This window comes from Apostichopus japonicus, chromosome 22 (assembly GCF_037975245.1).
Source record: "Apostichopus japonicus isolate 1M-3 chromosome 22, ASM3797524v1, whole genome shotgun sequence".
In the NCBI taxonomy this organism is placed as follows: domain Eukaryota; kingdom Metazoa; phylum Echinodermata; class Holothuroidea; order Aspidochirotida; family Stichopodidae; genus Apostichopus; species Apostichopus japonicus.
Window position 1 is genome coordinate 12365448 of NC_092582.1, and position 50550 is coordinate 12415997.

The 50550-nt window shown below is 37.5% G+C and overlaps 4 protein-coding genes across 29 annotated transcripts; 3 read left to right on the forward strand and 1 right to left on the reverse strand.

The window, feature by feature from the left end:
• The first annotated feature begins 4533 nt into the window (after nt 1–4533).
• On the forward strand, nt 4534–9113 carry LOC139963881 (uncharacterized). The gene is made up of 3 exons (XM_071965089.1): nt 4534–4718; nt 8009–8149; nt 8618–9113. Exons 1-3 carry the CDS (start codon nt 4644–4646, stop codon nt 8726–8728), a joined length of 327 nt encoding a protein of 108 aa, XP_071821190.1. The 5' UTR covers nt 4534–4643; the 3' UTR covers nt 8729–9113.
• A 5960-nt stretch (nt 9114–15073) lies between these two features.
• On the reverse strand, nt 15074–19585 carry LOC139963794 (microsomal glutathione S-transferase 1-like). The gene is made up of 3 exons (XM_071964951.1): nt 19372–19585; nt 17974–18080; nt 15074–16090 (listed from the first exon to the last, which is right to left on the reverse strand). Exons 1-3 carry the CDS (start codon nt 19528–19530, stop codon nt 15847–15849), a joined length of 510 nt encoding a protein of 169 aa, XP_071821052.1. The 5' UTR covers nt 19531–19585; the 3' UTR covers nt 15074–15846.
• A 2821-nt stretch (nt 19586–22406) lies between these two features.
• On the forward strand, nt 22407–38464 carry LOC139963791 (multivesicular body subunit 12B-like). 25 transcript variants are annotated; one of them, XM_071964936.1, is made up of 15 exons: nt 22407–22579; nt 24276–24354; nt 25125–25226; nt 25920–26016; nt 27378–27513; nt 29197–29316; nt 30855–30946; nt 32171–32232; nt 32879–33028; nt 33853–36567; nt 36603–36766; nt 36839–36859; nt 36931–37278; nt 37316–37352; nt 37464–38464. In XM_071964936.1, the coding sequence occupies exons 2-9, from the start codon at nt 24283–24285 to the stop codon at nt 32987–32989; spliced, it is 792 nt and encodes a 263-aa protein (XP_071821037.1). In that variant the 5' UTR covers nt 22407–22579; nt 24276–24282; the 3' UTR covers nt 32990–33028; nt 33853–36567; nt 36603–36766; nt 36839–36859; nt 36931–37278; nt 37316–37352; nt 37464–38464. The 25 variants fall into 25 exon arrangements, with proteins under 25 accessions (XP_071821037.1, XP_071821026.1, XP_071821032.1 ...); XM_071964925.1 differs by having other exon boundaries at nt 36895–36967; nt 37004–38464; XM_071964931.1 differs by having other exon boundaries at nt 36931–37352.
• Nucleotides 38465–43240: 4776 nt separating this feature from the next.
• LOC139964025 (uncharacterized) lies at nt 43241–49194 on the forward strand. 2 transcript variants are annotated; one of them, XM_071965325.1, is made up of 2 exons: nt 43241–44071; nt 46234–49194. In XM_071965325.1, exon 2 carries the CDS (start codon nt 47322–47324, stop codon nt 48624–48626), a length of 1305 nt encoding a protein of 434 aa, XP_071821426.1. In that variant the 5' UTR covers nt 43241–44071; nt 46234–47321; the 3' UTR covers nt 48627–49194. The 2 variants fall into 2 exon arrangements, with proteins under 2 accessions (XP_071821426.1, XP_071821427.1); XM_071965326.1 differs by lacking the exon at nt 43241–44071 and adding an exon at nt 45390–45550.
• The last annotated feature ends 1356 nt before the right edge of the window (nt 49195–50550 follow it).

A 50550-nucleotide genomic window follows, 5' to 3' on the forward strand; every position in this document is an offset into this window, starting at 1 on the left:
AGATTGATATTACCCTCGTTAATGTAAATCACGATTTCCACATTAGAAAATGGTCACGCAAGTTCAATTTATCGTCGAAGATGTTCGCCTTAAAAATGATTGTTCCTTGAATCAGTTGATCTAAATTCATGTTTATCTCTTTTCAGCTCAGACAGACAGCGTTTCTTTCGTTCTATTTTCTTTCTGATGTCGTCATTTTCTGCAAAATTTTGACTTCTCATGGCGCTGATATGTAGCTGTTTCGCGAGGGCGTTAACCAAAAACTGCCTTCTGAAATTCTCAACTTCTCTGTTCCGTTGTCTGGAAAGATTGGCCATTCGTTTCAATGAGTAGAATGTTCGGGGTCTCGGTTCTGACGTCATCTTCTTGTCAATTCCTGCAGACTTTGCCTCTCTGTGGACGGAAAGTATATCAAACCTGTTTTGGGGTACGGTCACACCGTCTGCGGACACCAACTTCCTGTCGTAATGCCCACTATAATTTGGCGCCCTTCGAAGTGGTGGCGCTGTGTGAGTAAACGCACTTCTATTTGCTACCGAATACGTTTCATCTTTGCACGGCGTTATCTCTACGGACTGCAATTTGACTCCACTTTCATCCGGCATTATTGCTTTTGATGACGTCATAGCTTCATTACCCAATCGAGAAGAAAGGTTGTCAATATTTGGGGTTTTCTCAAGTGACGTCACCTCGACATTTTCTTCAATGGCCGGTAATACGCAGTTCTTTTCATATGTTAAGTAAGTCGGTACATTATTATTATTTAATTCAGAATCCACTGAGGTCTGTGTCTCGTTCTTTAACGACTGATTCCTCTCTAGTCGATCTGATGCGATGTCACACTGCCGCTGGAATATATCTACTAAGCTTTCTAGGAACCTTCCTTGCTCTCTATCCATCGCCCTCGATTTCAGTGACCTAGATCGTTCGAGATATTTCAGTTCTCTGTCTAAGGAATCGTTCGATCTTCTCTCGTCGCGCCATGTTTGCCATAAAATCCTCTGATTTCTCTTTTGGCAATATAGCCGCGCATCTCGGCGAAGAAGGCACTCGGACTTTGAGGTTGATGACATCAGTGGTGGTTAAGAGACAACGTTGTATCTTTAAATAAAATAATAAATAAAATACATAGCATAGGCTATACACAATACGTTATAAGCTCGTAATGGCACGTCGTAAAATAATATGAAAAAAACTTGTTAACTATGACCATGTAAGGATCCCTCCAAGATATCATAGTACTTAGCTATACACACTAGCGATATACTATATAGGTTGGCATGCACTTCTCTATATTATAATCCTCACGATATATAGGTTTATTTCCGAGTGGAGGGCCTTCACTCAAATTCAATACAATAATCTGAGACAAATAATACTTTACAGCTATGGCCTATGAAATGATGATTTTAGGCAGAATGTTTTAGTTTTGATATGTTACATTCTAAGACAACAAAAAGAAAGAAATACAGCGCTAGTATAGTTGCTATAGATATATTGGTTTTCAAGGTATTAACCTTTAAATAATAATAAATGTTTCGTGTGCTCATTTAAGGCTTATTGCATGAATAACGTCGACTCCTCGGTGCAGCCCTCAATTAATTCGTTCTTTTTTTTCTTCGGTGTAAATTCGAATAATTTAACATAAACCTGTTCTGTTAACTTCATTTACACAACACTGCAGTATCCCTGGATTACATTCACCAATTTGTCCTTGACAAACTTTAATATACATTGCAAACATGTCAATTGAGGTCATAAAAACCTATGTTGTTACCATTGAGTATTTGATTGTTGTGTCTTAGACTATGTCGTCCAGTCACTTTTATTAATGAAATCATGATAGAAATATACGTCGTGGACTGATAGCAGTATTTGAAGGTCTATGTCATAACAAAAATGAATTATGTTCCTTACTAACTCTTTAAATGTAGTCAGTATAGGCCCCAAATTATAGCACGCTATAATTTATAATTATAATATATAATTATATATATATATATATATATATATATATATATATATATATAATTATAATATATAATTATAATTATAATTGCTAGAAGTTTTCAAAAAGTACTTTCCCTGGAGGTCTTTACTCTCCAAATTGTTCTCAGACATTTTTAAGGGACACACAAGATAATTGAATGTCCAAGTAAGGAAAATTTCCTCAGGTGTTATGAAAACAGTTTAAGAATTTTGACCAAACGTGACCATATTTCAATATCTAGCATATTTGGGACCAATACAGTATACCTTTAAGCTCGCCATTCGTTGATATGACACCGATTGAAATTTCTTAAACATATAATGATATATTGTAGTAATGTTAACGTTACAATTACAACACTAACAACTTCAGGTTTGGAAAAGAGTTTTTTCCTAAATGATATAACATCTTTTCACAAAATCAATGAAAATAGAAAAATGAAAGAATGGAATATGTACTTACTCGTTTTTTATTTGGCAGTACTATATATATAGTCTATCTCATATAGCCTATGGCTGTTTCACACGGTGCGACTCATCAAGACTCGACAAGGTTTATTTTGTGTTTAATTAATGCCCATCAAGAAATGATTATTGAGAATATAAAATGTCGTATCCTGGAAACCAAGGAATAAAGGCCATACATCAGCAATCCAGAAAATAAATATCATGTGAAATGAGCTTAATTTCACGAAAAACTCTGAAACGCTTGAACTCTTTCTAAATTTCCTTTCAAAAATCTCCTTTATTTTCTTTGCTGGATTTCGTTGATGGAGTGTTATCACATTATACATACGCAATCCGTATACACCTGAGCATGACACACACGCACACTCATATATATAATATATGTAGCCTATACAGGAAACAGTCATGTTGTATTTACGCCGATTGAATTAATTGATCGTGTATACGTTCCCATGGCAACACCTAGCATCAAATTAACTTCTGGAGAATATCGATCTTTGGTAAGATGATGAAGGAAATCTCGATGTCCAAAAAAAAACTTAAAAAATCGAAAAGCCTTCGCAAAATTTATTCCGTATTGACATAGGTAGCAATTTGCAGTTTTCGAACTGTCTGCATACGAACAATGATGCCTTTTCAGTGTCTGTTAACAGGTTTTGAATAAATTTCTGCATCTGAAAAGTTTCTTCCTCCAAGATTTGTTGTTTTACTTGACGAGAATAACTCTCGCGTGTTGACCTGTTGTTCACTTCACAATGAAACTCAACTTTACTATTCCTCTGTAAAAGAGCCTCCTTCTATACCAATGACCTTTAAAATGTATCTCAACAATTCTTCAAGAATTCTCAATATTTACACAAAGAGTTTGAAGTTTCATAACGTAAGCTACACCTTGTGAGAGGTGAGCGGTCCTGATTAAAAAGAAAACTTCACAAACGTGTATAAGCCTACCGATGTCGCCTTGGTAGTATGATCTTCTAAGAAGAACAATGGGATACTGTCTTCTAGGCCTGTTGCTCAAAAAGAACAATTACTTCTTGTGATATTAGAGATTCTTTGAAGAATAGTAAAACATTGTCACTTGATCTGTTTAGTAAGCCGATAGGGTTTTCTTTATGCTTGGTTCAAATCTCGTGAACTTGACGACCAGGAAACGAAACTTGTAAGGAATAAAAGATATTTGAACGTTTAGCCTGCTTGCCTTCTCAGCGGATAGACATAAAATCGAACGATAACATTGTTTGCTACAGATCAGTCTAGAAACGAAAATCCGCAGTGCTGGCTACGAAGTGGCAGGTTTGCCTTGATCCATGTACAGTGTGCACAGTGTTTCTTTCTTTCTTTTAGGTTTTTTTGGTTGCCATGGGTATTTGCACACCCTAAAGTGTTGCGGCCGCGGATCAGGTGACAGATTACACTGTGTCTCGTAAGATCAATCTCGTGCCTATCCCTGTCCTAAGCTGAAGAATTGAACAAGACTAGAACTGCAAACTGCACATGCAGAGCCACTAAATTTAAAAAAAAAAAAAAAAAAACATGTTCTTCTGTTATTTATTAACATTTCTGGATTACCTGGGCTGTAGACGAGTCCAACAGATTCAAGTCCGAGACCATGGCACCCTTTTCTAAGTCAGAGTTAAGGGTATGTATAACGATGTACTCCATATCGACTTCACACACTTGAATCCCCCCCCCAATTCCCTCCCCTCCCCTACGTTAAAAATCACACCTATTAACCAGAAATACAAGTTATGGAGTAAGGTTGTGACAACAGTGACCCTATTGTATCTTATGAGGTTACAGAAGTGTGAAAAGACTTCAAATTTTGGTCAAAAGTGTCACACAATCAGTACTTACTATTTTATGCCCGCCACAAGGGGAGAAAGAGTTGTACAAAAAGGACCCACTCAAGTGTAGCAGGAATTTTTTTTTTTGGCGATTTTTTTTGTGTGTGTGATTGAGACTTGTCTTTATACTGTCTTTTTTATTATACTTAGCAAATAACGGAAACACCCGTATGCGTACATATTGATAAGAACCTGACACAGTGTGGTATTGAGTGTGTACATACGTGTCTCCATATATAAGTCATATATACATATATACTGAGGGAACTTATCTAAGTATCGGGTTTCAGTTGTCTAGAGGAAGTCGCTTGAACAGATCCGTCTACCAAAACATTCAAAATGAAGACATTTTTCGCTTTGCTGTTGGTTCTCCTGGTGGTGACTGCTGTAGTGGCAAATGAAGAAAAGAGAGGGGTAGGTTTTGCAATATAATATAATATCATTTCAAAACTTTACTTTATTCTAAGTTGTTGTTAAGTTAATACAACGATTCGGCACGTACACAGATAGGGCGGGGTATACAGGCCTATATAATTTATGTTGACGAAATCTTAACGGCTATAATACTGGGGGGGGGGGGGTGGGGAGGGGTTGAAGTGGGCCTACATATTGGTGATGGGAGAGGGTTCATAATGTGCGAGCAGGGAGTTGTTGCGAGTCATGAACATCGAGAGCCAGTGGGACATATGAGTTGATCTAACTAAAAAGTTATCCCAAACCTTTCCGACAAAAGTGAATCCTCCGTGCATTCCGTACTATGAATTCGAGTGCTGAACAAACTCATAATACCAAAAACATGGGCACCACTGAAGCTATGGGCACATGCCCCTGATGTGACCCCCCCCCCCCCCCACTATCCCGCCGCCCATGTAAACAGAATCGTAGTGAACGACAATGCCTAGAAAATGATTTTTTGTTGTTGTCTAATTTGAAAAAGAATCTAGTCACAATATGTGACTGCCACTTTGTTCGGATACATAAAGGGATATTACGATGGTTGAAGTTGATGCTAAGATCACAAAATACTGAAACGTTTCCGTAATCTTTGCATCAGAACCACAAGCTCATAGCGTTTTGTATGACGAAGATATGAATTAAATTGTTTTTCTCAATATTTTGTCAAAATATATAGTCGTAAAGCTGTGGTTGAAATGTGTTCATATATGCACCGTGAAGAAGAGTATATTAAGCCAGTATAGGTACTTAATTCCTCCAAGGCTCAGAATTATCACCATACTAAATTTAGATATTTCAGTAGAACAATCGTTTTTTTTTACCGGCAGAGTAGAGCAGTGTTCAGGGTTTGGATTATTCGTGTCCATTATTTGGTCTCCTAGCATATTTAAAGACAATCAATACCTGATGATCATGCATTGGCTTTGAACTTAACACTTTTCCAAACGCGAAATAACCACAATGTAAAATTATCTTGGGATAATTAGTAATGGATCGGTTTGTGAGTATGGATATATTCTGTTAAGCGGAGGGAGGGGGAGGAGAGGGGGAGGAGAGGGAGAATGGAGGGGAGGAGAGAGGGAGGGGAGGAGGTGGGGCATACTTCTAGGCCTATAGCCTACTCTCCCACGGGCTTTGCATGGCACAACCACATCATTATAATTATCAGTCGCGGGTACAGTAGGGGTGGGGTGAGGGTGTACTTCTCCCCTTTCAACCCAGCAAATAAATTTAATTTATCGATATCGTTGCGTCAATTCCGTCTGCAATATGGTTTGATCAAATAATCTTGGCACATTAATCAAACGTGATACATAGTTCTATTTTTGAAGTATGAGATCATAGAACTTAATTTATGATAGACGTATCCCTCACTTCAAACAGACAAATATTTTCTTAAGATCTACATAAAACAAAGTCGTTTTTTTTTTAGTTCTACAGGTATGTCATGTTTGCTCTTTTATATTTTGTCTTATACTAAAATCAACAAGATAAGTCATTGTGATGATAAATTTCAAGTTTACAATAAAGTTTGGTATTCCATTGTGTTTAAACCATGTCAATGATTTGGAATAACACTCCACTTGCAGAAGTTACGACATCAGCATAAAGCTTTACCTCAGAGGTCCCAAATCCCCCCCCCCCCCCCACCTTCAGACTGTTTTTGATATAACTATGTACTCGGTTAGGGTTGGTGGGTAACGTATGAGACCCGCCAAGTAGCAATTGCTAGTGTAACCAATAAAAATGCATTTCTAGTTGATTTTGAAGGGAAAAAAATCCACTATTATTTTCTAATGTCGAGTATTACGGAAAGGTATAAATATATAATGTTGTAGCTTTGGATGAAATAATTTTCGTCACTATAAAAGGCAAAACTTTCATTGGAAGTCAGATTTGTTAAAAATGACCCTTGCTGCACAATGTTCTAAAAATGCAGCAAAATTGTACGACCTATGACATTCGGTGTAAGATCTTTATGACATTACTATAGTTTAGTGGGAATCTTATTCCTTTATATTGTTTACATTGAAATTTAGTTTACAATGTGTAGCCTTTATAGCAAATGTTATTATACCGGTGTTGTGGCCGAGTGGTTAAGGCGGTGGCAATTGAAGCAACGAGACTTAGCAATCGGAAAGTTCCGGGTTCGATACCCGGCCGGGTCGTAGTAAAGTGGGTTTTCATCCAATTTGAGCAATCTACGATTTTCCCATCTGAAATGACTTTCTAAATTGAAAAAAAAATCCAAATTTGAGTTAAACTGTTGAATTGGAAGCCACCCGACGTGTAAGTTGTAATCCATAAGCTCTTGCGGGCTTCTCCCACATTTGTGGTCGTAAAAAATAACTGCTGATTATTATTATTATTATTAGTTCACTCAATGTCAAAACGTTGCAGTTTATGATGTAGTCGTATTTTCTCTTCACATTCAGAATGATTCTGTGACATTATTGTTGAAGTAATTTGCTTTTGTTCCCTGGGATTCAAAATGGGATTCGTGACCCCTTTTAAGGATCCTTACATTATTTTGGAGGATCGCCAAAAAAAAAAAAAAATCCAGTGAAAACATAAATGCCGATATTTGTGGGGCAGAAAAGAATGTGGAAAACTCTTGAACATGAATTGCGTCAAAAGTTTCAAAATATAACATAATTCTGCAACTGACCAATCCTTAATCATATACAAAATTTCTGAAATGTGAGGTGGAATACCTCCCCATACCCTCTCCTGCAGAAGGCATATTATCCCAGTCCACAAAATTGGCCACTTGATGATCGCCAAGATAACTGAGATGAAAGTAAGGGTATAGTCACCAAGCAATACAGTTTGAATATCAGGAGCATAGATGAGCAATTGTCTGTAGAAAACCCGTTACTAATGACTTATTAAAACAAATACCATTCTTTCTAAACTTACCTCAGTCAATCGATGATTTTGCTTTGTGTATGATCGTATAAGTTACACTTTCTTCTCATTTGTTATGATTTTTCTGCTAAACTTCTAAGTTGTCATACGTGTACTTAAAGATTTCTAAAAAAATAAGTAACTATATGTTTAAGTTTACAAAATTCACCACACGTACAGGAATACCCCCCCCCCCCCGCCCCGTCACCATCCCACCATAAAGCAATACAAAAAGAAAATGTATGTCTTTGTAATTACATATACTGTATCTATTTTTCTTTATTCTTGTTAGTTTAGTATGTAACATACCTATTTTGAGAATGCTGCCCTCTATTTTTCAGCGCGTGCATCATGATAGGATCGCCGAATTTGTGAGGAAACAGCGTCTTGGTATGATGAAGGATCCGCAGATGGCTAACCAAAGACATAGAGCTAATGACCGGATGACCAACCATCTGTCTCAAGTTGCTCAGAGAATGAAGGTGAGTAAAATTAACATTCAGATGATAAATGCAAGTAATAGCGTAGGATTAGCCTCAAGAATCAGAAGCCGTACAGCGTACTAGTATACTGTTGTTAGTCAATGACAGATATTTTTTTAAGGAAAAGTCGCCCAGCAAAGAACCTGGGCACGAAAACCAAACTACCAAACGACTGATCCACTCTCAACCCCAGTCCCCTTGCATCGGGACTGTGACTGTGTGCTCATCGTCGGGTGTGCATCACCATTCCCCTCGAAAGGGAACAGATACTACACATGATCATATCCATGATATTAACCAATCATACGCGCAATATTTTCTGTGACGTTATACATTGTATTAACTTAGTAGTGACAAGAAAAAATTATCAGTTTGTGACATTGTGAAAGAGACATGGAAACTTTGTCCTTCAAAGCCGTTTTTCTTTATCATAATATGCGTACTCTTTTCCCCCCATTTGTTTCCCAGGAGGAGGCAGCCGGTAAGGACGAGACCAAGCGATCAATTAACGCTAAGAGTATCTTCCATTCCAAGATCGAGGCACTGAAGAAGCTGAAGGCCAGCAAAGTGGAACAATAAGCCCTCTTTACTTCATCTTAAAGGTCATCATTACTTCTGCCTTAAAAACATCCTTTTGCTTTGAATGATTACGGCTCCCTCAATACATGTTCATTTTACCAACAACATCCTATTGTCTACTTGAAAGAGTACACTTCAGTATCTGGAAATAATTAAGAGGCTCAAAGCCTCTAGAAAAAGTACATTCGATGGCGGCTAATCAGGGGGGGAGGTGTCAAGATCCAGGTCCGGTCCCCCAGGGACATTATATCACTGTGGGACTGCTTTCTGAAGTCTGAATTCTTCCTTAAATATATTATGAAACTGATAACAGCTTTTATATCATATTCCCCTAACTGACCCCGGGCTCGGTGCTCTACCCCCCCCCCCCCCACACACACACACCTGTGTACAGATCCCCTCACCCTTCCGGCCTGATGAAACTACTGATGACCTTTAACCTGACTAACCACTTTATGATTGTAATTTTACCTTTCATTTCCGGGATTAATCGCACTTCGTTACACAGTTCAATGCTTAGTTATATTCCAATCTACCGCATTCTTTACAATTAACTACGCCTGGCAAGTCAATTATATAGGTAACGCTTTGGAAACATTTCGTCGTTTTTATTTTGGTGATTGACGCTTTCAAATTTTTGAGTCATAATTTCTGTTTACTGCATGACAAGACATATTTTATCAAAATTTTCAGTACTTTTTTTATTTAAAAATTTACATATCTAATTTGTGAATGAATGGTTGATAGGAATTTTTTTTGAAACTGAAATTAAGAAAACAAAACAAAACGCATATGTAAATTATATTATGAATATTCATAAAAAAGGTCTAATATTATCCCTGCTCAGAAGAATAGACACGCCCATGTGTATTTTGTTTAACCGTAACAACATCTTATATGGTTATGATTGCTTTCATTACATAGAATCAATTCATGAAAAAACAATTTTTGCATAAAACTTGGAGACAACAGTACAGGTAAATCAGTTGACGACAAACGTATTGGTTAAAAGTTGTTTTGCTCCCTCCTTCTCTCTCTTTGTTCGGATAATTTTCCAAGACAATTTTCACTTTTATTATCAACTAAAAGTATCAATTTTGTTTCGTATATAGGAGACAATTCCATGCTTCAAACTGTATTCAGATAATATCGCTTCTCGGTCTTTTGGCTAAAATCAATATCTGTTCTTTCTCGAAAGGAATCGTGATACACACTTGACGATGATCACACAGTCACAGTGACTTTTCTTAAAAGGTATCACATTTCTTGTCAGGAGTTCAGTAATTATAATTTTTTTTTTTAGTCTAAAGATAACGCATAACATTTGTCGATGGGTAACTAAAGCACATATTCAAATCACCGGTGCTATTTTGCTTTTGTCATGTTATCATTCTCCTTGTTACTTAATTATGATATTCAGAGTTCACTGATCGTATAAGGAAATTATTAGAAATGATGCCGATAACTAGACTTAAAATAAATAATACCGGTAAAAAAATCTGCCTTCATTTGTGAAATTAATCTGAAGTTGTGTGTGAGGTGACGGAGGGGAAGGGTGGATTGGTGGGTGTTGGGGGGTGGGGGGAATAGCAACACGATTAAGTGTAATATATGAGTCAATGTGAGTGTACAGGAGAGAGTAGTGGATGACAACTCTAGAGGGGTTCAATGAATATCAGAAACATTTTTTGGCTTTCAATGACGATGGGGGGGGGGGTGAGAGGAAGGGGGTCAGATGATATGATATAGGTGGGGGATTATAACTTTCTAACCTTTATGGAAGGGCCAGGGGCGAATCAAGGATTTTACAAAGGAGGGGATCTGGCCCTGGTTCGTTGAAGCCTAATGCCATGTTGGGTGATTTGATTAGCTCTAACGCAAGGCTTGTATGAACAAAATACTCTTGATTTTTAGTGTGAGGTTGACAGGCGGGGTTAAATCTGCAGCAATTGTCTAATTCTTCTCCGATTGAATGTAAATAATAATTCCCGATTGAAGCAAATTTCCCGGACTATTGATGGGAAGATGCATGGCATGGTCCCCTACACCCCTCCCTTTTGCGCATGCCATACATGGCAAGGTTGTTCATAAGATCAAAACTTGTTTTTATATAAACGGGCATTGACTAACTGAACCAGAACGTTGGAAGCAAGACTTTAGTCAGTGACTGTCATTTTTGGTGACTAAGCACACGTCAAAATCTCACACTATAGGAAATGGGAAGGCAAGAGGGAATCCAATATGAGCGAGGGCAGTTGGGGTTGGGGGGGGGGTTAGAGGGAAGACTCCCATGTAGGTTTATATATCGTGGAGACGATGAGTCATAGTAGAAAGCTTATCGTCGTTAAGAGGAACTGCAGATCATAAAGTGTTGCGTCATATCTGCCACAAACATATGACGTCATTATTACGCTCGGATCATTGCCAGATACTTTACTTTCAAAAGAAATCTTACATTTTATCGGTATAATATTCCACTCCTTCAAAGAAAACTTGTCATATAGGGTAGTGGAATTTAAAATACTTGGGATACAAGATATATCGACAACATTTTAGGCACTCAATACCGCCGCAGGAAATTCTTCATCCATAAGGTTTACCGTATTTCCATAAAAAGACGTAATACTTTATAGATCCACGCTAAACAAAAATATACTTCAAATATTTGTGCAACAGCCGACAGTTGTCAACAAGTTTCTATAAAAGAAATGAATTTGTTTGAGTGGGTTCTCTTTGGACTTTGCTCCAGTCGATCATAACGTTGCTTAAAAATATATTGTTGAGCTTCTATACCAATATTCTTGGCTGAGTTACATATACCCTAACAACTAACGCGTACTGTGTTTCGTTGGCCTATTTAAACCATTGGTTCCCTCTGGCTGTGTTTCACGAGCCAAGAGTCTGGTACGTCCAGAGAAACTTTCACCGTGTCATGCCGAAAGGTGTTTTCCAGAATGAAGTTGAAGGTTTATAGTCTTGTTCAAGGCCAAGGCCCTCTCACACGACTTAACAATTTAATCCCTGGTCATTGGTAACGTGTCACACCCACACACCGAAGCGTGCACAATTCAGTCAATCTCTCTTGAGGCACCACAGTGCACCACATCCACGTGTCCCCGGGGGACTTCCCATAGGGTGCAGCCACAAACCGGTACACACAACTTTATTACCTCGTTAGTCCCCATTTATACACCTTGGTCAAGAGAGCCAAAGGGGATGAAGTGCCTTGCCCAAAGACACAACGCAATGATCCGGGCGGTTCCCGAAAGGGTAAAACTATGGAGTCACTCTTACCGTACTTACAAAATTGCGAAGGGGACCGTGGATTGCAAATTCGGCAATGACTAAAAATCAGGTCACACATCAGGTCACACATACATGCTAAGTTCTTCAATACTGTCCCTATTGTGAATATTTATCGGGGGGGAAAAGGAGCTGTGAGACAGTGAGATCATTGCTACGAAGTGATAATATTGGTATGAGTCACTAAGTTCACAATATATCTCGGTCAGCAAAGACGCCTGTCAGCCAAAAGTGATGGCGCTATAACGTATATTACCAATTCAATTATTTGCGGTATATTTTGTAACGGTATATTTTGTCCCCGAAGAAAGATTCTATAGGTTTGAACGGCGTCTCTTGTATATATATATATATATATATATATATATATATATATATATATATATATATATATATATATATATATATATATATATATATATATATATATATATATATATACATATATATATACATATATATATATATATATATATATATATATATGTATATATATATATAGCTAAACTATGTGTTTGGTTGTACCTAATTGCCCTCTGCATTCCTGCTCTGTTATACCTCTGCATCGTCTTATAGAATGGACTCTTCTTTCAATGTATTCATTAACTGTGAATCAATTGAATAGGTTTGCATACCATTTCGTATGCTATGTAAAGTCTTCAACTATAGTATATAGGCTTCGATGCCTTTCCGTCGTTTCTGTGTTATACCTGAATGCAAAATGTGGTACACGACAGTCAGTGCAAACAACAAGAAGGAAAGAACCCACCCACCACCCTTCCGCACACACAAGCTAAGTCCGGCACTACCACACCAAAAAAAGTCAGATAACCCTAATAAACGAAAGCTATCTGCACGTTGCGCAATAACCGTTTGCGCTTAACAATTAGCATACACAGTGACCAGTTTCTTTTGAAGCAACAACAACATCTTGATGTTATATATAAAAAAAAACTTAAAACGGTTGATAATCTACTGATCTATACGTAAACTTTACGAAAACCTTTTAGAAATCTTGAAGATTTTGTTTTAACAAAAGATGATGCTTGGATTAAAGTATACTACGGACACTTCGTCAATTTGCCCCATATTCCGTACATGTGTTGCATGTGATAATCACATTAAAAATCTGTTGACTTTTTTTTTTAAAAAAGCTCATTCGTTTCCAAAATAAACACTTTTGAAATTTTGAAAAATACGGAAAACTCATTAAGATATGTGCAAACTATGACGTGGAGTATAGCGCTCATTAAAATTTCTTATGTTAGGCCTTAATTAGTTAACCCCTAATTACAAGCCCACATATATCATTTGAAAAATTCTGATGTTCCACTTTTCATAGAAAGACCAAACAATATTCCAAACAATTGCCTTAGGCCACAAACTTGTATTATATGTCCTTGAAGTTTTAAAAACAAAGGAATAACATGAAAAGAATCTAGACAGACACTCCATTTACATCATCAATGTGCATAATTAGCTAATGGTTATTCATAAATCAAACTAGAATTAAGGATAGACTTGTAAACTGTTCAATCTTTTAATGGATTTCCATAATGCCTCTTAGAGTCATTAGGACAATGTTGTTCATAGGTGTCCGTGGAGCTTTAAACACAAGTAGAATGACAAATACATAAAGAAGAAATTAGCAGTATAGAAAGGTTTATTGACGAGCTGTTGTAAAAACTGGAAGCTTCCTAACTTCTTATACAATCAGGTTATAAGCAACAGTTTACAATTGAATAAACAATGTGATTCTCTTTTGGAAACGACACAATCCATATCACCATCCTACCCTCCCTAGTCCGCCAACTGGCCTTAAAAATAATGTATCATGATTGTACTATATACAGAGACAATTTCAGATCAACTACAGGTCTAAAATAAGTAACTAAAATTATTCTAGATGGCCATCGGGGGGGGGGGGGGGGGGAGAAGCTGTGAGATCATTGCCACGAAGTGATAATATTGGTATGAGTCACTAAGTTCACAAGAATTCTCGGTCGTTAACTTAACAGCAAAGAGAGACCCGTCAGCCAAAAGTGATGGCGTTATAACGTATATTACCAATTCATGTCCAACTGTTTGCGTAGTCTTGTTAGGATCCTAGTATGAACAGCCTATAGTGTACGTTTATGGCAAGCCATGTGGGACAAACACTGCATAATATATCAGCGTATTAATCGTAATTTATATGCGTATTAATTGGAATATATACGCGTATATATTATTAGCCAATCATATGGCCCAAATATATCCGCGTATTAATTCGAATATATACACGTATTAATTCGAATATATACACGTATTAAATAGAATATATATGGGGATTAAATCCAATATATGCACGGATTAATTAGAATATACACGAAAACACATTTCCGCTCTTGCTGTGTAATACCAACGATAAATGTTTTGGCGGGCTCGCGAGATCGCTTCATAAAGCGAAACTTTACACATGTACAACACATATATATTCGAATTAATACGCGTATATATTCGAATTTATACGCGGATATATTATGCGGTGTTTGTCCCACATGGCTTGCCATAAACGTTTCTTTTTCGCAAAGCTATTTCCCCGTATCTATTTCCTGTACTGTCCAGAGAACGCATGTGGCAACGCTTTAGATACTTTGTATCGGACAGATCCTCGGTCATGTACAATACAGTGGGCAAGCACATCCGTGGTAGGCAGAAACAGACCCTGAGGCATGTACAGTTTGCATGCGAGAAAAAGAGTTTTACAAACGACTTGGCCAAAACTCATATATATATATATATACATACATATATATATATATATATATATATATATATATATATATATATATACACATATATATATATATACACATATATATATGTATATATATATATACACATATATATATATATATATATATATATATATATATATATATATATATGTATATATATATATATATACATATATATATATATATATATATATATATATATATATATATATTGAAGGTATTTAGCTTGCTGCTGATTCAAGTCCCAGCCTCATTTGTTGTGAATCAAACTTATTTCTGTTATGTTTGTTTGTGTGTGTTTGTGTGAACCAAACTTATTTCTGTTACGTTTGTTATATATGTTTGTTATGTATGTTTGTTATGTTTGTATGTGTGTTTGTTATGTTTGTTAGAGCTGTTGAGTGCTTCTTTGCAACGCAGGCGTGAAATACTCTTGTTTCGTATAACTTGCTCTATGTCTGATGATGTTATCAAGCAGCTGTATCATATACCAGTATATCTTACATTTATCTGACTTAAGTAAAAAGTTAAAAGGACGTTTGAAGTGCATGGTATCTGCATTTTGATACAGTCATTTTGATGGTCATTTTAAAGCCAGAGTCCACACAAACGCTAAGTAATCACCTCCACAATAGGAAAAAACGTTCTGGACACAGACAAGAGCAACTTAAAGCAGCATGTTGAGTTGAATTTCATTGCTTTTCCAAACTCTTCGATATTCAGATCCGATACCAATGAAGTAACATTTGAAAGGAATGAAGAAAAAGTCCAAGCATTTTGCAATGCTGCTAATAATAATGTTTGGGCGACGGAATTTCTTTGAACGGAATCGCCGATTGGTTGTAACTCGCATATTAATGTTCATCAAAACAGGTCTAGAGATGTTTGAATTTCATTATTGCAATCTTGAGTTGATTGGTAATTATGCAATGTTTTTAGTGAAATTGCCAAGAAAAGGTGTTTTAAAGTGATTTCAGAATCGTTTCCTTCAAGAAGTGTTTATGAACCACGTTTTATGTTTGAAAACTTATAGTGTTATAACTTTCCCATTAGCAACGTTTGAATAGCCATTGATACCATGCTGAGAGTTCCAACCGAGAAACCGAGGAACCTCGAGGGTTGGGGTAATGGAAGGAGATAAGACATCGTGTGAATAATTCTACAGAGAGTAAAGACCCGGAAGTGTAGACTGACAGCATCAACACCAGGATTGGTCAAGGCATATAGTAATCCAACTACAAGGAATGCTGGGATATTCTCCAGGTCGTTGCGATGGCAACTGAAAAGACACCAACAGAAAAGAGAATGTGATGTTTAATGTCAGATAATCAGACCGCATGTGATTAAAGAAGACGTGAGGAGAAAACAAGTATATGCAAGCCTAACCCTAAATTTTAATTGAATCGTGCATGTTAGTCATGTGTAAGACATCATATTCCTACTACCTGTTCTAATGAGCTACGTAAGACTACTGTTATAGGCAGGCTGTGACTTTACACACCAGACACACGTACGTACATCTTCCCTTATCGACTCACCTGTCCCACCCCCCCCCCTAACACACCTCCCCACCCTTCCGCACATAAGCTATGTCCGGCAATACTACACAAAATTTTGAGTTGTAGTGATAAATCTTATACACGAAAGCTATCTCCACGTTGCGCAATAACCATTGCGCAATGCAGTTGGTGTAAGCACCCACATAATAGGATAGTATCACGTCTGGGATCGTGCAATTTCCACAAATCCTTTACGTATGGGGAAATTGAATATGATAAGAAAAGTCACCGAAGATTATAGTGTGCGTGACCACGACAACCAAATAACGTGATCCACTCTCAACCGCCCAGTCCTGTTTACATGAAGATCGTATACTTGATAACCGTGTGATAATATATTGTTAAGGGAGGTATCAATTACAGTAACTTCGAAAAGCTTGGACTACAGATAGTACACACGAACCCGGATAAAGGTTGCTGAACGATCTGTATTGTGTATACTGTTTATCTAAAAGGAACATATATTACTCTACAATTCAGGGGTGGGCAACCTTTTTGAATTAATGGGCCAGATATTAGGAGTGAAAAATTGACTGGGCCGCACCTAACCAACGACCTGCTGTTGATTTCAAACCTTTGATTCCAAGGACTTTCAAGCAATAGGTGTGTGTGTGTGTACTTAATCTGTATTCACAAAAACATAATGTCAACACAGTATAGTTGATAATTAAAGGGGATGATAGGCTACCTGACAGCATCATTAGTGCCGATAAATTCTAAGCAGCTAGCTCGTTTTTCGTGATGATGTAAAAATAGATTGATTTTTTTGCTTTCTCTTGAGACATCCCACGGGCCGCACAAAAAATCACTGGCGGGCCGCATGTGGCCCGCGGGCCGTAGGTTGCCCACCCATGATCTACATGATCTTAGTTTAAACACCCAACTGCAACAAATGGATCGTCGCTGATCATGGAACAGTGTTTTTGTAAGGACGTCATTGGTTCTACCTTGTAATGACGTCAGCGACCATGTATAGTGATGCATTTCCGATAGGATGTTTGTCACCAGCTAGTGTTATGAATTCTTTGTAAAATAGGCCTTTGTAATATGAATATATTACTTCACCGATAGTACTATACGCATGGATGGAATAACTGCGGAGATGCTTAGCTTGCACATACCAAAAGGAAATGGAATATCCCGTTTTATTTAATCGGCTTCCCGGAAGCTGATTGAAAGGAAATACAAACTAAAATGTACAATGAATATGTACAATGAAAACCTTTCTCTGTTAGCATATTCAGTTACATACCGAGTGCAATACATTTTTGTATGGTACGACTTGAAACACAGGTACCCTACTCCAATGTAGGGGCAGAGGAGGGGGGGGGGGTTGTAACCATCCTCACGGAGAACAAAGAATGAGCAAGTCAAAGCGTGCATTCTTGCGGCATATTTACAATATAAATGAGAATTATCAACACGTTATGTTGTACAATAAACTGTACAACTTTTTTAATTGTGTAATGTTAAAAAGGGGGGAGGGAGGGGGAGGTGAAGACCCCTACACTGCATCGTCCAGCGCCTAATAAGAGCCTATTACATTTAAGGGAAACTGGGGAGTGCGAGCACAGTATTAATATAAGGACATAAGTAAACAAACCTCCTAACTCTTTCTACTTCCGGGTTACATTCGGCGAGTTTCTTCTTAACGTCATCTTTTTCCATAGTTGCAGCAAACCCTTCGTAATCTTCTTTGGTTGAGAAAGTCTAAAATAAAGATAAACAACATTTCTACGATAAAACGGACACTTTTCCCCTTAACGTTGGATATACAGGGTGACCGTCAGCTTATCACAAGGTAAGTTGTTGTTCGAAGTGCATGTTATCATAGCACAAATGGACGGTGGTCGAGGTTGGTGGTGGTAGTGGGGGTGGGTGGGGGAAAGAGAACTCAGTATAACTTCGACCAACTTGAAATTACAACCACTGATATTCACGATTCCTACCCAAGAGCGACAACTGTTTTTCACAATCGAACCGCCGCCAACGCCCCTTTAACTATTTTCTAGGAAAAACATTAAGTCACATTGAAGAATGACACTATCATTTCGGGCCTACATGCATTACCAAAGCTATTTAGATGCAATTTCTTAAATATATATGTTCCTTTTATATTTCCCCTCTCGCGAGTTTGGTCCGTTATTTAGAAGAAGTATACATGTCATGGGAAAAGGTATAAATATTTACGAATAACGTGTCTTAAAATTGTAAGCGGCATATTGATTAACCATTCACCAAACCACAGACGGTTTCAAAGGGCCGATTGGGGCTGACTTAGTTATTCCATGAGATCAAGCCTCTCCTTCCTCCACTCTTTCCTACCCACTCCCTTGTCAAAAGTCAAGTAGGTGGGTGCACCGATGTAATGTAGTTTTTGTAAACATGATTGAAATGATTTATATATTAACTATCAACGGGACTGTTATCCGCGAAAAGGTCATTAATAAATTAACCCAAGTAGGCTACTAAGTCATATAAATTAAATAGAACAGAACCACCGGGAAGGTTCCTTAAAAAATGCACATAATTCTGGCGCATGTATAATTAAATTGATCGTCATACACATATAACCAACCTACAGTGTAAGGGAGGACATGTATATTATCTTTATCTAAGCTTACATAAACTTCTTTTGAGTTCCTCCCGAGTTTAATTTCTGTATGGTAATGATTTATTGTCGTTTAATGACACACTTTTTGACATTAGTATATGTGTTAGAAACGAGAAACGAACAGAGGTATATAGCTACACGCCGATGACATACGTATATAAATTTAAATCTTAAACAGTCTACACGTACGTATATATACGTATATATGCGCTCTTACGTAAACACCCGGCCGCGGATAACACATAAACAAGACTACTTGAAACTTATTACGTAATCGTTCTCAGATTGTTCACGGTGCATGCATATAAATATGTGCGTGTGTGTGTATACACGGAGACTAAACCAAAAAGACGACGTTTTCATTTAAGAGTTTCTTAGTATCCTTACCTTGTTGGCAAATCTTTTGAAAACTGTATAGTAAGCCACAAATATCATCTTCAATATGTTAATACAAGCGTGGGCTATATATAACTGGAATACTTCATTTTCGATGATGAAATTGCTTCCACCGGCGGCCATTTCTCTGGTTCGTCCTGTTTCGTTCATGGTTATCTGTGAAGTGTTGTTCCGTGGTAGTGAACGATATGTGCGTGAATGAACCCACATTACGCATTGCTAAGGTATTTCTCTTCTCTTGGAAGTGTAGCAGACGACACTATTAGCGATCGTTGCGACGCATATAGCTGTAATATATAGTCTGCTAGATTATAATAGCGGTCTAATTAATTGTAAGAACGGGTTTGAGAAAGGAATTCCGCTGTGTCAACTTGGAATTCCGTTTGAAACATGAGTATGATTCTTACAAGGATAATTGATTTCTTATTATCACAGATGCCTTGTCATAACATCGCATCAGCTAGTCGCATGTGATACTATTCAAACATTTAGGTGTTGGAGTCTATTTTTTTTTTTTTTCACTTGAAAAGTCGAAACCATGCCAATACTCACCAGCATTTAAAGAAGTCATGGTACAAGTGAATACAATTTCAAAAGAAAATGACTAGAACGGATTTTTCCAAATTATCCAAAAGATATAATATAGCGACTCGAGTCCGGAAGATGACTAGGTATAATTGCTCGTCTCGACTCGACACGACCGATACTCAGTACACTTCATATATGTGGCGGTGCAATAAAAATAAATAAATAACAAATCATTAAAAGGTAGGGGTGGCTACGTGCCCTCCCACTTTTGTGGAAAAAGTTGAAACTGTCTCCCAGAAGGAGCACGCAAAAAATGTTAGCAATTATTTGCATGGGTAGTTTTTATTTGCGCGTAATACTGGCGCATATATAATTAAATTGATCGTTATACATATATAGGCAACCTACAGTGTAAGGGAGGACATGTATATTATCTTTATCTAAGCTTACATAAATTTCTATTGAGTTCCTCCCGAGTTTAATTTCTGTATGCATGGTAATGATTAATTGTCGTTTTATGACACAGTTTTTGACATTAGTAAATGTGTTAGAACTACCGAACGACTGATCCGCTCCATAGGCGTAGGAGCCTAATTTGATTTGGGGGCTGTAACGACTTGCCCGAAAAATAAAACCAAATTTTTTTGCGCGCTCCGCGCGCGTTCAACATGTGTATGTGCATATCATATAGGCCTTCATCGGTTTTAAATCACATGCCAATAACACACCGTCATTTTCCGTCTTATTACCCTTCCATATTGGTTAAAATTATTGGGGAAGTCGTTACAACAGTAATGATAATAATAATATAAGTTTAACCATTGAAAAACACACTGCAAATTATTCTAATTTCAGTAGGTGCCCGAAAAATTCTCAGCATATTGCCCGAATTTTCACCCAAAAAAAATGGTTGGGGGCTGCAGCCCCCCAGCCCCCCGCCTCCTACGCCTATGGTCCGCTCTCAACCCCAGTCCCCTTGCATCGGGACTGTGACTGTGTGATCATCGTCGGGTGTGCATCACCATTCCCCTCGAAAGGGAACAGACACTACACATGATCTTAGCCAAAAGGCCGAGAAACGGACCGGAAATAGTATTTTAACTTTTCGGTGTCGTCCACAGTTCGCCTCTGCTTCGATCCTACACCTTTGACAATGGGTCTTCGTCCCCTTTATCTACCAAGGGAACTCACACATATCTTAGTTACGGTTGTGTATATCCACCCGAAAGCGAATGCTGACAATGCTCGTAATCAATTGAAAGGAATGACTAATCGCATTGAAAATTCCAAACCCGATGCTGTTAATATGATAATGCGGGACTTTAATCACTGCAAGATTGACGATCTACTGCCTACTTATACACAATATATTGATCTGCCTACAAGCCTTGGTATAACACTACACTGAATATGTGCTATGGTAATGTCAATGGAAGTAATTTCAAAGTAAAAACTTTAGCTCAGCTTGGTAGTTCTGATCACTCTATTATCAATATGTCGCCTATAAGTATACCGGCGTGAACTGGAAAGATCCGAACCCATTGTGAAGACGCAACTGGAACAAGGAAACTGTTGACCAATTGCGTGGGTGTTTTGAGTGCACGGACTGGAATGTGTTTGATGATCCAAACTTACAGGACACTACAGCAACTGTTACTGAATATATTAATTTCTGTGCTGATCTGATAATCCCAAAGATATCGTTTCACATTTTCCAAATAGCAAACCGTGGCTATCAAAAAATTTGAAATCCCCAGTGTATGAAAAGAAAGATGCATTCTCAAGCGGGGATTATGATCTTATATAGGCAAAACAGCGGGAGATAAAAAGGAAGTGAAGAGATGTAAAAATCAAATGAGTACGGAAAGAAATGGAAGATAAATTTGAGGGGGGGGGGGGGGTTCGAAAGCTGCTTGGCAAGTGATGCAAAGTATAACTGGTTATAAAGGAAAAATGAAATTGGACCGATTAGAAATGGACAAAAACTGGTTACTGATTTGATGGGATTTTTATTGTAGGTTGTTCGTAGCGATGAATTCGTTAATGCAGGAATTGATAACAAATTGAGGAATATGCCTAATTGTGCTAACATGGGTAGTGACAGAGTTGTTGTAAATAAAAACTGATGCTAGGAAATATTTTTCTAATGTTAAGATATATAAAGCCACAGGCCCAGATGGGGTCACAAATATGGTAAAAACATATAGCTCTCAGTTAGCGCCAGTGTTCACTCCGATCTTCCAAAGAACACTTAATGAGGGCGTTATTCCCGAGATATGGAAAACGTAAATCATAACCCCGGTTCCTAAAACAAAAGTGGTTTCATGTTTAAATGACTACCGTCCGTTTTTGTTTTCTGAAATGGACAATAAAGTTTCTTTCTATCTATCTTTAATCTAGGCCAACATCTATAGTCCTATTCTACACCCCATGGGAAAACGTATTCGCTCGCTCGGGTTCTGATGGCGTCATTAATTTTGTCTGGCCGATGACGTCATTTCCCAATGTTGTGAGTAAATTTTGACGGCTAACGGTGTTGTGCATATCACACTGGGCAGAGACGTATTTTCGCGCTACGGAAGACGTAATTTAACAAAGAAGACCTACATTTGGCGGTGATTTCGAAGGTTTTTAAGTTTCCTTAGTGTCGGGTTGTCTGTGTTCCAATTTGGTAAGCTTTTTACCGTAACATGCGTAACGTAGTTATTAACATCCGGTCTATGTTTGCTTTGTCAGTTTCAGTAAGCACTGTTTATACTGTTGTGTACCAGTTCTGCGATACGTCATTGATAGACCTGAGTTATTGATAAAATAATAAGTTGTGAGTATTTGCCCAAACACTTAAAGGCTTTGCCATTAATTTAAGTACAGTCTGCATGTCTTCAATATTTTACTGATGTATTTGCCATAGTCATATCATTACCCTATATACTTACCTATACTTAAATTCTTTAAGTTAAGCATATGTTCTATGAAAAATGGATTCATATGCTAGGCCTATGAAACTGCCTTCAGTACTTCAATACTTTGCTCCAATTTGTGGTACTAATTTAGAATCCGTACCATTCCTAACCCCTAACCCTATTCCCTACTTCCTAACCCTAATTCCTAACCCTATTCCCTACTTCCTAACCCTACTTCCTAACCCTATTCCCTACTTCCTAACCCTAATTCCTAGCCCCTAGTAAGCTTTCCCATTCATATGGTACAGATTCTAAAGTTAGGCCCAATTTGTTAAAAAACAGTACTGATATATACTCCTATATTTATACAATGTAGACTGTAAATGCATTATGCTTTCCATAGTCATACCGTAAGATACTGGTGTAGCCAATATAGTCTCTGGACCTATGATTGAACTGTCCTTCATATTCATAACATGCAATGTGTGGAAAGAAATACCTTTATTCCTCCATGCAATGTGGAAATATTTATTTTCTATTCATTGTCATAGTTATATAGGTCTTAAAATATTGGCATTCTTCCTGTTATATAATCTATGAAAATAACCTATTAAAATGGACATATTCATACATGTAGCACTATAAAGTAGTAATATCTGATACCTCAAAATACCAATTAGTAGTGAAATATAATCTGACACATTTGTAGTTCAAATTGTTTCTGTAGCATTTATGACTGTCAATTCTGCACATATGCAATGATTGAAACTAAACACATACAACAATATAGGCCTAAGCCATTTGTCATGGAGCAACATTCCATAAAAATAGCAATGATATACTGGCCAAGGAGCAGCACACTACCTTGAATTACACCAACAGTTCCATGTCCAGGTTGTACTGTAGGAGAGATAAGATCCAATTATGGACAAATCCATTCTGTGAAATGAAAATGAGTTTATGGTGGTTGTTTGCAATTGTTGAGATCTAAAAGATGTATTCTCACAACATTACTCTCTTGAATGCAATTGAACTTTTAGCTACAACTTCTTGACCCCCTATGGAATGCTTTGCACTTGGGAATTTCACTCCCATCTGAGTTAGCCTGAACAATTGTCATACTTTCTATTTGGTTTGTAGAGCGTACAACAGAACTTGTTATATTGATCATTATATTATGTGTGTGGGAGGGTGGGGGGGGGGGAAGAAATTAAAAAAAATACTTCTTTAGAAGTCCATATGACGATATATATAAAAAAAAAGAGAGAGAAAGAAATATTTTCATACTTTTAAGTAAATAGAAGCATAAAGACTTAAAAAAAGAATGACACCATTGTTGTAATGTTTTCATTTCAATGGAATCGTTAGAAACCAAAGATGATTACTCCCTGTTTGAATAAAAGATACCCTTTAAGATCTATAGAAACTTACTCTTGACGTGATAATTTTTTGTTTCGTTGACAGGTGGATAATGTCTTGGGATGCAATTACAAATGTCTGTGTCGTGGAAGACAAAAACAATGTACCATCTGGCTATGAAGTAGTGAGTTTTATTTCATGGTCTGTAAATGCAGTAAATGCTGTAAATGCATTATTTTTCAAATGATGTCTGGTGTCTTTCAAGAAGTCATTATTTTATATTCACAAGTAATCGTTCACTGGTGATTATTGTAATCTCATACACACAATAGCCATATTGCCTGGCTTGGTGTTAAAGTCATAAAAGAAAGAAAAAATCATTTTAATTTTTAATGTTGTTTTGAAAACTTTGTATTTTTTTTTTCACAAAGGAAGACGTCAATCAAGTTTATGATCATTGTTTTTTGTCTCAGAGTGTGACAAGACATTTTCATCTTAACATAGTAAATAGTTCTCACTGAGGGATAGTAATTGTTCCATGTGTGTAACAGCTTTGTGGTAATTTTTGTTGTTGTTGCAATTGGTGCTAATATTTATTCAACTTTTAGATATCTAAACAAGGAAATGCAAATTTTGTTTTAAAAAAAGGTTATCATATCTAGAGATTCTTGTACAGCACTGAGGTAACTATGAACTGCTTGTCTACATGGTATGTTATCAAACAATTGTGTACTTTAGGACATCACTTTTGCATCCATGAATTGTGAAAGTGATACAGTATTTTATGTTTATTTTATCTACAATATAAATATAAAATAAAACCAGAAGGACATTTTTGGGCACCCCTTACAGTAGTACCTTCTGTTGGCCTTTCTTGTAACAGAATCTCATAAGAAATGTACAGTTTGTGCAGTTTGTGTGAATTCTGAATTTAACTTTTCTCTTTGTCTGCAGATAAGCTCAACAACGGACAATGGTGATGCTGACCTGTGGAAAGATAAAAAAATGAGGAAGAAAATCACACGTTATTTGGCCTTCACGAGAGAAAGATCTATGGTGATTTCATGATTTCTTGTTATCTGGTTACATAAAAGTTAACCACGCCTCTCATCATCTAAAGTGTTAGCTCAGTGTGTTAGCTATAGTGTTAGCTCGGAGTGTTAGCTCAGTGGTTAACGCCGGTGCCTTCCAATCATAAGGTCCCCGGTGCGAGTCACTCCAAAGATTAATGTATGTCGTCCAGTTACAGAGTTGTTGACAATTGACAATTCATAATCATGAACGTTAAATATGAATCTGAGACTGACTTCGGTCAGCTTGCGGCTTTGATAAGCCAATGAGGCTTCTTTGCGAGTTCCTGCTTGCAGGAGGATCCAAAATACATATATACATACATAGTCAATCATGTTGCGTATTCATCTTGGTGTGATTTCAACGAGATGTGTCGAGCTCTGTAACCGAAATCTCAACTGAACACCGGATGCTGAATACAGTAGGGAGCATGACGTTAATATGGTGTCACAGGTCTCGAATAAGAAATTTATATTCTGCATAAATTGTTCCTTTAAAGCAAAAAGAAGCATCACTCCTTGCGACCAGGATTTGTTATATGGCATGGTTTTCCTTTTTCGTGTGTGTTACTAAGGAGAGATCTTTCAGTGCAGTAAGTACAGTTTTAACCATACCTAGTACTTTGAAAAGAAGATTTTTATCTGACTGGTTTTTCTTGCTCTTTTTTAAACTGCTCAGGGTGGTGAAGATAAAGTTCTCGCAGATATTACCGTCAGTAAAGAAGATCAGGTCACACCGGCAGGCTACACCTGTATCCCTCACACTCATTACTCAAGTAAGTATAGCAACCAAAGAAGGGCAGGGAAACTATCTTAAGGCACATAAGAAATGGCTTTGGGTTCTCATTTTTTCTTTTAAAAGAGCACTAAGGTAATATTCAAGAATATGAAAGGGCATTAAGGTGTTTGCTTTCCAAAGTGAGAGAGAACACATACAGAAAAGACAGAAAGTAGTAACATTTCATAGGAATGTTTGTGAACCATACTGTAGTGAGTGATTTTTTTATATTCACTGTAGCTGTGTAAAAGCTGTTCTCTGACACAAATAATGCGGGAGTTTTTGACAAATTTGGAGCTATGAATTTAGTATATAACAATGAAGCATAATGATGACAGAAATAATCTTGAGGTCTCCTTTGGCAAAATGATTGTAAAAGCAACATGGTGATTGTTGCTATGCAAATAGGGGGGGAGGGGGTCGAAGGGGGTGATCAAATGGCATTTTTTTGTTGATTAATTCAGGTCATTTGGCTAGGAATACTGGCATTATAAAAGATACCATAAAATGAGATGGTTATCACCCGTAACACCTCATGCATACCTCATGTGATTGTTGGGCACATGTCTGTTTTGTTTAAGCGGAACATTCGCACTTATCTCCAAGGATCAGACATCTGTCAACAACCACTGATAACACACCACATGTATACCTCATTCGAATGCTGGGTGAAATCTGTTTATGTCTACCTAGACTTTGACATTCTTGTTACATTGACAGTTGCAGCAGTTCTCGCTGTTCTGCTCATTAACAAAACTACACTTCATTCAATCCAAAGGCTCAACTTCACATCAACTTGATGTTACAATATATATATATATATATATATATATATATATATATATATATATATATATAGAGTAGGTTGGTTGGCGTCTATCTTGGCACAGAGTGCTCTATGTCCAGGGGAACAGAGCGGAATATATGTTGAGACTAGTGGAACACTAGCAGTTGTAACTCAGAGTTTCACACATTGAGCGGTCATCAGACAACAGTTGTCTGATGATCGCTCGACGCGTGAAACTCTGAGTTACAACTACTACTGTAGTGTTCCACTAGTCTCAACTAGTCTCAACTAGTCTCAATATATATATATATATATTATATAAATATATATATATATATTTCACAGTTGTTTATCACTAATAGTGAATTACTTGTGGTTTCATAGCTTTCAAAACATTTTCTCCATCCCCCCCCCCTCCCTCCACTTCATGCAATTCAAAGGCTCAGCTTCACATCAACTTGATATTACTCTAACTATATATATATTTATATCACAGATGTTTATCACCCGTAGTGTACGTGAATTACTTGTGGTTTCATAGCTTTCAAAGAGATGATTTTGTTTCTTCGCAGAGGAAGCAGTTTTAAAAAAGAAGTCTCTGATAATTCGCTTGGTGAACAGATCTCTTACAAACGAAGCTATAACCGATATTTATTTGACGTCAGGAAAGTCTCGAAGCAAGCCAGTAGAGTCTACAGCTCGCGCATGGTGAGTGACTGGGCCACAGGGTGTAAATGTCGAAACATTTAAAGGCATTGAAGACTCTCCCCAAACCGCGTGCGGCCATCTGAAAAAGTTACTTTCTGTTGCTTGCAAGTGACGTTTTGGTTCGTGTCGCTACAAAATGCAGACAGTTCAGTAATGAAACGTGATACCTTGTTATCTTTAGCTGGACCTGAGATGTATATCCCTGTATCGTTTATACACTGTGTTGTGGGTATTGACCATAGCTGTATGTACTGACTGTACACTAGTGTCTAATTACTGACGGTAGCAATCTGTGTGTGTATTTTCTGTGATCGATGGTTGTGTCTAACATTTCTGTTACACCTTATCGAAACTATGTCACATTACCGGCATTAGACGTATCTTTTTTGCGCGAGTCTTCACACTCTTTAAGTAGAAAACAAGTGGCCAAACAGTAGAGCAGGAGTGACCAGGAAATTGATCTTGTGAGCTCCTGTGAAATGCTAGATTTGATTCACGGGCAACCAAATTTGAGGATGTACTAACTCCAATTACAAAAGAGGAAAATGTGTTCTTCGAATGGTACTAAAAGATCATGAAGTTTTACATGCGTGTGGCCTGTTTGTCATGTTGAAATATATTGTCGTCTTTGTTTCTAAAGTTTTGACTGTTTGGCATTGGATCATTCAGTGAATTCATTGTTTGAGTTTCATATTAATAGTTGGATAAAAACATATTTAGGCCCCATTTATAGAGTCGATATATCATTTGCATGCAGGCTGCACTTGTCCCATCGGTGAGAGACAAGTTACTTGAGTGTTGGGAATGGCCAAGAGGAGGGTGAGTGGCTGGATTTCAGGCACTTAACAAATCCCCCCCCCCCCAAAAAAAAAAACTTACGATAAACATTAATTTCAAATGAGAGACAACAAGGTCGAATAATTATGTCACAGGGCTGACATTTTGTTCAAGGTGCAAATTTCATGCTGCTTGTGGGAGGCATTGCTACTTAAACTTAGCTTTTCCTGTTCATTTTTTATGGCAAATGTTAAAGTTACTTGTTAATGTCATTGCTGGTATGTTGCAAGATATCATATCTATCCACGAAACAGAAAACCAGAGGTATTCAAAATAAGATAAAATGTGAAAATTATGACACTCCTTAGTCATCCAGTAAAATAAAGGAACACCCGAAACAAAATGTCTCCCAAATGGAAATATTAATGACTTCGATAGGTGAGAGAGTTGCTCATCATTGGCATATATATCTTTGGTTAAGGATGATTAATTTGTTGGTTTCTTGCTTAAGATGAAAATCCCTGTGAAAATCCTCTCGCAATGCCGTATGTGTCTGCATTTTGTTTTGGTTTTTGATCAAACTCTTCCAAAGTTTCACTCGTTGATGGTTTATCAAAGAGAATCGTGAGATGTTAAATTATGATTTAAGACAATGGAATTAATAGAACCCTTCATATAAATATGTTAACAACTTTTAATTTTAAATATCAGTGTGCTGTTGAAACAAGTGGGATTGAAAAGCCTTAACATATCAGTATATAATTTCCTTTTTTTTTTATTTTTTTTTTGCAATGAAGTCCCCCTAACTTATTTTCTATATTGATAAATGTGGAGAAGTTGAATTTAGGATGTGTCGTTTCTCTTACTTGATTTGAATCTATCAATTCTTCTTCCTTTTCTTTCCAGGGAAATTAAAGACTTAGCTCTGTTTGTAAGGTATGGACCTATTCTGCAGACACCTGTAAATAATGTACCAAAAGTGGCTGATTTACCGTACCAATATCCTGCAAGGAGTAACAGTTTAAAGTAAGTATCTTATCATGTCATGTGACTTGTCATGTGATTAATGTCTTTTTTCCTTGTGTATGTGGTTTGTATTACTGTTGTAAAAACAGCAGTAAATGGGTTGTGAAGAGTACATTCAATTACCCAGCAAGCAACTGTACAGACATTGTATGGTATGGACTGTTCTCTTGTTATCAGAGTGCTCATCAAAATGACCCCAGTTTTCTTCTACAACTGGGACTCATAACTAGGATCTTTAAATGTAAACCCACTTAATTTTAGGTGGTTCTTGCAGCTTTATCCCCTCTTTGTGTTATGTGCAATTGACCACCGCTACATATTGCAAGGTTAAAACCATTGTGTCATGAGGGGAAAGGAAGTGTTTGTTGAAAGCTTGCCGACAACATAGATCCATTTATATGACACAGGATATATGAGCAGGGATGTGCCCACGCTGGGCGGCACTGGGCGGCCCCGCCCAGCACTAAATATACCGCCCAGCACTGTCTTAAAAATCGTGAATCCCGCCCAGCACTATTTTTATTAAAATCCCTACATTCCTAACAATACATTCAACATAAATTGGGCCTAGCCTATGCCAAAATCATACAGACTAATTATGCATCAGTTACGCATGCGAGAAACATTACTTACGGCTCTCAATCGGTCCCTTGTCAAATCTCTTCGAAACAACTAATAACTTTTACCAGGTACGTAATGTATTTCACTAAAGAAAAATGAAAAAATGTAAATTATTAGTGTATGTGTATGTACTTAAAAAGCTACATAGGTGCCAGCATTTGGCATCTGTGCACCTTCAAAAACCCTTAGACCCCTCCCCCAGGATGGCGATCACTATACCTGGCACTCAGGAAATCCTGGGCACATCCCTGTATGAGTATACATGGCTGTTTGTTTACCTTGAGTAACATAAAATAACATCACATCAGCCATATACGGTATCTGTTTGTGTTACAGTATGGGGATAAGTCAAAAGCTATGCCACATTGAATCGATGAAATATATTACAATATTTTTTTAAATTATTGTACTCTTCTCGTCAGTGATATCAAATGGGGTGATTGTAATGGCCGATGCATACCTGAAAGTGGTCAAACACCTCAGGTGTACCAAGGTCTGACAAGGTGGGGGATGGGTCAGTGTAGACTACAGCAGCTGCTCCTGATTTGATTTCATGGGGCACACAGAAATTTTCAGTATATACTCACAGACTGCCGACTTCCAAAATGGGGCCCAGTGATATAATTGCCCAATGGGTCCAACCCGCTCTTAATGACCATGGGTACACCAACGTCTGTTTAATAGTGAATGGGTGGGAAAAAATGTCCCGTAAAATGTCGAGAAAAGAGAATGCTCTTTAGTGAAGCTAATTGTACTGTGGCTAATGGTCATCACAGATGGCTTTTGTGTGTTCCAGAGGTTTGGGTCAGTGAAATTTGTATTTTGAAACCGACTTTTATTTAGAGCTGTCCGTCTCTGTGAATTCTGTGTGGAAGTTATGAGATTTATTCTCTTTTTTTTTCTCTCTTCTCATCTAGTGAACAATTGCCTGCACCTTTGCCTCGAAAAGCTGCAGATATAACTAGGCAGGGTACTTTTAGGTCACCGGAGCAGGTTGCACATATGTCAGGTAACTTCATTTATAATTCCTGAGCATTTCTTTTCTTTCCATCCATTAATTATTGGTTCCTATGATGATTCTCTGTTTATTGTTTTAAGTTTAATATTGCTGGTACGGTTTAGTCCAACAAGGTGAAATGTTTTCAGTTACCAGGTTTCAATATGACACTCTCTTGTAACATTTCTCTCAAAATGCTCACTTTTCAAATTTATCAGATGCCAGAGAATGCTCCTGTAGAAAATTAAGAAGACTTTATTGGCTTCTCAGAGTTTAAAGACATTGCACTGTAAATTTAAATTTGACCAAAATTGTTTGTATCCGTGTGATAAATTGTGCTATCAGGATGTGGTATTCATGTAATTTGATAGCAAATTAATGGAAAAGTTCTTAGATGTCTGCTAGAGAATTATTCCTGCAAGGTAATTTTTTTTATATACCTTCTGCAAATATGTTGTCTTGATAGTCCTCATTGCTAAAGGAGAGGGAGGGGGGGGGTGATGCAAATCCAAATGTGGTCCATGGCCTGTGTAGTGAAGACACTCACTTTTGATAAACAGATCCCCAGAAATGATTCCATCATAATGACAGTACTGGATGGAGACTTGAGCAATGTGTTTTTTTTAAAGTTTTTATGTTTTATATTTTTGCTTTTCTTATTGCATATATTCATCTTCTGTGGTAGATGAATTGGTTGTCCCGTTGTTACTTAAAGAGTAAAAGTGAACGGTTTCACCTTCTGTATGTTGGCACTATGACATAACACATTGACAAAATGTCAGCTCCCATTATAAGACTTTTAAATCATGCCATCTGGGAAAGGAAGCAACATTTTTCTTGGTTGATTTATTCATTGCAAGCATATATATATATATATATATATATATATATATATATATATATATATATATATATGTATATATATATATACATATATATATCATAAAAAGTGGCGGTGGTTTTGTGGTATTATTTTCCCCTTTCACTTTCTTCAATTGGTTTACCGTGTATTCAGGCATGGAGAAGGAGGGGGTGGTGGGGGAAGGGGAGGTTGGAGGGGGTGGGGATGTTCACATTTCCTATTCTCACATTTACAAGGTCCAGGATATTCCCAACATTCAAGCTGACAATGTATTGAAAGCAATCAGTCTAGAATTGATTCAGTTTTTGTTTCATTCTCTTTTTAAACAAGAAATATGGAACATTATTTTCTAATACTGCCCTCTTCTTTTGCAGGTCTCGATGACGTACCATTTCAATTAAACCCTATTCTTCTTGCCTTGGCAACGCCAGACACGGTAAGAGCTTGAGTCATTTCTTTTTTTTAAAGCTTGTCTTTTTTTACCACTGCTGATTATCATATTATTTGATGTTGATTCAGTCTAGCTGAGCTGCAGCTGCTGCAGCTCTCCTGTTTGACACAGGGACTATGAAGATAACATTACAATTGCAGCTGAGTGTAATAGAATGAGTAAGGATGATGACCAGTCTGAGCTTATTGGGCATAATAAAGTCAATACAATGTCAGGAATTAAAAATAAGAAAAAAACCTGCAGTCTGTTCCTTTAAAGGTAGTCAGTATAGGCCCCAAATTATAGCAGGCTATATAATTTGCTAGAAGTTTTCAAAAATTACTTTCCTGGAGGTCTTTACTCTCCAAATTGTTCCCAGACAGTTTTCAGGAACACACAAGATGACTGAATGTACCAGTGAGGAAAATTTCCTCAAAGGTTGTAGGAAACACAGTTGAATACTTTTGACCAAAGGTGACCATATTTGAATATTTAGCATATTTGAGGCCAATACAGCATATTTTTAATTAATGATAAATTGGGGAAATGGGGTTATGTTTTGGAAGACATAGAATAAAAATCTAGTTTAAAACATAATGTTTTTACTGGCAAAGAGATTCAATGTCTTCTTTATTCATAATCTTGTTGACAGATATCTGTGCCAGCCTTACAGCTAAAGACACGTGAAGAGATTCTGAGGGCGTACCAGTACGACTTCTCGACAGAAAACCTGGTCAAGAGACAGGCAGAGTACACATCTTGATTGCATCATCACAGGATGTTGAAGGAAGTCAATGACCTGGTGAATAAACATACAATTTATTTCAATTTATTTATTTTTTTTTATAGATAGTTGATTTATGACGGTTTTACATTCAGTAAGTTAGTATCTGTCTCTCGAATCCCCTTCCCAGGTAAACAGCTTGCTTCCATATCGCTAATGGTATGTGGCAATGCTTCCCACAGGAAAATGAAAGAAATGTTTAAAGTTGTATATTGGAAAGGAATAGTTTGTTCTCTATCTTGATACAGTGTTCAACTTTCATAGCCTGGTTATTATTGAGATAACTAAAAGTATTGTTTTGGAAGTTTATAAATTTCTGTTACTTCAAGTTGATTTGTGCTGTTCAATAAACGACAAGACACACCATACCTGCTCAACAACAACAAATGAAACAACACACAACACAAGTCCATTAGGCTCTCAAACACCTTTTGATATTGTGTTTACCTCTCTATATCATCATCATCGTCATTATTATTTACTACTCAAAGTTTAATTTCAAATCATAAAATATGAGTCAATTTAAAAAAAAAAAACTTTTGCAGTGTGCTCAAGACATGAGACTATATATTGATAACAAATTGGCTGACGGACGAAATGTTGAGAACTCAATCAGATCGCATAACTACTGGCAAATTAAACTTAATTTTGTCATTAAATATATATCAATGACTTTTTCTCTTAGTTTGATCTGCCATTAATCTCGTCTTGAGTAACCCTCTGTAGCTTTGGTGAAATTACCGACAAACCTCTCCAAGCTGCTTAAATACCCCCTCTCAAAGTTGTGATTAATAATTTCTATAGGTCACTGATGATATTGTATTCAATTATTTCATTTACAGTGGGACCTGTCAGAAGTGCTTGGAATACAACATGCTCCTTTGAAAATCTGTCATATGGTTTGGTTTGTGAGAGCGATATTAACTGGAAACAGCCCTTTTCGGTATGGGCAGACATTTTACTGTTGCGTTTTGGGGAAGTGCAACTGTTTCAATTTCTATATTTGTCGATTTTTAATTTGAGCGCTGAAGAGAACATTATAATCAAGATAACGAAACATTATCTTACGAAATCTTATTAATTAATTAATTAATAAATCTTATTAATTAATTAATAAACGAAATCTTATTAATTTGTTAACAAGTTTTAAATTGTAAGCTGGACCATTTACGGTAAGTTAAAACTATGTTGATCTTTAACACTGGGATGCCATTCCAATCTAACAATTTTGACTGGGAAAGTTTCTTTTTTTTCTCCTGCAAGTATGTTATTGCAAATACTTTGACTTGGGTGTTTCTCGTCAAGTAGACAATTCCATGGACATCATAAGTGGAATCTTTTGCTAATTATAAATTTAATTTAGTAATTTAGTAGTTTTGATGGATCAACCAGACAGTAATAAAATTATTAATCTTAAAGTCTGTCAAGACAAAATTTTGTACATGGTGCAAGTTTTGTTCTCTTGATTTTAAAGTGGGTATGCCTCCATAGAAGATATTTTTCACTTGTTAGGTAAATATATATTTAGGAAAAAGATAACTCTCTATTTCATTTGTGGAGAAAGGGATTGGCACAATTTATAGATGTGAGCCAATGTGTCAGTAGTAATTGCAGCTATTCTTTTTAAGGAGGGGGTGGGAGGGGGTGGGGTGGGGTTGGCTGGGGGTAGGTTGCCAAATGAGAAGACAATTTGAACTATTTCAATTTTGTCACTAATTCAATTTTCTCTGTACCTTATGAGTTATGTGATGCTTGTCAGCTGATGAAAACTTTGTTAAACTGGCAATTCATTTGGAGACAGGAATACACGCTGCATTGAATATCCCGTTCCCCATTACATTACAACGGCCACACTATTAGCACACAGCTGAATTTCACACGTTTAGAAGTGTCATGTTCTTCTCGTCTGAGAGAGATATTTCCCTTCTAATTGTTTGGTTGTTGTAAAGCCCTTCTAATTGTTTGGTTGTTGTAAAGATAACAATGCCTGGTGATACACTCATTGTCATTAGACAGCATGGTTAACATGAGTCATGTGAAGTGTGTGACGAACTTGTTTTGTGTTTTTGTGGCAGAGACTTCCTACTACCTTCAAGGTGTTCCCCCTGAAGCAACATTGAACAGGAAGCTAAATGCAGCATGTAGGAATATACATATTAAACTGAATAACTTTTCGTTCACCCCTTTTTGTGTTGTGGTATTTACTTTGTCATAAAATATGGCAAATATTTCCTCATAAATTGATCAATAGCTACTATGTATCTGTGTGTATCAATTTTGAATTAACAATATGCTGTAAGGTACCAAATTCAACATTCCTGGGAACTTCCAATAAGCTTGCCAGTTTTGCAAAAGAGTCTTTAACTTTCATGACTGTACACTGTCATATGTGTGTAAAATTTGATATTTAACTGTAATTGGTAGAACGATTTCACAATACTATCCTATATCGAGACTGTTTGGTCATGTATTTTCATCTCCTTTTGAACCAATGCTCCTTCTCTTTGCGATACTCTTGGAAAGTAAGAACGAATAGAAAATGTCAAAGAGCAGTGACACCCCTGTTGTAATAGGTCATCAACTGCATTACCAAAACTTCAAAAGTGAAGTGAATTGGACAAGTTCTTTGATCGTCACCCCCCCCCCCACCCCCGTAGAGATAGGGTGACTTGAGTCGATGACTCGCCTCCAGCATTGACTCTACTCGAGTCAGAAAAATCACCAGTAATGACTTAAAGTGACGTGATTAATTACAAACCTACAAAATGGCTACTGAAGATATCAATCATTTTTGTATATCATTTAATAACAATTTTTACCAAATGATGGAAATTTTCTGTTTGTCACTGCAAAACAACAGAGAAAAAAAATTAAAGAGTAAGAAGGGTGGTGTATTAGGGTGGGGGGTGGGGGGAGAGAAAAGGCAAAATTAATACCTGTGGATAATTACATTTTTGAAAAGTAAGCAGGCTTGGCATTCCAGGTCCAGCTGTTAACCACTGGTAGGTAGTCTGGTTATTAAAAATAATGAGAAAACAACTTTAATGTTTTAGATAGGACAGACAAACATTGGGAAATAAACTTTGTGAAAAGAGGTAAGCTGATAGACTAACTATTCCAGCCAAAATTTAAAAAAAAAACAGGTATGAAATACTTGGAAAATTTGACTAAAAATTGTTGACGTTCAACCAGCTGTTATTTATTTAAGAAAAACACTTGTCTTTTGACATTAGGGACAGTTTGAGATCAATTTGGTATCGGAGATGGGGTAAGGTGGAGAGGATGGGGAAGGAGCAGGGGGGCTGGTGGTGGGGGTTCTATTTATACTTATTGTATCATTTTCTGTCATTTTGCAATATTTTATATCAAGTTTTGCTACATAGGCCTTTTCTGGTTGTTATTGTTTTTGCTCCCCTTATGGTGCTCTATTCTGATGCAGCTCTCTGTTAAGTGTTAAGTTTAAATGTTAACTGTGCATTTTCTAATTGATTCTATCAGAGGGTGCTGTATCATATCTGTATCAAGAGTTTAGTACAAGCCTGTCATCATGTGACAGTGTAGATGGTATAACAGGTCTGTCATCATGTGACAGGTAGATGGTATAACAGGTCCTGTCATCATGTGACAGTGTAGATGGTATAACAGGTCCTGTCATTATATGGCAGTGTAGATAGTATAACAGGTCCTGTCATCATGTGACAGTGTAGATGGTATAACAGGTCCTGTCATTATGTGACAGTGTAGATGGTATAACAGGTCTGTCATCATGTGACAGGTAGATGGTATAACAGGTCCTGTCATCATGTGACAGTGTAGATGGTATAACAGGTCCTGTCATCATGTGACAGTGTAGATGGTATAACAGGTCTGTCATCATGTGACAGGTAGATGGTATAACAGGTCCTGTCATCATGTGACAGGTAGATGGTATAACAGGTCCTGTCATCATGTGACAGTGTAGATGGTATAACAGGTTCTGTCATCATGTGACAGGTAGATGGTATAACAGGTCCTGTCATCATGTGACAGTGTAGATGGTATAACAGGTCCTGTCATTATATGGCAGTGTAGATAGTATAACAGGTCCTGTCATCATGTGACAGTGTAGATGGTATAACAGGTCCTGTCATTATATGGCAGTGTAGATGGGATAACAGGTCCTGTCATCATGTGACAGTGTAGATTGTATAACAGGTCCTGTCATTATATGGCAGTGTAGATAGTATAACAGGTCCTGTCATCATGTGACAGTGTAGATGGTATAACAGGTCCTGTCATTATATGGCAGTGTAGATGGGATAACAGGTCCTGTCATCATGTGACAGTGTAGATGGTATAACAGGTCCTGTCATTTTGTGGCAGTTTAGGTGGTATAACAGGTCCTGTCATTATATGGCAGTGTAGATGGTATAACAGGTTCTGTCATTATGTGGCAGTGTAGATGGTACAGCAGGTTCTGTCATCATGTGACAGTGTAGATGGTATAACAGGCTATGTATAGAGCAAAAATATCAGCTTTTTCAATTCGGAAAACATAAGATAAATCGCACAGCTGTGTATTAGAGAGGTGAAATTTTGCACAAACTTGGGTTTAAGAAGAATTTTTGAAGTGCCAAATTTTATGGCCTTGTTGAGAAGTTTTTGGGTTTCACTTAATAACAAGCTTCATAATAAGAATGTCGTGTTTATGTGAGAAATGATTAAGTTGGTGAAGAAGTTTCGGTGGCATTGCCGTTGCTGTTTTAAAATTTGACCCATTTATTTAGTTAATTAATTAGAAATGAACAGAGAATGTTGGTGAACGTTTGGCACCATCAGATCTTTTTGAATTACTTTAAAGACTACCAAAATTATAGATGTGATTAATGACGGGGGCATAGCTAGAGTGCAGACCAGTGACGGAGATATTTGAAGGATCTAACCATTGGCTCAGTGTTTACGTCCTCAAAGTTTAGTCATGCCTAACCCAGAAGCTGGGGAACAGAGGTTTGCATTATGAGTAAGCAGGGTTATATGTCACCATTAATTGGGGTCTTTCCCCGTAAAACATTACTTAGTTTTACAAAAACTAAGTTTTGCCAAGAACTAAGTTTTGCCAGAATGGAAAGAAATTATTGGCTGGAAAAGGATTCTCGAAAACCTTACAAAAGTTTTGCTAAGTTTGCAGAAACTACTAAAGTTTTGCAGAAAACTTACAAAAACTAAGTTTTTTCAAAAAACTTACAAAAACCAATTTTTGCCACAAAAAAAATACAAAAACTAAGTTTTGCCATAAAAATAAAAATACAAAAACTAAGTTTTGCAACAACAATAAACTTACAGAACTGAGCTTTGCCAATAACTTAGTTTTGCACAATGGGAAAGAAATTAATTGGCTGGAAACTATTTGGACCATTGACTAAGGAATACAGATCCTCTTGGTTGCACATCACTATAGCATGTTCATGTCATCAATATTTGGGGGGTGGTGGGGGTAAGATTCCTTTAATATTACTTGTTTATAAAGAACGCACTTCTATTGGAGTAAATTTGCTTTTGTTTGCAATCTTTACTCGATGGTATGTCATCTTGTTTGTTATTTTAATGTAGTGATTGGTGAATGTAAATATGAAATTTTATGAAAAAAAGAGAGCTTAAACAACACAGAAATAATGCAGCAAAAATGTAAATAATCTGGTATTTCTCTTTGTGTCTATTCTAACTGACTTTACAAACTTCAATTTGATGTAAACATTTAATACTACGTCAAGAGTAGATATTGTAAATGTCATAATAGCCCCCACCCCTAGACCATGAGGCCCCTCTCTCCACCCCCCCCCCCTCTCTCTCTCTCTGGTAATAAAGTAGAATGTTGGTTCATGTTGTAAATTAAACCAAAACCTATCCCCTTAAGAAAAGTGGTAGGTCCCCAGGCGCGTATCCAGGATTTTCTAACCCGGGGGGCGCGAATTACTATCTAAGCGGAGCGCCACCATCGGTTGGCGCGCAGCGTACAAGAAAATTTCTGGTTTTGATACCCCCCAGATCACCGGAAACGGCACTTCTCGGGCTTGAAATGACCAACCAGATGTACACTTTTTGCCTGAGAACCAAGTATTTCCTAATAGTTTTTTTTCCATCCATAACCTTTTTGAAGATTGTCAACATGGCACACGTCATGTTCGACCTGATCGCATCTCCTGTGGGTCTTTGCTTTTGTAGGTGATTCTACGTCCCGGCCCACAATACCCGTCAGCCCCACTTTTCAAGGTTTTAAGCCCCATATTTGATCAGAATTTGAAAATTCACATTTCTCGTGAATAAACTCACTTCAAAACATACCCATAATGTTGTACAAAATTTCATCTATGGACAACCAATATAGAAAAAACTTCCTTCAACCCCTAACAGACCGGTCAAAATTGCACGAGTAGAGGGAAGTGTGATGCAGAATGTTGGTCAGAAATTTTGGAAAATTCCGACACAGTTAATTTATTGGTGTAGAAATATTAAACCTCTTATAACGGCTATTATAAAACTTGGTTGAAGGAAATGAAAAAATAGCAGATATTTCCGAAACCGAACACTACACACATAGGCGTAGGAGGCGCGGCGGCAGTGGCGGAGCTAGGGGTATTGATCAGGAGGGGCGAGAATGGTCTGTAGGGGCGCTTTCGACACTATCTAAGCGGAGCGCCACCACTGGTTGGCGCGTAGCGCACAGACAATTTTTGAGTAAAGATACTCCCTAGATCGCCGGAAATGACCCTTTCAGGGCCTGGCTAATTTGCAGATAAACGAAGAATAGGGTGTCATCGCCAAATTACAGCAACAAAATGTGAGAAATGTCAATAAGTAGATGAGAGCGCAATATAAAAGTCAATAATCTAGAATAAGTAAAACGTGGTAAAGAGCTGAAAAAGGCGCCAGCAGTCCATTTGAGTCCGTCAGGGGGGGGGGGCATCCGCCCCCCTGACCGTATGGACGCTCCGCCACTGCGCGGCGGGGGTGCAGCCCCTAATTCGCCATTACTAATGTAAAAGAGAGTTTTGACATAATTGGACCTCCATGCTTTTTATACATCTACATGAGACATGTCGTTGTTTACATTAGCATCCCGCGGTATACTGCGCAATTTGAACGGACCGTACGGTACACGATGGCATGCGATGTAATAACCGATGCTTGCTTATATGATATTGACATTGACACGTTGAACGCGCGCTTCGCGCGCGAAAATTTTTGGTTATTTTTTCAGGCAAGTCGGACAGTTTTGAGGATTTTCATCCTGGAACGCCATTTTCATGCTCACTGATATGATGTGATATCTGCTGTTTGCGTTACAAATTCGAACAGGCGCGTAGCGAGGAATTTGCCAAGGGAGGGGCAAAGCCTGTAGGCAAATTATCTAAGCGTAGCGCCACCATAGGTTGGCGCGAAGCGTACAAGAAAATTTTGGCCGAAAATGCCTCCCAGATCGCTGGAAATGGCACTACCCAGGACCATTTGTTAGCGCGAAGCCTACAAGCAAATTTTGGCCGAAAATGTCTCCTAGATCGCTGGAAATGACACTTCCCAGGCCTTGTAAGTTGCATCTAAGCACTTTCTATTTTGAAATTACTTAGCGATATCATTTAAAAAAATGCTGAATGGGGGGGGGGGCGGTCGCCCCCGTCCCAAAATGCGTCATGTTCCCCGACGACACGGTCGAGTTCGAGACCAGCCACAGTTGGTTTCATAGCACAATTCTACACACGCGTTATGATAGACCATATATAGTATATATATATAGATCATTAGTGAGAGAGGAAAATGGAAACGTCAAAAAAATGGAGTTGTCGGTGTAAGGGGTAGGGTGAGGCACACTTTTACGAAATCATTGATCCGTCACTGGCTACCCTTCAGCGCTGTAATGATGTCACTGTTCCTCTTTCTCTTCCCGGTGTCTTGGCGTTTTTCTTCTACTCCCTCTTTTTCTCTCCTTTTTCTCTCTTTCTTTTCCCTTTCTTCCTCTCCTCCTCCTCTTTTTCCCCTCTTTTTTCCTTTTTTCTTCTCTTTTTTTTCTCTCCTCTTTTTCTTACCCGGGGGGCGCGCGCCCCCAACGCCCCCCCCCTGGATACGCACCTGGTCCCTGTGAAGACGTTGAATAACTCCATTCTGATACTAATTTAATACGTCATAACCCCTAACGGTACCCATCCCCTACCCTATAGCTACTATACTGTCCTTCATAGTATTATTTCTTGTTCCAATAAGCGAACAGAGATTAACAAACCGTCGGTTGTCTGTCAAACTTTGGCGCTTCCTGTGAAGCTGGTGGTAATGACATCATTACTTGAAGATAAGGGGCTTAACGTCATCAATAAGCCCAAACCCCTGTAAAGTCAATCGATCGATCTCTTCCGAGAACACGCTCTCCATTAATCTTCACAGAAAATGAAAGCAGAGCGTTGAGTTCAGTGCTATTATCGTTAGGTGTACACTTTAAGACACTGCCTAAACTGTGTTGACCATGTTTATTTCAAAATTAACCAACAAACATTCTGTTATCGATACGGAGGTATGGTATAGTCATTAAGCGTCGGCCGTAAATTTGTTAAAATATACTGTCATTAGGCAGTTTTCATTTGGTGGCAATTAAAAGAGGAAATACCTAAAGATTATAAAAAAAAAACTTGGTTAAACGCAAACTGACATGTTGCAAAGGACACTCACAAGCGATGACGATAGCTTAAGCATTGAGCAAAGGAAGCAGAGGAGAGAGGAAGGTGTTTAGTCATTCCCTTCTTGGGTGTTGACACCATGAGATTGGATGGTGCGAATGGGGTGTGGGTATTTACAATCTTTACCTTAATTTGAGACGGTTACATACAAACTCAATTCCTTGTAGAACAATATATTTTGGGTTTCATCCACATATTGTAGACAACAAGAAGTACGGTAAATATGAGTGTAGATCGAGTTAGTGTGGTGCAAGTAATGTAGTAACCCTTGGTGTTGTGTCGGTGTGCGGGGTGGTGTAACTGAGGAACAATCCAGTTCGCGATTGGACCTTGAAACACAGTACATCTGAAGGAAACAGAATCAAGAAAGCCCTATAGTTTGATTGGCTAGTCGAGAATGGCTTTTTATAGGCTGTGGAGGATATGATGACTGCTTGCTATAGAAATCTGGCGTAGGGTGGGGGGGGGGGGGTTGGATGGCAAGAGACAACAGGGGAATCTTCACTTTTGTTACCTCTCCTGACACCGTGTCCCCTCAAATCAGATGCCATTTCATGTTCTGTGCACGGTGACAAAATACATGAAATAAGTGAATTTGGCGCCAAAGCGAAGAGCTCTTTTTTATTAAATGTAATTTTGTGCAACACTTACATGTTTATATTGGCTTACTTAGGAAATCCAACACAGTGAAAAATTTCAAATCATTATCTAATTTCCACAGTATCTGAGAATTATCAAAAGCAAAATGTTTCTCCATGTGACAAGTTGATGTTTTCAATGCAGTAATAGGTGTTGAATATTCATGATATAAACATGCAGATTAGCCAGGTGGGACAATGATCTGATGCGAATACCGACACTCTACACTCCCCGATCATGATATGCTTGGAAACACTCATATTGACAGTATTACACTAGTTCATAACCTTTCTTTGATAGAAACATATTATTCATACTGTTCATATCGTCCAGTAAGAGTGGTTTGAAGCTTGGCAAGACACAATAGTATCGAAAAATGGTTCAAACTGGGTTCAAAGAACATTGAAATTTCGACTGATAAACCTTGGACCTTGAAAAGAAAAGTAGAAAGAGCTACCTCAACTTGATGGCATCAGAGAAAAAGAAAATGATCGGTAAGTAGGTCAAAACCTTGAAAACTTGAAAAGAATAAAGCGGCGGCGGCGGGGGGGGGTGGATAAAAATCGATCAATGTACGATTGGGACAGAAGACCGTTCACAGGGTGATACCTTGTGTTGATATCTTCGATCCAGTGAGTGGATGATGATTTATTCAGATTTGTGAAACAGTGCTGGATATCCCTGAAGAACGTTCCAATTCAATCAATTTATTTCTTCGATGTCTATTTTTGAGATGAAGTCGACTGCGATTATCGGTTTTGTTTACCTATATCAAGAACCTTTTAAATGCCATTATACCCTCCAATCAACGATCAATATTATCTTTATTCCTATTATCCAAACGCTTATGTTTGCATTCCCCTCAATGTGCGTATACGTAATTCTTTTCATCACAACTCGACATGAGGCCGTTTGTAAATGGACCAAGTAGATTCGTTACCCGCGGACCATGTTTAAGTCCTAAATCTATTTAACTGGTAATGTCAACAGCTTTCAAATCTATGTAAGGATCGCTTGACTGCAGACGGGTAAACGAACTACACAAATTTAACACTTTCACCGAACAGTAAAATTTGTTTGCAGAGAATCAAATGCTACGCTCTTGGCTATGGACCGGATTGTATAGAAAAGAAAAGCAATTTGCTTTTCAAGCTTTGTTCGCGTTCTTCGTTGCCATAACAACCAAGTGGTTTTTTATTAAGCATTTTAACAGTGGTGATCTACTACGGACAATCTGTCATTCACAAACAGCAGGTGCGTTTCATTTCTGGTCCTGCCAAAATTTAATGAACAATTGACAAGCAAGAATTTACGAATTATTTATGGACGGATTTTGGTGAACCTGAATGTCTTAGGTAGCCTACGCTTTTGGGAGTAATACTGCCGATCATTCAAATCCAATTTGGTAAACTTGTTCCACCTGTTGGCTATAAAACACTTCGGTATATCTAAATATAATATACACGGTGCTGTTCAATACGCAGAAATTCGTCTTACAATATTAACCTATATTTTACCATTCACCGTCAATTTTTCGATTTTGATGACGTGGGATTTCACAAAGTTCGATAAAATTACTGGCTATCATGATTTCATTTTAGTTGTTATTTTACGTACTGTGATGAACTAATTCATAGAAGGCACATCGCCGTGCTGATTCTACTTTCGGGCAATGGATCATTGCGGAACACATTGTGTAACATTTGCATCACAGTAAAAGGTACGTAATGTTCGAAATATCTTCCTAGTTACGTGTTATGTATGTATGTATGTATTTTAGATCCTCCTGCAAGCAGGAACTCGCGAAGAAGCCATCATTGGCTTATCATAGCCTCAAGCTGATCGAAGTCACTCTCTTAGATTCATATTAAACGTCCATGATTATGAATTGTCAATTGTCAACAACTCTATAACTAGACGAGTGTAACATTAATCTTTGAGTGACTCGAACTCGTTACCTTATGATGGTATGATGTATGATGGTCTCAGTGGATAGAATATCAGAATTAAATACCATTAATCACCAGCCTAGTTTCTCTTTTGGGTTAGTATTAGAGTTAGAGGTTAGGGAAGGAACCTAACCATAACTAAATTTAACCTCTTGACTTATAATCCTATACCCACAACACAAATCGATCAGGTCAAAATATCAATAGGTGATCAATAGAACTTGGTTCAGCCTCAGTTATTGGTCTTTCAAGATTGCTATAACTTTTCAAGCGATTCCCAATTATGGGGGTGGGGGGGGGGGGGTTGAGTGGGTTACATTTCAGAATAAAACGGTCTCAATAGTCCTAAGGATAAACAACTTTCAGCGACAGGCCTTACAATTGTTATTGGCGTTTGTACATAAAGCAACCAGTGAGTTTCTGGCACTTTGCTGGTAATATAATGACCTTTAATGCCATTCGCTGCTAGCGATTTTTTAGTGACAGTTCTTTTTTCCGATTACCATTTGAGGAGTACTAGTCATGTATAGGTGACCTTTTTAAACTAACATGAAGTTACCTATACGTGTTTATGACTCTAATGGACCAGATCAACAGATAACCTGACATAGTAACGCTCTAAATACAAAGGGCAGATCAGGACTGCTATCTGTTCAGAAACACCTATAAGAATTCAAAGTCCTCCGATATTTGCTAAAGTTGATGCGAACACGTCATAACGACATGATCTAAATTGACATTTATTTACTCGATGGCAATACCATAGCGTTAATGTAGGCTGTATAAAGTAACGTGTGCACGGACTTTTGCATACAATGTTTGGCTTAGTAACGGTTATAGTTGGTTTACAGACTATTAGTTAAAAGAAGGAACTGTCGAGAAAGAACGATAACCTAAAATGAGACATATACCGGTACTCTACATTTGGAAGTGGCAAACACGGCAGAGTTCATTTCTTATCTTATAGTATCTTATCTTATAGTATCTTATCTTATTGTATATTTGCACGTGAAAAAACAAAATAAATCAAATCAAATCAAATCAAATAGTTGCAAGAATAAGGATGCAGTGAAGATAACTAGTATCTTGTTTAAATTTCGTTGTTTTCTTGCGTAAACAATTCTCTCTGCTGTATCCCTGTAAAGTCTTATAAACTGTCAACTTACTTTGAGTAGGCAAACTATACGATACAAAATAATGTCTAGTAAGGTTTGACATTAGGCTAGACCTCACCACGGACTAATGTGTTGGTAAGTGATTGTCTTCTCTGTTTGTTTTTTAACATAACATTACAAATGTATTGTAAAAAACAACATCTTGTCTGTTATATTTGTCCACTTTTGTATAATATGAAAGATTTATGTGCATTCGTTCTGTATTTTAGCTTCTAACTACACGAAACGTTTATCGTCACTTTGGCTAATGTTTTATGCATAAACGGTAGGGCCTTTAAAAATATAATATATACACATAGAAAGATAGATTGGTAGGCATAGATAGATAGATAGATAGATAGATATATAGATAGACAGATAGACAAACACACAAACAGACAGATAGATTGATCGATATATATAGATAGATATATATATAGGTATATATAGGATATAGAGATATAGATATATAGATATTTAGATATATATATATATATATATATATATATATATAGAAATAAATTATATACTGATGGTGCATTTAAAAATCAGGAGAATTGAGGTGATGAAAGGCATTTTAGAATTCGTTGAGAAGATAAGCGAGTGACTTATACCGATATATGAAGGTTAAGTGTCTCGAATGTATGTGTATGTGTCTGTGTGTCACTTTAAGAATCCACAGTTATTTTCTTTATTATTTATTTTTTTAATCGTTTTTTCGTGTTTTTATCTTAACGAGTTCATTCATTATTTTTCTCTTTTGTTTGTTCTTTCCGCAGTGTTGCTATTTAACTAAACGAGCAATGATTTCTCGATTAGTAACGGTTGACGTCAGCCACCGGGATCGATACGGAAATGTTTATTATAGTTCAGAAGGACTAACCAGAGTAGCCGCTAACTTCGACACAGAGTGACGTTATTAAAAAACACAACCTTATATTACGGACACAGTTTACGCGAAAGGACGACACGGCAGTACATACGTTTAACTGGATCTGAGTAAAGAAAATGTTATGTTGTATACTCGGCTGAAGGATTAACTTCTACTTCTTTGGTGAATTGGGATGCTTTGCAATATTGTCAGAGGATTCCACACCTCTTTAAATCGTATTTGTTTGATTCCCTCAATTTTGCTTTAAATTTGTTTTAAGTTAATATTAGTCACATGGAATCTTCCTAAATGAATTTTATTCGTTAACGTATCTTTTTTAATTAATTTGGCTTTAACCTTTCAGCCTGAATCTAAATTGACAATCTGCAGCAGGACAACTTACAAAACACAGTGTATCTAACCCTCCATTACTTTCGGTTGTTTCATCAAGGGACTAGCTGTTGCTAAAGCCTTGCGATTGAGTATCAAGCGCTTTAAAATTCATAAAACGCCGTGTCGTTTCCATCCTTCGCTCTGTGGAGTTGCATCCAAGGAGCGTATTAAAGTTAAAGACAACATTACAAGGTAATAATATCTTGATTTTTGGTTGAATATGTTGATTTGTTGTGTTGGCTGCTATAGTAACCCTTTCCCCAAACAACGGAATATCAATGAAAATTGAAAAAAAAACCGAATACATAAAATTTATAATATTTTTGGCGAGATAAAGTTCAATAACTTGTTGATTTTTATGTAACGTTATGAATAACCGCTGAGAGCAATTGAACACGTATCCTTGGTGCAGTTATTACGCCATGTCCTTGCGCTATGGTTAATCGATCATTATATGCCTAACTCAGTTTGTATACACGTACAGAAAGGATGATATGTAGTATATCTTGATCAAATATTAAAACATCCTTGACTAATTCCATCCAATAAATGAACACAAAGATTATGTTCTGAGCTTATACGCTATCTGCATCAGTATACACCATGTCACTAGCCGCCGATACCGAAGAAAAGGCGTATAAACATAATAAACGCGCGGGAAGGTTGTTAGCGCAAGAACTCGATGCACAGAGAGATATGGAGCGAATGCACTTGGAAACAATACGCAAGGAGAAAATTCGATTGCAGAAGGAACTGGAAAAAGTTCGTAATAAGGGACAGTACCTTGTTGGACGGAAACCTCCCACAAAGGGTACTCGTCTCCTACAATCCCGTTATGCTTCTCAATCAAATATTGATCCGAGTCAAAGTTTAAATGTTGACTCGTCGGATAGACACCTAACAACGTCTCCCGTGAATAGACAGTCGGGGTTACCGCGGTTACAGTCTGGTCAAGTTATCGAGGAATCGGCTTTGGAGACCGAGTATCGCTCTAGAAAAAACGGTTACGATCAAGTTGTCAATAAAAAACAACTCAACCACCAAAGGCAGAGGATTGAACTCGAAATGGAACAGAATTACTTGAACGCTAGGGTGGAACAATTCACGAGATCTTTGACCCCGCAGACTTTACACAAATCACCACAACCGGAAGGGAAGGGTGTGGAGAAGGAAGAGGGGCAGGTTTCATATGAAGAAATAATCACTCTGAATGGAGACGATGGAAATAAGTCAATGAAAAGTTCATCTTCAATCGACTCTTTGAAACCTAAGCGGAAAAAGTCACGACAGATGACCATTGCTGACTATGATGTCAATCAAGCCAAAACTTCTGTTGCTAAGAGACTGCTCTCCGAGGGCGAAGACAACCGAACGACCGGCGGGCAAGGAGTTGTTCCTTCTCTCGTGAACAATAAAAAGAAACTTTTGCGTCGACGCTCGACGCAAATTGGTCTTGTGAATCGCGATGAAGTGAATAAATATGCACAATTGGAAAGTCAAAACTCTTCCTCCGTATCGCAAGGTAACGTTCCCGACGAAGAACAAACCAAGGAAAGGAAATACAAGGATAAGAAAGAAATGAACAACAGAGACAGTGAAGTCCAACTAAATCTGAAAGGTGTCGGAGCAAATACGCGAAGACAAGTCTTACAAATTATAGAAAATCCCGACTTGCAATTCGATGACGATCGTTACGCACCTGACGGTGAACTACGGACAGTTCATATGTTACCTGACCAGGAGGAGGCCTTTGAGGAAGCCAGACATGCTCGGTATCTTAGATGGAGGAACCCCAAAGAAATGGCAAAGGAAAAGGAATTGAGCGTAGGTGATATTTTCGCCAAAGACTCTAGCGGTCGATACATTCCTGACGCGGCGAGGGAAGACGGTCAGACGGTAAATGCATGAATATTTATGTATGATTCATGAATAATTCAGTACGGAAGAAAGAACATTATCTCTTACTTATAGTGTCACGCTGAACAGATACAAGTTAGTGATAAAAAGAAACCACGACTCTTCGTATAGTTATATATGTTATTTACTTGATTTCTTTATATTTTTTATCATACGTAAAACACCCCTAAATTTAGTTCAAAAAGAAAACTAACGTTCAGTGTTATTTCAGTCGAGCGGAATAAATGAAGATTGTCATGAATGATTTAAACGATCATTTCCTTACCATGCATTATGAATTGGATTAGAGTTATCATCACGAAAACACAAGGTATGGACGAGTTGTGTGTGCTTGTGTTCATTTCACGATTCCTTTTGAGCATGCGCAATTATAGTTCATGGTTCAATGTCTTGTAAATATAACTGTAAAATGAAATTGCATTATATCATTTGAAAGACAATTAATTATTATTGTAGTTCTTGTTATGAATAATACGCCCGACCCAATAACAAAACACAACAAGAAATATGTAATATGTAAAGTGTCCATTCACTCCCTCGTCCACTCGCTCCCTCGTCCACTCGCTCCCTCGTCCACTCGCTCCCTCGTCCACTCGCTCCCTCGTCCACTCGCTCCCTCGTCCACTCGCTCCCTCGTCCACTCGCTCCCTCGTCCACTCGCTCCCTCGTCCACTCGCTCCCTCGTCCACTCGCTCCCTCGTCCACTCGCTCCCTCGTCCACTCGCTCCCTCGTCCACTCGCTCCCTCGTCCACTCGCTCCCTCGTCCACTCGCTCCCTTGTATTTTGTTTCTCAGATTTGGTCAGGATACTCTTAATAGCCACCCAAGACCCCAGATGACGTTTTCTCATAAATTTAAAGCCTTGTTCTATCAAATGTTCGGCCTGAAAACTGACAAATAGATAATAACATTACCCATTATAATTTGCTAGTAATGCATTAGTGTACGATGTTTCTCAAATTGGGTCAGGATGCTCTTAATAGCCACCCAAGACACCAGATGATGTTTTCTCATAAATTTTCAGTTTCATCTATCAAATTTTAACCGTAAAAACTGATAAAATAAAGCGTAACATTACGATCAAACTTTATTATTAATTATGTTGTTTTCGCTAATATAGGGATGCATACTAACAATATTATACCTGGTATCACTGTCGTATTAAAGCATTTCTTTCCGAGCTCGGAAACAAATTTCTGTCATTAACATATGGTAATCAACTTTTTAGGATTCTGACGTTACCAAAATTTATGATTTCAGGCCTAAACTTTGATAGAAGCCCGCTTTTAAATTAGTGGTAAATCCTTCACTTGGACCCTGGATGACCATGAAAGTCATTGTGATCAAATCTGAAAAATTCGATATTTAGCCTTTAAATTTTGTAAGGCTATATAGCCTTATGAATTCCTCAATTTTTGCCCCAAATCGCGAAAACAACATAATTTAATAGTGAATTTTTATCGTAAAGGGAGGGTAAAGCGCTATGCACGTCTTCCAAGCACATGACGCCTTGGAATAAAGGCTCATCCGTGACTACCTGAATGAATCGTGAAACAAATCTTCCAGCGCTATCTTTCAAATCATGTGCACTTTACTATGCCATTGGTTTTCTTGGAATTTAACCAAAATTGATTTTTAGCAAGATCAATAAAATTATTTATTGAAGTTAAGTCTATGATGAAATTACACGAGTTTAAAATATTAATTAGGACGCAACAATATAGTTTTGTTCTGGTGGCCATGTTTCCTTTTGACACTGTAAACTTATAGCAAACCATATGTAACTTTTCCCGTTAATTGTCATTCCCATTTTATAACATCTATACATATATTTACATACAATATGATATTTGGAGCTAGCATAGCTAAGCCTTTTTGACAGAACACCACATGTAGATAAATCTTATTTAGTTCT

Bases quoted from the DNA above. Each gene is read 5' to 3' on its own strand.
- LOC139963881 (XM_071965089.1), top strand. From the start codon at position 4,644: ATGAAGACATTTTTCGCTTTGCTGTTGGTTCTCCTGGTGGTGACTGCT. The intron at 4,719-8,008 runs GTAGGTTTTGCA...TCTATTTTTCAG, and splicing joins CAAATGAAGAAAAGAGAGGG to CGCGTGCATCATGATAGGAT. The intron at 8,150-8,617 runs GTGAGTAAAATT...TTTGTTTCCCAG, and splicing joins AAGTTGCTCAGAGAATGAAG to GAGGAGGCAGCCGGTAAGGA.
- LOC139963794 (XM_071964951.1), bottom strand. From the start codon at position 19,530: ATGAACGAAACAGGACGAACCAGAGAAATGGCCGCCGGTGGAAGCAAT. The intron at 18,081-19,371 runs GTAAGGATACTA...TCTTTATTTTAG, and splicing joins TCAAAAGATTTGCCAACAAG to ACTTTCTCAACCAAAGAAGA. The intron at 16,091-17,973 runs GTTTGTTTACTT...GTGTCTTTTCAG, and splicing joins GAAGTAGAAAGAGTTAGGAG to TTGCCATCGCAACGACCTGG.
- LOC139963791 (XM_071964943.1), top strand. From the start codon at position 24,283: ATGTCTTGGGATGCAATTACAAATGTCTGTGTCGTGGAAGACAAAAAC. The intron at 25,227-25,919 runs GTGATTTCATGA...TAAACTGCTCAG, and splicing joins TCACGAGAGAAAGATCTATG to GGTGGTGAAGATAAAGTTCT. The intron at 30,947-32,170 runs GTAACTTCATTT...CTTCTTTTGCAG, and splicing joins GCAGGTTGCACATATGTCAG to GTCTCGATGACGTACCATTT.
- LOC139964025 (XM_071965325.1), top strand. From the start codon at position 47,322: ATGTCACTAGCCGCCGATACCGAAGAAAAGGCGTATAAACATAATAAA.